The following is a 70,863-nucleotide window of genomic DNA, read 5'->3' as shown; positions in this document are numbered from 1 at the left end:
ACCTTTCCTGCCTTGCTGACTGAGGCAGGGAAAAGTCACTTTCTGTATGATGGGCAGGGTCTAGCGAAAATGGACCCTTGCCCTAGTAGCTACAGTAATTCAAATTAGTAAAAAGAAGAAATTCATGACATCATGGCTCTGTGTGCTCTGACTCTGTTGTGGTTCAAAACTCTGCTTAATTAATTATCAGAAATGGAGGAGGAAGGAGGTGGTGAAGAGGACAGGAGAGGAGGAGATGGAACAGGGAGTGTTCCAGGCTAGTCCAGGTTGTGTTCATCAGAGCACTTTCCTGACAGGTGCATAGCCCAGGTTCTGCCTTTTTCACACATTTTATTATTATGTAGGAAAATAGTATAAAGCAACTTGTGGGATAGATGTTAACAGGTATCCAGTTAATACTTCAGAAATAATATAAATATAAATTTAATCTTTGTTACTAAAGAAACATGTTTTGTATGTATGTGAAAAATACCTCAACTTCCTGCTTTTATTATAATGTGCTAGATGCCACATCTTCCCTGTTACTTACTTAACCATAAAAGTTAATGAGTAAATGTGTAAACTGTAAATAGGGCTTTGCAGGTGTGTGACAAATTTTGAAAATTAGTCCATATTTATTTAGATACACAAAAGAGGACTTCAGATTTTACATTTACTTGGAAACATTTGTGACTGTGTTTGGTGTTAATTCAGTTAAATTGGGAAAGTTAAAAGCTTACCCCTTTTTAATTCTACAGTTCAACATTTGAATAGTTCTGTACATGAAATTTGAAATGATCTCTTTAATTTCACTGTTTATTGTGGCCAGTCTTGAGGGCTGTTTCACTGGCTTGGACTGCTTTGTACATGATAACGACAAGTCACTTTGCCACTTAGACACCATTCAATTAGTGCAATTAAAGTAAAAGTAACTTTCTCAGAACACTGTTCTGAATCTCCACTATGAATTTGCCAACTGATACAGGCTATTGAGTTGGAAAGGACAGATGAGTATTTAAGTCTTCCGTTAATCACATCATTTTACCTAGCTAAGTAAAGATAATGAAACTTCTTATCCTTGGTCTCTCTTCCTTACATCTCTCCTTAAAGCAAAATATATGTTAACAAGTTTATGCAAGCTGGAAGGACTTAAAATGTGCTGTTAAATTAGGAGGTAAAGGTGATGATGTAGGAGGAAATCTGGGGTGATGTGATTTTGTGGAGGATTTAATTCTCAGGGAAACATTGGCCCTTTTGAAATGTCTATCATACAGCTGAGAGTAAGGCTGAGAAATTGAAAAGGTTAGTAATTTAATGACTTAGTATTTTCCCACATCAAGAGAAATTAATTATCAGCTGAGAAGTTCAAAAGACTAACCCTGAACTCCTTTGCTGCTGATGTCAATAGAAAATTGCAAAACCTTCCATTCCTTGCATCCACAGATAGTTTAACGGAGGCTGCATTCATCTGTTGTGACTACTTTCACCTCTAGGTAGCTCCAAAGTAGGAGAGCTCACTGACAATCACACTTAGAGTTTTCTCAGGGCATATTTTGCTTTTTTAGACATCCCTATAAACTTAGTTTTTCATAAGCAGATCCCTTGTTGAAAATTTTGTAGAAAGGCTGGCTTGAAGAGTGGACACCATTGTTAAAGCTGATAGAAGAGTTTTCAAATAGATTATGAAAAGCAATGTAATTGCTTTGAAAAATGTGGTATGAGAGAAAGTTCTCTTGTCTTTCTGCAAACTCTAGCTGCAGGAAGATGTCTGACAGACCTTCATCCAAAGCTTACTGAAATCAGCGGGACTCTGAGAGGCTTTGGCCACATTCTCCCTTTGGTATGGATTGGTACACAAGTCCAAATTCATTTCTGACTTTTTATAAATTTGACTGGAGCTATCATAGGTCACTATTTCAGTCTGTATTTTAGTGTTGTCAGTTAAAACAGTTCACAAGAAAGAAAAGGGGAATATTTGTGATATAGTGAGCTAGTTTTTTAAAGTCATGCTACATAAACAGCATCACAAATTATAAAAACAAAAACAGTAAAGAGGAGGAAATACAAGTTATATCCAGAGCAATGGAAGTAGCTTCAGGTGGAACTTGCAATAACTTCTCAGTGAGGAGAAATCATCTCTGAATACGAGGACATGCACAACTTGCACTGGCTCCAGTGGGGCAAGGAGCAAGCTTTGAGCCCGTCTCTGCTTGTCACTTACAACTTCTGTCAGACTGACAAAATGTTTCCAGGAGCTCAGGTCTGCTGCTGACTCACTCTGCTGTAACTGTTATGTGTCACTGGAAGCAGCACAGATCATCTGGGAATCCGCGCTGACAACTCTTGTTTTGAAAGTTGCATCTGGTTTGCATAATAGATTTAGTTTCTTTGCTGGTGATCAGTTTATTTAAATTATTTGGTATTACTGCTTTTAAAATGAAACATGAGTTTGTTTGTCAAAAAAGTATGGAGGTATTCTGTGACTGCTTCTACCAAAATCACAACCTCAGCCAGAATATTTTTTTAAAAGGTTGAGCATACAGCTTAGGTCGCTTAAAGTTCAGTTTAGTGGGGTACCACACACCGGGGCGGAGAGTTTTGCCTTATGCTTGTAGGTGCTTATGTTCTGGAATCGACAGCACCTTTGCTGGGTATCCATGGTGAGACACCTTGCCAGCCCTTTTGACAGCAGGCGTGCAGTCGGCTCCTGTATGCGATGCATTTGCAGCACCAATCCATTGTGATTTTTGATACTGTTCAGCAACACCCCCAGTGGGGTGAAGGTTGCCCATCAAAGCCATGTGACCGAGGGCCTTTAAAGGCAGTTGTAGTTCCTGGGTTTTGCTTTCTAGGCCTGCAGAAAGCTGACTGTATAAAGCACATGAGCCTGTATCTGTCCTTTGTCAGTATTGTGTTAAATTTGCCATAATCTTCTTTGAAATTATTTTGAGGTTCATGAAGATTTGATTTTTTTTTTCCCTTCTAAAATGCAATATCCATATTGAGGTAAAAAAAGAAGAATATTTTTCTTACTCTGTTCCAAGACTGAACACAGAAAGTATCAGATATCTGACAATAAAGATGGATTTTATGGCAACTCTGGCATTATTTTTCAGCTCCCATGTATTAATATAGCTTGGTCTGACTTTAAATAACTAATGGAGTTACTGGCTGAATCCAGAAGAACTCTGAAAATTTTGAGGTTCAGTAGTCATCATGCATAGGGTGAAACAGTTCTGAATGACCTTCCACTTTTCATTGTCTTTATGCAGAAGGCACCTCTGAAACTGGGGGGGCGGGGGGGGGGAAATGTCCCACTATCTCAAAATAGGGCATCTTCTCCCTTTCTATATATTTATTTTCTCTGATTCCACTATGCCAAAATATATTCTTCATAGATTTTACAAAACAACACCTTTTGGTGTTCTTTTAGATCACACTACAGAAGCTTTCTGCACCTGCATTGGAAACTCATCCTCTGGTTAGAAATGGCCTCAGCAGCTGGGCAGCAGTTGACAAAAATAAAGAGTTTGTTATGATAACTAGGTAATGATGAATGTATTTACAGAAGACCAATGTGTTTGTTTTTCTTCTTGTCAGTGTAACATAGGCTGTTACACTACTAATTCAGCCCTTACTTGTATGAAAAATAACGTTACTGAGAGCCACTAGGTCCCTGTTACATAAATTATATTGAACCAACTGGAGAGGGAAATGGGGTATGGAGGAACGTATGTTTTTTTCTTAAATAATGCATTTTCTTAAGCTCAGCTAGTAAAGCTTTGTTATCAGTGCCCATCTTTGTTTAGTTTGTGCAAATATATGAGATGATACCAAACATCAGATTATACTGCATGGTTTAAAAGGGAAGGTCTTCTGTGTGACTGGAATTTTGAGCTAATAGTTACAGATAAAGGCACTCAGGCAATTCCCAGCACCTCCAAAGCAAACTGTTGATGCTGTTGCTGCCCTGGGGATAGGATCAGCCAAATGTTGGAATATTAAAATTGGTGGTAGTTTTGATAGGCTTAGGGGAATATTCCTCAGGAGTGAGAGTAGCACAAGATAGCTTTGGGGTTTAAGCACAAATCCAGGCTGGGCGAGGAGTGGATTGAGAGCAGCCCCAAGGAGAAGGACTTGCGGGGGTTGGGGAATGGAAAACTGCCTGTGAGCCAGCAATGTGCACTGGCAGCCCAGAAAGCCACTCGTGTGCTGGGCTGCACCCAGAGCAGTGTGGGCAGCAGGGCGAGGGGGGGGATTCTCCCCCTCTGCTCCACTCTCAGGAGACCCCCCTGCAGTGCTGGGTCCAGCTCTGGGGGCACCAACAGCAGAAGGACACGGACCTGCTCGAGCGGGGCCAGAGGAGGCCACGAAGATGCTCAGGGGGCTGGAGCACCCCCCTGTGAGGACAGGCTGAGAGAGTTGGGGGGTTCAGCTGGAGAAGAGAAGGCTCCGGGGAGACCTTAGAGCAGCCTCCCAGGACTGAAAGGGGCTACAGGAAAGGGAGGAGGGACTCTTGATCAGGGGTGTAGTGATAGGACGAGGGGTAACGGTTTTAAACTGACAGAGGGGAGATTTAGATGAGATCTAAGGAAGAAATTCTCCCCTGTGAGGGTGGTGAGGCCCTGGCACAGGTTGCCCAGAGAAGCTGTGGCTGCCCCCTCCCTGGAAGGGTTCAAGGCCAGGTTGGACGGGGCTTTGGGCAACCTGGGCTAGTGGAAGGTGGCCCTGCTGGTGGTCAGGGGTGGGACTGGATGGGCTTTGAGGTCCCTTCCCACCCAAACCGTTCTGTGATTCTGTGATTAACTGTTTGAGTTTTAGCAAAGGTTTTGTACAACTCATGGGGGAAGAATAATAGTGTCTATTACCCAGAATATTAATGCTGTGCAGAAACACTGGAGCTAGAGCTGGGTAACCAGCAGAGCAAGGTGTAACTGTCTCGGCAGGGTGCAGAATAGTGTAGCTGCCTTGCTTCGTGTACCTGAGGGAGCTGACAGAGAGAAAGCCCAAATGTCTCTTCACGCTGCATTGCTTCACGAGCTGGTGAACTTTGGCCTTGCACAGTGGTTTTTATAAATACTTTGCAGACAAAAATCCAATTACTGAAAAGTGAAGTTTGTTTAGAAGAATCTGAAACTAAAAAGCACTATAATCTGAAGTAAACATTTTCTTTCTCAAACACGTACCACCTAGTGAGAGATATTTGGAAAGCACAACTGATTTATTTTGTAATCTGCAGTATTCCTTCCTTGCTCTTCTTCAGATTTGATGAAAACACTGTCCTTTTGATGAGGTCATACTTCAATTAAACCTTTCCATTAAAAAAAAAATTCTTCCATAAGAAGAAAGATTTCATTTTGTATTCCAGTATCCTCTTTCACTACCTTTTTTACCCTTTCCAACACAAACTCAGTCATCCTTTACATCAGCAAAGCTAATAGACCTTTTTACTGTCACTCAAAATTAATTAGCAGCCCTTTCTTTATTCAGTACTCTAAAAACACTTCAAAAACACATGCACATTTGGTTACCCTTTGGGGAAGAAGTTAGAGGATGTGGCTATGTTACGAAGTGAGATTTTTAGGGACTCCAGAACACAGCTATCACAGAAAGCAGTGGCTGGAGCCAGCACATGTATTCTCAGCCCATATGACTTTTCATATTTTCTCAGCTTTATTAAAGCTATGGAAAAGAAACATTTATTGGGGTTTTTTCAGCTGTCTTGTAGAATATGTGAAATCCACTGATTTACTTTATCTCCTGTATTTCTTTTACAGAGTCAGTTGTGGGTTTTTTCAGCTTTACCCCAGACTTTTTTTTTTCCCTATTTTTCCAAACTTTCCCAACACTTCAAGTCAGAATAGAAGTCTTCCTAAAGAAGTCCTGGAAAAATCACTACACTCTAAGCCATAGCAGCCTTCCCTAACGGGTGAGCGTAAGAAACCTCCCCTAAGCCTCTTCGTTCTCCTTGCGGCTGGCGAATGGCTGGCGTCTTCCTGCAGAGCTGCTCCTCTCCTTGGGGCTCCTTCTCTGGGCAAGAGCAGCACGTTTCTGCTACTCTGCTTATTTGGAGAAGAATTACTAGTCTGCTGCACAAAAATCATCTCTTCCCTTAAAGTAAAGCACCTTAAAGTCTCTGTAACATGTTCAGAATAGACAGGATTCCCTTTTTTTTAAGAAAAAAAGATGTTTCTTTGTTTTTACATGCAGTAAGCTCTGTCCTATGTGTTGTCCACATTTCTTGGCTATCATTTATGATAGCATTTATATGTGAGGTTTCAGGGTAAAGCAACACTTAAAACACTGGCCTCCTTGCAAAAATATTTGGTGAATACTAGTATATTTTCAAGAAACAGGTCAGTGCTAGAAAGGTGATAGTTTTGGCAGTATAGGTAAAAGCCATGATAACTGGCAAATACAAGTTCTGAGTCCTCTAGAGGCAGAATTTGGTTCCAGAGCTTTCAGTCTTTGCTCATTAAAACTTGATTTAATCCTAACTCCTGGGGCTGAATTTCCTGGTCTGCTCATTCTGCCTTCTGTGAAGGTGAGTGGGAAAGAAGATGATGAGGAAGTAACGATGGAAAGAGAAATGAAGGACTAAGGCAACCCACTGCAGAGCTCTTGAGACTGTACAGCAGGCAGTGAAATGTGCAAGCACTACTACAAATGGCTCTTGCGGTCATTAATTTTATTACTATTGGAGAAAGTTCTATGTATACAGCTGATTTTCCTGCTGCTTCCAGATGGGGTCATAGCTGGGTCACTCAAAGGCATATGCCGCCTTCTTTTTTTTTAAATTTCCTTCAGAAAGGGGTAATTGTTTCTGCCCAGCTGTTTGGATTCCCAGTTAACTCTCTCAGTACAGTTTTCCACAGTCGTGTGGCATTACTGCTGCCCAGCTCCTGCTAGACCACACAACATTTGCTTTTTCTCCAACATGCTCCATACATTTTGCAGTGTCTAAAATAGGAGCGATTACCGAGCACAATGTTACATTTACTGGATTTATTCAGTGATTAGGTATGATTGCGCTAATACAGCTGCATTACGGGTGTTCTCCTGCTAGTAGAGCTGCGCAGAAAAATTAAAAGCATTCATATCATGCTGTTCCATGAATTATATTCATAGCCTGCTGTGCTCTCTATTAGAAAGCAAACAGTTACTGTGAGGAGCTGTACTGAAGAATTGCCTCACTGCTAGATGTCTGTCTCCTCCTATCAATTTGGTGAGCCAGTGGCTGCTCAATAAAAGTGACATTGTGAAGTGTCTTGTCTCGAGAGAGCAATTACGCCACACCTAGCAGAATGTCTTACTCTCCATGCTGTGTAGAATTGAGCTTCTCTCCACTTTGGTAGCTGCGCACTTTGCTACCATCTCTCTGCTTTGCCATCCATTAGAGAAACAGCACCTTCCTGACTAGAAGCGTCCCCTTCTCCTCCTTGAATACACTGCATACTTAATAGCTCTTCCCTTTCAGCATTGCCATCCTGGAATGATTATTTTATAATTGCTTGTTTCTCTTCTAGTTGGTCCCACTTTGGGCATTTCCCAAATAACAGCACATAATCATCTCTGGTAGTGTGCGTACAGTGCAGCCCAGATGGATTCATTCTCATCTCAGCCATTTTGTTTACTGCTAGCCTCACTGAGGCGCCAGCACTGTTTCCCTTCCCCACTGGTGTGGGGTCTGCAGGCTCCTGTAAGTCCTGGGGAGAGACGCACACCATGATCAGACCTCACCCAGGGAACACTTCGGGGCTTACTCACTTCTACTTCCATTTGTCTCTTACTAATTCTGCAATTCTCCAAAAATGTTCAGTTCATTGCAGTCTCAATTTACTGTCTCTGTTTACAGCACGGCAGCAAAACCCTAAAGTTGGGGAGCTCTGGCAGCGGGCACTACATAGTACTGGCCTGGCTGCACAGAGAGGTGCTACCTCATGGAGGGATGGGATGGGACATGCCACCATGAGTAACGATAACCCAGTGGTTTTGAAAGGAGCATCTGCACAGCAAGGTTCTCTTTCGCTTGAGTTAGAGCTGGGGCAGTCTAGCCCATAATGAGCACATAAGTTAAATCATATCTTTAGGTTTAATGGAATTACTCCTGATTTACATTGCTCCAATTGCTCCAAATCAGTAAGCACCCTTTTCCTACAGCACAGCAATATAGCTGCGGCGGAAGTGGATTAAGTATAAGAGTATCTGTCTTTTATTAGAAGCCACCATTGATTTAATTCATCTGAGACAAATAACTAGATGAAATAATTAGCTGCAGTTTAACCATCTTGTATCTGAATGTGATGTCTGAGTCCAGTAGACCAAAAATGATCATTTAGTTAGACATCTTTTAAAAATCTGTTAAAAAAATTCTAGAAAAAAAATAAAACATCTTCTTTCACATGCTATTGAGGAAAAAATTACAAAGACATTTACGGAATTTTATACATATACATTTATGCCTGGCACAGAGGTTATATCACCTTCTGAAATGAAATATTTGTACAGCTGCTGTAATAACCTTGCCTCTCTTGAGTGACAAAAGGAAGCAAAACCATAAGTCAAAGCTTAGCTTAGTGCAAGTATGAAAATAAAATGTGACTCATACACTAAATAGGATAAAATTTTAATACCCTATTTGTTGGTTGTATTTCATGAATGGTGACTATTTGATTCTCTTTACAAGCATTTCTGAAATGTTACATGCAGTGTGTCTCTTAGAAATCCTTTCATAGACTGTCAAGTAGTGCTGACTCTTCCTTTAGAGAGACATCATTGTGCAGTGCTGTTTGAAATGAGGCCAGAGAGGAGATTTCCATGCCTAATGCATTTTCTCTTTGTGATCATCCCTTAGCAAAGACAATTCACACCAGGATAAAGAATATATACCTATATTGCAAAGGACAGTATGTGTATTAGGAACCTTCCGTAATTCGGGAGGCTTAATGCAGAGAAGAGAGGGAATAGGTAATAAGGATCTTCATCTACAGATTCATGCCTGCCTTGACACAGTCCAAACCAAGGACACAGCAGCAGACAGAGGTGTCTTTTTCTTTCTCTTGATTTTGGCAAGAGCATTGTCTGTGACTTTTTGGCAGTGCTGTATTATTCATTCTAGTACTGTTTCTTCAGAAAATTTGGCAGAAGAGGGGTTGTGATGACACTGTCTACCTCTCTGCTCCATTACCTGTCCTTGCCACCCCAGACCTTGTTGAGTCTGTTCACAAAATTCAGGGAAATTTGGAAGTGAAATTACAATTGCAAAGCTAGTGTTCCTGTAAGTTTTGAAAGGCTGCAATATAAACTCATCCTTTAGAAGAGATCAGAGGATCTAATTCAGGTTCATTTGCCCCAGCCACGAGAGAATTTTCGGAGCTTAGACCTTACTGGGGTGTGCAAGTCAACTCCCTGGAGGCACAGCTGTGTGGAAAATCACGCTTCTCTTTGTAGAGTTGCTTGTTTCTTACTACAGCTGAATTTTCTCTTTAGTTTTAAGATGAAACTGATCTTTCTGTACATGTTTTGTTGGAACTTATCAGTCATGTTAAAGATAAATAAGAAGGGAAGCTGCTTGAATTCATCACTCCCAAGACCTTCGGTTTATAACTATGAAATGACCAGAGGAAAGAACATTTCACCATATTGTAAGTTATGGTAAAAGCTGCCATGGAGAACGACAAGGTGCAGTTCATGTAATAAAATACATTCTGTGGGGAGGTAAACTGAAGTGAGTAACACGTCATCTGCCTTGAATGGGTATGGTGATAAATAAAAGTGATTTTCTTCTTAAAAACACTAACAAGCATTTCATTCCAAATACAAATGGAAAGCACAGAGTGGACTGCTCTTACCAAAGTGTCCAAAAAGCTGCAGAGAGGCCCAGAGGCTGTATATGCAAGGTCAGTAAAGTACAGGAAGGGGATTGTACTGAGGGAACTTTCAGAAAATTTGTGGTTGATATCTGCCGTCAGGACTATTGGACATCCAGAGTAGGTATAATGACTCAGGATACAGGAGGAATATTTTCCAAAGTAGAGAAAATAAATTTCCCAAGCATTGTTTCTAAACACTCAGCAGTAATGTGGCAAGAGCAAATGAAGATGACACAGGCAATGGAAACTGGGAATTTAAGAATGAAAGTAACTGATCATGTATCAGGAAGCACTAAGACATGCCAGAGTGAGTGGAGCTGGTTTCCTGCAGTTTAGCATCCAGGTTAATTGAAATTTCAGCTGAAGCTTTCTTTATGGTTGGAGTATTTATAAAGCCTCTGCTTTGTGTTCACTAGTTTATAGTGAAGAGGGAACTCTGCTGCAGCCTGCTGTGATCTGTCTCCTCTGATCAGCTGCTCATTTTCGTAAAACTTGTGGGAACTTAATAGCTTTGACACTGTCAGATTGAGATGAAAATGATCATTTTGTCAAAAGGAATTGAGGGATGGGGAGTGGAAGAGAGAGACATGTGTACACGTATACCTGCACACAGACAGTGTGGTCATGTGTCTCCTGAGGAAGCCAGGCTAAAAAATAAACGTCCAAACAAGGGTAACAAGGGTGAATGATGCTTCTTTCTCTTCTTATCTCTTGACTGTACTTCTGACCAGGCTCACACTGTTAATCTTAAGATTTAGAATGCTGAGCTTAATTTAAAGTTGACTTGCAGGGGCAGAGGTGACTGTGATTTGTAAATAGGAGGAAATGAGCCCTGGCCTTTAGCTGGCACAGCACAGATTAACAATCAATAGTCCAGCAGGAGAGATAAATCACAAAAGCCAAGTCAAATCCTGTACAGTTAAAGGCCAGATGGATGGTCCTGATCCAGGACCGTGCCTTGTGTGGAAGGCAGGGTGGATGCTCCTCTCTTTTGCAAATTTCTGACATGAGGGTTGGCAGTTGGTCCTGATAAATACTGCAGAGCCCTCAACAGAGAGGCAGCTGCCATGTGAAAGGAAGAACGGAGAGGCAAAGGCTCCTGCTCAGGCTGCGTAGGAGGAGCGTGGCTTTACGACAGGTCCTGCACGGGGCACCTGGGGTTGACTGGAAGACCCAGCCTGTTGTGGGGTATAAGCCTTCCCAGTGCCACAGCAGGGCAGCTTGGAAATCAGAAGGGAAGGAGGGGTTATTCAGGTAAGTTGTCATTGCCCTTAGCTCTGACCTGGGTATTTTGGGCTCTCGTCACACAATGCAGCCACATGTTCTCTTCCACCGCCTGTCCCACCTGGGCTCCCGCGCCCCTGAGAACCGCTGCCCTCAGCTCTGGCAGGAGGGAGCACACCCAAACGATCCAGCGCGTGGCTTGGCACAGCTCATGCATTTCAGAGAGGGTAGAGCTGAGCGAGGATCAGGTTGTTAGTAACAGATTTCTAACTGAGTGGATTTGTAACGTTACCCAGACTAGCAAGTAATTGCAGCAGCCTTACAACGTTACCCTTAATCAGAAACTATTCGTCCTGCATCCCCATTGTGTATTTGAACTCGATCTGGTGCCAGAAAGAAAAGAGAGACAGAGTCCTCCGAGAATCACAGAACGGTTTGGGTTGGAAGGGACTTTAAAGCTCATCCAGTTCCCACTCTCCTGCCAGGGGCAGGGACACCTTCCACTAGCCCAGGCTGCCTAGAGAAGATTGCATCAAACGTCTCTGCCCATTTAACATCTGAGTGTTGGAAATTTTGTCAGCTCATAAGTTTCACTGGTATTGCACTTTCTTAAGAGAAAACATCCACAACGTGCTGAAATGCGCTATGCTGTGATTCCATCCGTGTATTCAGCTGGATCAGACAGTCAGCGTTTGATGCGGCTCAGATTTGAATCCTGCGGGGAATGAAAGTTTTATAAACCCCAGACTGAGTTGAGATACCACATAGGCAGGCAGCACCTGGCTAACATGCATGGTCATGAATGTCACGAATGTCATGAATGTCAGGTTGTCACTACATAACTATATGGGTAGCGTCCGTGTGAGTGTGTGCACACACACAGGCACACTTGCGGTGGGAGTAGGAATACAAAAAGGCAGAGCAGACACACCCCTTCTGTTTCATCTTCATAAAAGGCTCCTGCAGCTTTTCCCCTCGCTAAGCTTGGAGTACAGAAGCGTGAAAGAATAAAAGCAGCACTCTAGCTCATGATGCACAGCCCTGGAGCAGCCATGGGCTTTACGGGAATGACATTTTCAGCTGACATCAGATCTGAGTATTTGCATTGGATTTCAGTGGCAGCATCGGAGGTGTGGCTTAGCAGGGACACTGTTTCAGTCTTCTGATCCAGCTAAGAGGCAGCTCTGTCTGAGAAGATACTCGCTCCCCTCGTCTCTGCTATCCTGCTTGCATCTGACTCCTCCCTCCTGCAGCTCAGAACAGCGCAGGGTGAATCCAACAGCCTCTCATTTCTACTATGTTTCTCCCTGAGCTACTAGAGCTTGAACATACCTGATATTCTGCCTTCGTTTCACCTGAACTCGTGAGTAAGGCACATTGCCTGATATCTGTCAAAAGTGAATGGCATGTTATTGCCTGAAGAGCCTAAATTAACCATTTTCCAGTACTGAAAGGATTATGAAGACTTGCATTTTTTTCAGCACCTTTGATACTTCATTGTTGCCTGATTTTTCAAGAGCATGAGTTGTTCTGGTTATCAAGGTACTTTCACCTGATTATTTCTTCATCAGATGCCACAAAAGAGAGTCCAGGAAAACAAAGAAACTTGTGATGTGGAGCTAGCAGTTCTGGTTTCAGCTAGTGAAAACTTGCAGAGTCAGTGAGCGGGCAAAAAAACCTGCCAAGGACAATGTCAGTAATGCCTAGTAATTTGTCACTCAACGGGACAAGCTTCATCGCTGAAAATCATAGTGTTATGGATAAGCCTAGTGAGCAGAGAACTTTGAATGTCTTTCTATTCTGCCTGACTTTTATCATAGCATTCACAGCACTTCTGGGCAGCATTTATTCACTAGTTTCCCTGCTGAAAATGCAAAACAAAACCACGATTTCAATGATTGTGACCTCTTTGTCAATAGATGATTTGATCAGCATTGTGCCAGTGATTATCTTCATGCTCACCCAGTGGTCAAGTGATGTCCTCCCCCAGCCTCTGTGCACCACCTCAGCGCTTATATATTTATTCCAGGGCATTTCTAGCAACCTGAAGGGGTCTCTTATAGTTTCTTTCAACTTCTACACCATCAACAAAACTGGGACAATGAGCTGCAGCACTTCCAAGCGACGAGTGAGCGTGGTATGGGCCATCCTTACCATCTGGATTGTCAGTTTGCTGATCTGCGTTTTGCCTCTCTGTGGTTGGGGCAAGTACATCCCCACCTCCTGGGGCTGCTTCCCTGACTGTGCCAGTTCCTACATCTTGTTTTTATTTGTTGTCTACTCGCTGTGCTTTTGCCTCCTCACAGTGCTGTCTGTTCCTCTAACTTACCAGCTGTTGTGCTCAGATGAGCAACAGCTACTGCACATTGATTACCAGGAAATCTCTCGAGGCTGCATCACCCCTGGGACACCTGCAGGCTGCAGTGCTGCTACCCCATCTCTGTCACCACTGGACCCTGTGGATCAAACCCTGAAGAATTTCCAAAACATGTGTGCAAGCTCGGAGGCAGTTTTTAGGGAAGGAGGGGCTGAGAGCGGTGCACTCGAGCCCCGCTGCATGGACAGCACACAGAGCAGGAGCTTCACCGTGGGCTTTGCCCAGAAACGATTCTCACTGATTCTTGCGCTGACAAAAGTCATTCTCTGGCTTCCAATGATGGTAACTTGTCAGATTGCTTTACTTGCTAATGTTTACTTACATTTAAATGGGATGTGAGTCAGTGTGCTTTGTATTGAAAGAGATGAACAGTAGCCATTGGGATTGTTCTTTATAATATAGTTTGTGCCAGCAAGTCCTTTTAAACAGGTCTGTGTCACTCCACAGATTTAACTGGCTGTCAGGGGGTTTGGCAGGGCCTGATTCATCAGTACTCTATCATCACCTCATCTGTATCACCTGAGTACAGGGATGAATAAGGGCCACCCTTTTGTATTGCCAGCTGACAGGCTTCAGCTTTATGGGCTCTGGATCGCACTAAGCTAGCTCTCCTGCCCCTCCACACAGCTGTGAGTCATGTCCTTTGCCAGACTGGTTAAAAAATAGGAGTTTATTAGAAAAAAATGAGGTTTGCTTTCATCTTTGTAATCTCTGTAGCACTGGGGGGGGGGGGGGGGTGGGGGTGGGGAGTGCTGTCCGTGTGTGTGCACTGGTGTATTTGGGAACAGGTACATTCATGTGTAATTGGAAAGGGGTCTGCTGAGAACAGGGAACACGGGGCTGGGGCGGTGTTACCCCTGGCCTGCGGGGTCTGTAGACTCAGCTCCTGAGCTTCTCTCAAGGGACAGAGCGTTAGAGCACCTGCAGCGCCGCCCGGGGTGGTGTGAGCTCTCTCCCCTGTTCCCCAGCAGCAGCTGGGGTTCCTTGGTACCATGCAGCAGGGACTGAGCTAACAGGTTCTTCTAAGTTGGTTGGATTGCGAGTTTTTGTTTTAACAGTGCTCAGGCATGTGTATTTAGCTTAAGCGAGGGTTTTTCTGAGAAAAGGAGAATGAGAGTCTGTGTCAATGTGTTTTCTCCACTCTCTGTTAGAAACAAAATTGTTAGGCTCAGCAAACATTAATGACAACCTGTGTCTTTTAGTTGTGTCATATTCATAGTGAGATGTTCTGTTTATTCCTGGAAGTATCTCGAGTGCCTGAACCGATTTACTTTTCAAAATGCTCTGCTTTTCAGATACAAATGGTTGTCCAGCACATCACTGGTTTTCAGAGCCTGTCGTTTGAGACACTTAGCTTCCTGCTGACTTTGCTGGCTGCCACAGTCACCCCAGTGTTTGTCCTGTCAGAACACTGGATCCACCTGCCCTGTGGCTGCATCATTAATTGCAGGAGGAATTCCTATACAGTGTCTTCAGAAAAACTCCAAAGTAAGTACGGAAGGGTGACACGCAGCTGGAATGTATCTTGTAGTAAAGAGAATAGGACAGTAGTGTCAGTAACAGTACTTTGTACTCCTTGAAATCATTTACCTGCATTACATAAACATTATTCAGAACAATATATGAGGCTCACAACATTAATGGGAGAGCTGAATGGAAATAGTGGATGCTGAGGCACAGAAGTTTGATTTTCTCCAGGTCACTGTCAGATCTTTTAGCAGAAGCTGACGGACTCTGAATCCTAGTTTCGCTCTCCTCTCCCACCGTGGTAAAGATGTACCTACCAAAATCTGACTTGTACTACTCAAATACATGGACTATCCTAAACATGTTTTATGTCGTGGAGGGAAAAACCATGCTAATCGCAAGCAAATGATAAGAAGGAGAAGAGCTATTGTTTGTACAGCTGCACTGTAGCTACTAACCAGAAATCACAGCGACACCAATAAGCAAATAGCCAAGGATGTGATTTATGGGAGGGGCCTGTATCTCAGTGTGCTCATGCTGCTTCTTGAAAGCTGAGGAACTCCTACACAGTTTCTGCCTAAAAATATTTCCCCACATTTTTATAAAGTTTACCTTGGTGTAACAGAGGATGCCAGACCTTCACTGGTAACCTTCTTGGAATCTTCTGAAGCCCTGTTTTCCTCTGGGCCTCCCTGTACAACCAGCTGGAGGAATCCCTGCACGTGCTGACTGCCACAGCCTGTCTCCTGCAGTTACATGACTTTTGTTCTTTTCATAAAAAACTTGATCATGTGGTAATAGTCAGAGAAACAGAAGACAAATAGAGCTATCCATCCATGAAGTTATCTCTAGTGAAAAACACATTTAGGCTTCTGCAAACATAAATAGCATTGTTATGTTTGTGGATAAAAGACTGCACGATGCTTTCCTGTAGACTTCCTGGCCACAGTGGCTTAGGAAATACCTCAGTCTCCAATGGTCAGGCGCAGAGGGATTGCGTTTTGAATTGCAAAGGAAAGTAAGTTTCCAGTGTTCTGGAACATGAAAATGTTTTATTGACGCTTATTATACCTACTAATGTAAGTTCAGTATCTTTATTAGTGAAATTTACATTCATTACACACAAATTATGCATATATTTTCATGCATGTTTGCTTTCTGGGACAACTGAAAAGGTACGGACTTAAAAAAATTCAGTTGTTCAACAGTAGGTAATTATGGAAAGTTTGAAGGCTAGAAATCTGCCACAGGATATTAAATACATCTGTATAACTACATCTGTATCTCTTAGATCGCTGTTAACACATAATAAATATATTCTGGTAAAAACATCAGTAGGGAAGCCTACAAGGAGGGAAGATAGAGCAATAGCTATTTTTTGATTTGTGATCATAATTATTACCAAGAGTAACTTTAACAGAAAAATAATTTCAATTTCCTATTTATAATGCTGCAGTTATATTTGTGTATAAAAATGATGGATTTAGTCATTAGTCTTTCAGAAGTGAGAGTTGCAGTGCTAGAGTTTGATACAGTTGCTCCTGTACAAAAATTTCATTGTGTAAATACTTCAGATATCTTTTTTTACCGTAGAATTCTGTTTTTCTTGCTTGCCTATTGAAGGTTAGTTATAGATTCTCAGAAATGTTTTGTCATTTTGCATGATTTTTCACCTTGAGGAACGTAGCTGAAAGAGGTTGTGAAAAAAAAGAGTATTACAAAATTTAAATACTTTCTTCTCAAGTGTATCCCATACAACATCATATATCATGTGGTTTTGAAAATGGCAGCTAATCTACCAGTTTCTGGGAATCCATTAACTCTGGAATGTGTTAAGTTCTGAATGCATTAAGGCGGCAGTATAATAACTATCTGAGAAGTCTTTCCTCTCAACAATTCATTCTTTTTATGGATGGGGAATTGTCTCTTTCTGGCAGTAGTTAAATCGTTTATTCCATGTTTTAGAATGTCCTTTTCCTTGTGTATGTGACCTCATTTTTCTTCTTGGGTTTGACCCTTTTAACACGATGTTTCTTCCCTTTCTGCTTAGCCAAACGCAGGGGTTTCGAGTTCAACCTGTCATTCCAGCAAGGTTATGGAATCTACAAAATATCCCACGAAACCCACCACCACCCCGACGGCGACGGTAAATCCGCCTCCTGTCACCACCTGCTGAGCTGCGGCCGCGGGAACCCCCCGGGCCCCGGGCGGGGGAGCGGCGGCCCGGCGCGGCGCGGGCAGGCGCCGTTCAGCACCACGGCTCCGCCGGACAGCTCCCGCGGCGCCCCGGGGGCGGCCGGGTCCGGGGGGGGCCCCGGCCAGCAGCGCAGCCCCGGCCCCCCCGGTTCCCCCGGCCCTGAGACACCGGCGCCCGAGGCGGGGGAAGAGGCCGGACAGTTTCTCGAGGGCGCGGAGAGGAGGTTGTCTCACGAGGAAAGCCATAAACCTGAGCTCGCAGACTGGGAATGGTGCAGGAGCAAATCCGAGAGGACCCCTCGGCAGGTAACACGTGAATTTGCCCTCATTTTTCTCTAATAATAAGAATTACCTTACCAAAAAATAAGAATATTTTTTGCTTACATTGAAATTCCTATTAGTCCTATTGGTAGTGTAGTTACCTGTGGTGAAAATCACACTTAGCATCGTATACTTTAGTAACCACACACCTATCTGCAGATTCTGATCCTGCAATAATTTCCCACTTCTCTTCTTAATCATGTGGTTTTAATTATTATTATTATTCTGCGTGCACCTGCAAGATCTGTATATGGTAAGAATTCAGTATGAATTACGTTAATTTATCTTCACGAATAAGAGTTTTCTCTCCAAAAGATTACATTTTCAAGAGTATTTCCAAGCATCTGGTGACTTTTTTTGCCATGGTCACATTTTGGGTAGGGGGAAAAAAAGAGAACTGAGAAACCATGAATGGTAAGTCCACAGAGAACTGCAGATTTCGGTATGGGCACAAAGATTCCTATTAGATTCAAATAGAAAAGGTTCAAAATATTATATTGTTCATCCCTTTCCTTTAGACTGTGGACAGTTGTTGGGGAAAAGAAATTCTGAGAAGTGTATTTGTTCTCAGGAGCTCTGAGGGAAATGTGAAGGTGGAGTCTTAGTACGTTAGTGCTTCGATTGAAAGGCTTGTTAAAGGTGGCTGTAACCTCAGCTGGTGTAGCTCCTCACACAGAGGTTTCCGTGCTGCTCTCTCACTTTTGCTGTGCACTGTACTGAACCCAGCAGAGCTTTTCATGACCTGGGAGGAGGGGAATATCAAAAACCATAGGCTTTAAGGACATACCATCTCAAATTCATAGAGAGTGCTCCCGTCTTGCCTTGTGACCCTTTCACCTAAAGGGTTGTCCTGTTGAATGTCCAGCACTGCCGCAGAAGTTGGGGTTTGCTTTCAGTTCTTGTACTGCAGGTCTCTTCCAAGCCCAGCGTCCTCGTTTGCCTCTTCCTTGCCGTGCTGGTAGGGCATATCAAGAACAGTGATATCACTGATTTCCTCAGCTCGGAGGCATTCTGGCTCTGCCATGACAAACCTTGTCATTTGTGCCTATGCTGGGAGGGTCTCCACTGACTTCTGACTAGAGTTGGGTTCAACACTGAAGAGCTGTGAGAGAGAATTGCCCCAACAGAATGGCAGACTGAAACGGCCCGGCAAGAGGACAGCTGTTACCTCACGGAAGAACATGGGCTTAAAGGAAAACTGCTTTACTTTTATTTTCTATAATCAGTGTTTAAGGGGCAAACTATCACAACAACTGCTGCAGGTTGAATGCTTTTGATGAAAGAAGGGAAAGATTTTTAGCCATTCCTTGTCAACTGTGTTAAGTGGGCCATGAGTATGAGGATTTTCTGTCTCCTAAAAATTCATGATTATGAACCAAAGGCTGATCACTGGCTTGAGGCACCAGTGAGCCTGCAGTGTGATAGCTGTGGTGGAGATAGAAATGAGCAGCAGCTGCTCATCCCCATGGAATTCACATCCTGCTTTCATCATGTACTGGACTCTAAAAAGCGGAGTGACCCAAGGAGCGAAAAGAGGTAATTCTGCTCCTTCTGTGCAGACCTTTCCTGTGCTGTGGCTCCAGTACACAATTTTGGTCTGTGTATATAGTGGTCTTCTGGCAGCATAGATGTATACCCATTTTCCAGATAAACCAGGGCAGTTCTGTGTAGATATAAGTACAGTTTTCATGTTTTATATGTGACACAGTCACAGGTTCATATTGCTGCTGTAAATTGACTCAGACAACTTAAAATGTCAGTTCTGCGTGCTCACCTTTGGAAGTTTCCCTTGGTGGAATCTGAAAGGAGCCACTATTGACTTTTGATTTATTATGCATGAGCAGCCAGGAAACACATGCAAAAGGACTAAACCAAAGAGCATTGAAATATTTTAAAAAATATTTTATTACTCTTTGAGTAATAAATAGTAATACTATTGGAAGCTGAGTTTTCATTTTACTTGATTAAATTTCAGGAGCTTTTGTCATATGTGGCAAAATTACTGCTTCTCTTCTGCTGTGTTTGCACAGTGAGAAGTTCATATTGGCCATAGGAAAAGCACATCTCCAGTTTTTCTCTAGGATGGTGACACTGAGAGAAAAAGAGAGTGTGTATCTGTCTTCTGAGGAATGAACAAAAACTTCACTGAAAACTTAAATCCTCAGGAGGGTGATTTTATGTTTGGGGGAAGCAGTTTCCTGTGTCGTGTGGAAGCAGTTCCTCTGCCACTGTCCTTCAGTGGTCACACAAACTAAAGTATCAGTTGCCTGTTAAAGGGGTTTAAATGTCTCCACTGAAACAAGCAGAAGTTTCCAGGAGATGTAGTTGCATGTTTATGCCCTATTCAAGGACAACAGAAGATGGTCAGTAATTTTCCTGGAAGGCCTAGTTTTTCCTAAGCCATCCTGCTAGTGTGTGGAAAAGGAAACTTGCATTAAGGAAGTTGAATTTTAAGGTCCAAATGGGAGGGAAGGACTTGACCTTGCCTGGGTTGTGAGAACCCTGCCCTGGAGCACATGCTGTCTGAGCTAGGTGAGGCTGTCCTGCTTTTGTAGCATTTCCTGCAGAAACTGCAGCTTCGGTTAATCTTTCCAACGTGTCACTTCAGTGAACTCCACAGTCAGTACAGTCTCTCCTTGTTTATTTGAATTCTGATACCTGCTGATACGAGAACCCCAGTCCTGCCGCCCGACACAACCCCGAGGTGATGCAGGAGGTGGGAATTTGGGGCACAGTGAAGTCAGAAGCCAAAGCTGATCTGCCCAGCCAAGTGTTAACTGAACTTGGAGGGTTTGAGTGTGCACTGTGGAATTCAGGTGACATTGGGTGTTACAGTCGGTGGGAGCGGGGTAAGAGCCTGTGCGGGGTCCACAAGACAGGAGCTGCGGAAGGCTTTGGGTTGGGAGCTCTGGAAGTCACCTAATACCCCCTCCTGCTCCAAGCAGGGCTGACTCCAAAGCCAGATCAACTTGCCCTTGACCTTTGGCACATACATAGGTAAGATGCAGAAGATGTATTTTATATCTAAATAAAGGAATTCCCCCCTCCCTCTGGTAAGCACAAGTTTATTGTTCGAGTCAAAGTAGGAATTAGTTTGATATTTCAAATTTGACTGGTCATCCCTTTCATGAAAAAGCAAATGTTCACTCTGTTGCAGTGTGCAGGGATGAGTTTCTGTGTTTGTGGGCAAAGGTAAATGATGACTCACCTGGTTTTAATCTACTAGTTCTTGCTAACCCCTTGTGTGCCATGTATAGTTTGGTTAATAAAGTCAGTATATCACTAGGTGCATCATTAACTGTGCCTCTCCTTGTGGTAGTTTCCAGAATGAGTTTAAAAAAATAAAATAAGTTCCTTTTCCCATCTCCTGTGGCTGCCATTTCAAATTGCTAGACCTGTGACTTCCATTACAGCAGGTACGAGCATCTCTTTGTGAAGCAGCTGGTAACGGCTGCATGTGGATCGCTTGATTTGCCCTGGGGCTTTCTGTGTCACTTTTGGACATACTTCACTACTTGCATTACAAGGAATCCCAATTCATCCTCTTGTGACATTTTCCAAGTTATAACCCAGTGTGCAGTTGCCAGGCATTAAGGCTCTTATGGTTGAAAAGTTCAAGGTTTCTGAGTTTCAGATCTTGCTGTTTCTGACATTCAGTGTGAGTTTCCAGAGCTTCGCAGTGCTGACATTTGCTTTGCTGCTGAAAAAGGGCAGAATATGAAACTCCAGCAAGCATTGTAAAAATAACTTCAATGCTTTTAATGTTGGATGAAAGATCAATTTGGGGCAAACTTTAAATAAGTTGAAAGCCATCCCTTTTATTTATCCCATCTGGAAGCCCCTAAGCATCTAAGAAAAGTCACTTTGTCCTCATCACTCTCCATTTCTCACCTTTGTTAATTAAGGAGTCTTTCCCTAGCATTTTTTGGCCATATACTTCTGCTTAATTTGTCAATTAAGCTAGCCAGCTGGGGAGAAGGGGCCAAACCTTACAAAGAAGTGGATGATTATCCTAATAGGATAAAAGTTCCTCATCTTCAGTACTTTCAGACTATAAATGCTTGATCACAGAAATAAATATAGATGTTCTTACTAGAGTACTTGCAGCTTTCCTTTCAATAAGCAGAACTTGTAATAACTTACAGTAGGAGGAAGAATAGCAATTACACATGGATTTTCAGCTTAGCTGGTAAGTGATGTGGTAAATGTGTCCTTACATGCTGAATTTCCACATAGCAAAAGGCATGGACACTTGGCATGCGAACTTGAGAAAAACATAATCTCAGTCCTCTGAACGTACTTGTTGAAAAATGGTCAGTGAGTTTTCTTACAGAAAATTAGAATGCATTTTTCTCACATTAAAATTCTCTATCATTTCTGTTGTATTACCTGATTTGAAAGCTTTTGAAATCAAGAGCTCCCTTGAGATCGCTGAGAGCAGCCAGGATGGGGTGCTCCATTTCTCTGATGGGTCCCCCCTTCTGCTGTTGTGCCTCTGTGCTCCTTTATGTTCACGGAGAGGATCTTTTACTCACACAACCAAACAGTTTGCAGTTCTGCAGCAAAATGGAGAGCACTGCAGTAATCAAATCTAGAAAATACCACGCTGATTGAAGTTACAGCTGGGAGAGCTACCGTCAACTTCAGCCAGGTATTGAAGAAATCATTGTGAGAGTTGCTGCTGCTGAATGAGTAACACAGTGTGTGTTGCTGGAGCTGATGGGTGTCCCATTTGGAGTCAAACCTGATTTGCCAAGTGCAATAAACCAGAACGTTTTGGTCTGGGCTGAAAAGGTGCAGTAGTCTCAACCTGATCTCCAAACAGCAGCGAGCCAGGCACACCGATTTGGCACAGAGGAGAAGTATCTCTTACCAGCAGGACAAGTAAACTCTTTACAGGATAGTCCTGGTTCTTCCAGCAGTGCATCAGCAATGATTTTGCTGTGCAGATGAAGCGCCAAGTACTTGCCTCAGTCTTTGGCATTTTCTTGTACCACATGGTCATCAGAAACGAGCTGGGTGTCACCAGCTTTATAAGGGCCTGTTGTCATGCCTTTTGATTAATCCTTCTCATAGCCACTTTGCAGATTGGACAGGAGAGGAGAGAGAAAAGGGAGATGAGATGTAGTGAGCAAATACAAGCAGGCTTGAACAAGCACGGTTTCGTGACAGAATAAATTGCCCAGAGTTTCTCTGAGAAAGCTCAGGAGGAAAAGAAGCGCTGTACTGGAGAGCAGCCCAGTCTGAGCGTGCTGTGGTCCAGGAGCAAACCCAGTGCACATCCTGTGCAGGGTGCCTGTGGCGGCAGTTTTATCCTTTACAAGGTCACCTACTACTTCAGCCCTTCAAATGGCCCGAATCAGGACACAAGCTGGCTTGCGGGGCTGTTGGCACAGGTGGCGGTGACAAGCATCAGAGCGGGCTGTGCACAACGGCCTGAGCCCCATTTCGGTGGAGGGACGGGTGTGAGGGGAAAGGAGAGGCAAGGAGGGCTTCTCCCCCAAAAGAGAGCACATCCACGCTCCTGTTTTGTTTGAGGGACCTGTCTGAAACACACAGACATGTCCCTCTGTTATTTAAAAAAACATGAAATCATTAAAAGGTAAACTGTTGACTTGAAATAGGTTCTGCTTTCTCTCTACACCCTGTTGTTTAGTGTTGCTTATGTAAGGAAACATAATTAAGATGCATACTTCTGCCACACATCACCTTAAAGCCATGGAAAATTCCAGAGTTCATAGCAGTGAGTGAGACACTTGCTGGCACTGATTTATAAAATTGACATTGTTTATGAAATTTGGTGTGTGTGCGTGCATGTTGATTTATATTAAGCTGGTTAGTTAGGGTTTTTTTAGGTACCTGTAGTGATTTGGAGGTAGAAATACATCAATCTGGTAACGTTAACATGATGATGCTACTCAGGCGATGTAGTGCAGCTGCGTTCCACGCGGTGCGCTTGGTCGGCACATCGATTTCGAGAGGGCAGAGGGGTTGCACCAGCTCTCTCTTGCCTTGCAAGCTGTGTTACCAGAGAACTGGTCACCAGATCTTGTAGCTGTAAGTTTTGTGCTCCTGTTTATTGAGAACTGGGGTAAAAACAGAGAAAAGCAGGATGGGAAAGAGAAAGTTCAGTCACATGGGTGAATGTAGTGTAGAGTGAAAGGACTTTGCTCTGACAAAAAACACTCTCTAAAGCCACTGAAATAGTGCTGGTCAAATGCAATACAATTCAAGAAAGATCCATCTTCTTTTTCTAGCCCTCTTTTTTGAGGAGTGGCTAATTTACTATATACCATAATTTATTTATTTTTTTAGCGCTCACAAATTTTTTCCAGTTCCTCACCTAGTCTTGTGCTATTAGCCAGTTCTAGTGACTGTACAGCAGCTGCTCTTCAAGCTTTTAACAGACCACAAAAAAAATTTACTGCAAGAGCGGGTATGAAGCATTCTGGTTTTCATTTCCAGAAACATCCATACATGAAGACTGTGTTTTCCCTTCTACTTACCAACAAAACCTCTAATTGTTTTGCAATACATCTGTTATAAGCTCTGGCTGTACTGGCAGTACTTTAAAGTTCTCCACAGTTTTTTGCAGGCAGCCATCAAAAAGAATTGACCTAATCTCATGGAAATTAGTTGGTCCCTTGCCTGATCATAGATGCTGCTGTTCTCACTGAGAGTCGATCCTAGTTCCAGTCTTTAAAAGAATTGGGTTACATTAGGAGTTGATGTAGTGGGTTGAGTTCCACAGGCAGCTCCTCTACCCCTGCGGCTTTATGCTGCTGACACTCTACTGGTTTCTTCTGAAACCCAGATGCATGTCATACAAACACCGTGAGGTACTAAAACTGGAGGTCTGGGCTGCGATTTAGCACCTGTGGTTTAGCACTGCGGTGTCTCTAATACCTTCCCTCTGCCAGGGAGGAAGATGATGTGTGAAGTAGCAGGTGCTCTGCAGTGCCCGGTTCTGCTCATCTCCTGGCTCTCGTGCTGGGAGGGCCCAGGGGAAGGAGCCCTGGGCTGGACTGGAGATGGGAGTCCGGTGGCTCAGCCAGTACCAAATCCTCTTGAAAACATGGAGGGAAAGTGGAATTTAGCTCTGTCCTGCACATCATCTGGGTAAACTCTACTGAGCTTCCCACAAGTCAATTTGGGGCAAAATACACGTATAGCCCAGCGGTGCTGCGAGCTGCTGCTGGCTGCGATCTCTGGTCACAGCACAGTTGTAATAGCCAGCAACACTGAAGTTTGATGTGGCTCTGAGTGACTGCAGATCCTTTGCCTGCCAGTTGCCTGGTTAGAGACAGTTTTGTCTTCACTTTCTGGAAGGAGCCCAACCCAATGCCACAAAAAGCCAGTAGAGATGCAGTGTTGGCTTGTTCTTTTTTTTTATTGTATGGGCTGGCAGTCCACTGGGTGGAGTAGGAAGAAATGTCTGATGGGTGAGGCTGAGCCTGAGGGAGACTTAGGGAGTGTCCCTGCCAGGACTTCAGTGCTGGAGCTGAAGAGCAGCTGAGCTGGGGTGGGGTGGGGGCTGGTAGAGCCTTGCTGTGCTGTAGGAGAGAGGACATGTACAAAAGGAGGTGTTGGGAAGGAAAGGGAAGATAGAACTGCTCTCTGAGGCTGCTGCAGTAAATCCATCCTTGGGACTCCTTTTATAGATGCTTTTATCCATACTGTATCACAGTCCTAAAGAAATGCAACAATTTCCTTGGCTTGTGCTTGGCCTTTCTTCTAGTTTTCTTTTATTTTCATAGCCAGAGCCTGATAGATCGCTCCACTGTAGAAGTACTGCAAAGGGTAGTGCATGTGTTTCAGCAGAATAAAACTTGACTGCAGCTGAAGGGGGACGTTACAACATGCCTCCCGGTGACTCAGAAGGAGCAACATGGCATAATAAGTGTAAAACGCATTAATGAGGGCATATATTTCTTTAATACTTGTTTACATATTATAAGGCTTTGGACTGACGTACCTTCCAGCATAGCAGTATATGAAGAGGTGAAAAATGTCACCTATTCCACCCCTCCCCTCGAGCTCCTTCCTACCATGTCATGTCCAATTTTTTTGTTCTTTCTTTAGCACTTTCCAGTAAATTTACTCAGCCCTTTCACCTAAAAGCTGTGGTTTTGCCTCTGTTTCAACCCAGGGAAAATGAGCGCAAAAATAAAGCTTCCATAAATCTTGTCTTGCTGCAAAGCTAGCGCATGGCAGTGGCTGCGCTGATGAAATGGAGGCAGAGGTGGGAATACTGAGTGCAGTGCTGTGTACTAAATCGCAGTGTTTACAGGCAAAAAATATCCTCTTGGGCTGCATCCTGAGGTTAGGGACAGAGTTGCGTTTTTCCCATTAACACTAATGGAAGTCAAGAGGCTGAACCACACACCGTGCCCTGGAAATGTGCCCCCCCCAAGAAAGCCATCTTGTACCTTTCCTCCCCGCTCTGCTTCTGTAGCAGGAGGTGTTCAGAGGTGTTCAATGGTTATAGTCATGATGCTGATGGGCGTACGTGCTATTCTCTCTGTTCCAAAGAAATGTTAAATTTCCTACTTTACTACCCCCAAACTTACAGAGTGTGTTGGGCAGATTGGCCCAGTGTGCATATCACTTCTTAATAGTTAAAAAAAACCCCTCCAAGGCAAAGGACTTGCTGAAATTTTACTGAATTTTGTGTGATGATTTCCATCTCGCTTGAAGGCGGTTTGCACTGCTCGGTAAGGGTAAGGATCCAGTGAGAGGCTTTGCATCTCTGATGCAAAATTAACCCAGTAAGGAACTAGGGCTGCTGGTCTCCTCTCAGTGGTAGGTCAGGCACAGTTGGAAATAGTTCTGGTGTGACCAAACCACTCAGCTGCACTGTGGTCACTGACCACCCCTTCACACCCCGTCCGAGGGGTGAGGGTTGCAGGCTGACCTGCTGACTGCATGTCGGCGAGAGGGCTCTGAGATTGGGGTAGTGTTAAAAAGTACAGCTCTCCCCAAGAAACTACCCGCCTACCTCACGTCATTAGCTGGGGTTGGCTTTGGAAGGCCAGAAGCAGATGTGGATAGGTTACCTTTAGCAACTCAAACTTTATCAAAATGGGGGGAAAAAAGCCAACCACATTTTACTAAAGTTTGTAAATAGCAAGGTTAGTCAACAGTGGGTCGGATCCAAAGCACCCCAAGTTCAAACATCCCAGCTTTTAGTGAGGTAAATATTCCATTACGTTTAGTGGGGCTTTGTCACAGTTTGCGTAATGCTTTCATGTGAAAAACTGCTGGTATTTCGTATGTCTGATGCCAGCAACCACTCCGGTGCGTCAGGGGAAGGTAACTCTTGGCAGGACGGGAGGTTTTCAGTGCTGTCTGCTGAGAGGAGGGCTGGTCACACCAGCTGGCCTGCACTGCTCACTCACCTGAAGTGATTCAGGGCAACAAGGGATAAGAAGTCTCTCCCTATGTTACTTTTTTCCCACCCTCTGAGCAACAAGTGATACTTGCAGAAGGCTGCCCATTTTAATTTGTATTGTGAAAGCAGTACTTTTTATTCTGTTATTTTCAGACCTTAAATTATCAGTGAGAAAGCTATCAATTACTTTGATTTAGCTTTTTGAAGAGTAGAGTGCCAGCCAATATACGTGATGCCATTGATTTTCTGTTGAAGCTGTGTGCTCTGTGGAAGATGGCACTGCCTTGGAGTGATAGTAATGATGCCGTAGCTGGTTGTCTCCTCATCGTCTGTTCTGCGAGTAAAGAGTTGCTCTGTCAAAGAGATTTCTCTGGAATAAAAGTGGCATGAAAGGCAAATGAGGCAGTGGGTTTTATTTAATACCTGTATAGGCTAGCTGTAATTGAGAGGGAGAGGAAAAACGGTACTTGTCATTTCTAACTCTTGCTCAGCTGCATTTTTGAAAGATACCTTTAACGTCTGAGAAAATACTAGTGTATTTCCCCTTCCTAAAGAGATTGAGTGTAAATATGTCATGTATTTTTTTGCCTATACTTAAGTGCCTTCAGGCAACAGAAATCTCCCAGGCTTGCAATATGTTATAGGCTTTCTGATTATTTTTTTTCTTTGACGTGATACCTCATCTATGGATTGCCTCAAGCAAACTCTTTCAAGAGACTCTCTGTATAGAACCTATTTATGTGCCCTGCAAAGAGAAAGAGCGGGAGGCTGTGTAAATTAGTTCACTTAGGAGGAATCAGCCCTGTATCTCTGTACGTCTGCAGTTTGAAGTTTTTTCAGCAGTGATAAATAGGCAGGATCTTTCTCACTCCAGGAAAGCTGTGAACATTCCAGTAAACACCAGGCACAGCACAGAAGCTGAGTTACAAATGGACCTGAAGACAATATTTGCTTTCTGCTGGCCTGTACAAGTGTACCCACGCTAACCTGCTGTGATGTTTGTCTGGTCTCTTCCTGCAGCGGTGTGCCCTCGGTTGGAAAATCAATGGAGCATTTCACCATCACCTTCTAACTTTGCTCCAGAGTGGTGCGGTTCTTGGGATGTGTGCTGACTCTCTGCTTGCAGTTCAGCTGCCATTGGCACTCTGCTGAACTGCACGAACAGGAGAAATATCGAGAGCAGAAACATTTCCCTGGGAGGGCAAGGCTGAATATAGTCTTTGCTCATGCTGGCCCCCCCGTGAAGCAGCGAGCTTCCTATGGCTGCTGTTTATTCAGTCTGGTTCAGATAAATAATCAACAGCTTGCAGACCTGTTGCTTAAACATTTGTTTTTTATGAATGCTAGTATGCACGCACACACCGAACTAGAAAAAAGAAATTAAAAACTGGGCTGTTGAGAGGTAATGAGGATAAATTAGCCTTGTGGAGCTGACCAGTGACACTGTACATCAGAGTCTCTTACAGGAATCAATCATGCAAAGAGCTGCCACTGATTCGCATCAATGTTCCTTTTCTGAGAGAACAGACAATGCTACAAACAAAATCAATATCACACTGACCAAGGGATCCTTGTACACTGGCCCTAATGCCACTTAATGGAACAGGAGTTACAAAAGCAATGCAATTTAGACACCTTCCAATAAGGCCATTACATTCCAGGCTGCTATGTTCTCCATTTTTTAAAGGCTTGTGCTGTTCTTCTACATTTTTCTTTGTTATATTTCCCAAGTAAGCAAAAAGACCATTTCAGTTTAACTTTACAATACCCGCAGGTCAGCAGAAAGCCTGTTAGTATGATGCTTTCAAATGAACTCAGAACTTTTTTCCAGGACTGGTAGTACACATGTGAAATAAACTTCACCAGGTCTGGTGAAAAGGGTAAGACCCAGTTCTGCAGCTGTTACAAAACAGAGACTGAACATCAGCAGATCATCCCCTGCGCAGAGAGTGACCGCTTCCTGGTGATGAAGAGAGCTGGACCAGACATCCCATGCCCGGATTTCGGTACCCACCACATGGTGCCCAACAGAGCTCTTCTCTCGTGCAATACTGACCTTCTTCAGGCAGTTAATAATGCAATCAGCCCTGTCAGTCAAGACTGTAAGAAGTCATTTTTAAACATTCATGGCTGGAAGGCTTTGGCAGATACATATAACTATGCAAAAGGCATGTTCTTTAGAGTGCAGTATGTAGATTGCAGAGTTGCACCTTTCTAAAGCAGATTTGAGTTCTGTGGACACTAACACAGCTTTAATTGTGGCCCAGCTGACAAAACCCGTAGTACTTGAGACTCACTGATACTGCGCAGTGGAGATGCCGGGATGGAGGTGGTTGCCTCAGGGCACTGCTGGCCTCATTGTTCTGCTCTTAAAACCTCAGGTAGCTTCTCCACCTACCTCTGTCTAAACGTAGGTGTGCACACAGGCCATGCCTTCAGCCTCCAAGTGCACGGGCAGGTGTTGCCCACATTCACTGTACCACATGAGGAAGCCGCACAAGATAGAAATACAAGATTCAGAATTAATTTGCCCAAGTAGCCACAGTTCTGGCACTTTTATACTTTGAAGTGCATGACTTCACAATTTACGTGTTCCTCTAGTGTAGATTTTGGATAATACCTCTGTTTCTTGTGTACACCCCAGATCTATGCAAATTAAAACTAACACTGAATTTTAATTCTGCGCACTCTTTTTTACCTGAAAGTGCAAATAAATTATTAGAAATTATCATATCTCATACTGTGTTGTGAGAACAAATGCACAGACTTATGTAAGGACCAAGTCTGTACTTGTTCTAAAAATCTTATTAAAATAACAAACATACAAATCAAAACAGACGCATGTGTTTTCCCAGTTATTTTTGAAAGATCAGTGTAGGATGTGAGACAGGTGTCCTGAAGGTAGGAAGTTTGGTGAAAGCCAGACGTATCAGCAAATCCCATCAGGCAGGCCTGTTTCCATATTGAAGAGAGTTGTTTCTTGTAAAATCAGCTCTTCTGTCTGTGAAGAAGACTATTTAAACGTAGTAGATTTGAAATAGAAAATCTTTACATGGAAAATATAAGTTCTTTGTAATAATTTTAGCATAAGGACAGCAGCGATTAGAGACGACAGAGAAACTAAAGCTTGTGGCAGATGATGCCTGTGAGGCCCAGCAGCAAGGAGAGCCCTGGACTCCTCTGGGGGACTTAAAGCCAGGAGCCTTCTGAGCCTCTGCCCGTGCTGCTCCCCCTCTGCAGGGGGGCACTGACGGTGCTGCGGGCATCATTTGGGAATGTTAAAAGGGCCTTCTGTTGCGCTCACTTACTTGAGCCCCAGACAACTGAGTACAGAAGTTCTGGTATGTAGATGCAAGTATTCTTACCTTGGATGCCTCTGCTGCACTTTTCTTTTGCTAATTTGCTCCAAATAAAGGTCTGTTCACATCAGGCAGGCCAATGACAAACACTGGCTTTCAGGTCATCTGAGGTGAGGTTGTCTATTCTTGTCATACCCTATTAGCTCTAAATTTACTGCAGTCAGCCTCTCAAAGGGAAAATCATTGCAGTAATTAATATTGCTGCAGCTAAATTTTATTTTTAGGGAAGTGAAAGACTAAGCCTCTGTTTTAAAATAAACAGAAAACACATTGTCTCTGGAAAGAAACATCAGGATCCTTACTGGAAATATTCTAAAAATAGAACTTTTCAGCTAGAGCTGTATTCCACCACTAATTAGGAATGCAAACTCATTAGAGCTTTATTTAGATTGCTGATATTTCTGTCTGGGAAGGCAGCATGGCCCAGTGGGAGTGGCGTGGGACTGGGACGCAGCAAAACCTGCCGTCTGCGCTGGGCTCTGCCGCTGTGCCGATCCGCAGGCCTGGGAGAGTCACTCTCCAATCCAGGACCTCACACCAGAGCTCTCCTGCCTTTTCCAGAGACAGGATACACACTCTAATATGATCTTCACTTCGCGGTAACACTGATGTTACACCTATCTTATTGTTCCAGGGCCTGTGATTCATGACATTTGAAAATTAGGAATCGTGAGGGGTAGTCTACAGACTACCTTGTGCTCGAGTCCGTTGCCCAGACACAGGCCTGTAGGACCAATTCAGGTGCTTTGGGGTGTCCCACTTGGCCTCCAGCTGCTGCTTCAGGAGGCTGTAGGTCTCCCATTAGTCCTCTGTTATATCTGAAAGTTTTTTCAGGATATCCTGAATCCTCTATGGCATCTCAGAGGGCACTAGACAACCACGGCTGGGCAACTAGTTCAAACTCTAAATGTCTGAGTACACAGCCTTCTTGCATAGTCAGGGAGGGTAGCTCCTAACTTAGGTGCACTGGAGCATCTTCCAAACAGATTTTCTTCTTCCCCTTGATCATATAGGAATTCTGGGCTCTTAGGCATTTCCTTTCTGTCTCCAGTTAACCTTTTTTTTCTCTCTGCTGGCCTTTACCATATTGCAACAGCAATTTCTTGCCTTTAAAATCAAATTGAGCTTTGAGCTATGTGAGCCACTGTTCAGGTCATGTGGCTCTGAACAGTTGATCTTTGATTTCAGTTGCTAACAAGTGCTACCTAGCTAAGGATCCACTTCTGGAGCAGTCAGCTTTGTTCTCAGGAGATGAAGTATAATTGATAAGGAGTATTAATTGATAAACGTGTTTGAGAATGGAGCTGTTTGTGCTTTCCTTCCCCTGCTGTGCAGTCATCCACTCCCTGAAGAAAAAATGACCAGGAAATCCTGGTAAGTGTGTGCTTATCCAGACTGGACAATGGTCTCTGCAGGTGCTAAACAATGGAGAACTGGGACCACTGAGTTTAAGATCCTTGCAACAGGATGAATCCAGTTACACTTAATATAAAATGCAAAAAGCATGTAGAAATGTTTGGTACTTGAAATATTAATATGTTAACCTTAAAGAATTTTCTAGGCTTCCTCTAGCAGAATAAATTGTTGATCACTTGTAAACTAGAGTTTGAAATTATTTTGAACATCACATGTAAATATCTCAGAAACAGCATGCAGAGCTGATTGCAGTCGTACAGTGCTGACTTTTCTATAAGCGCCCAGCTCTGCAAATTGCTGATCAACTCCTGCAGACGCTGAAGGGAAGCAGAGGGAATGCTCTACACCCTTGGGAGGCACTTACCAGCATGCAGAACGAGGCTCTGCTTTGGCAAGTGATGAAATTAAAATTTTCTTCGAGTATACTTGCAGCTTAATACCCCTTTATTAATATTTCATGTAAGTATAACTCTTTCCTGGCAAACCAGATAGAAAAGGGTGTTTTGCTTTGGTTTCTGCCAGTTTGCAAGGAGAAATACAGTAACAGATTCTGTAAAAGCTACCTTCCCCTTTCCTTCCTTCCCCCCTCAAAAAAGCCGTAGGGATCAAAAACTTATTTTCTCTGTGGGGAAGGCTGTGGAGTTTCTAGATTCTATAAATGGCCTTAGTAGGGTCATTTCAAACTGTAAGTCAGATGGCTCTTGGTGGGCCCTTTCTCACTGCTTTGAGCATTTCCAAATTGAAACCTTTCTGCCAGGGCCTGTTGCCCAGCCGCTGTGGGCTTGGTTATGTCCTCTGCAGAGGCTAAGACCTCCCCTGGGCAACAACATCCTCCCCCAGGGAATCCAGCTCAAACTCTGCCCAGGCAGCGGAAGGAGGGCAGGGGAGCCCGGTCTTAAACCACAACAACTGTGAGGAGGGTTTGCCTCGTCGCAACAGCAACTACTTTCTGTCTTCTGTGAAATATGGAAGGTGGATAATTTAATTCAATAATGAAAGGATTTGCTTTATCAATTATGCAGAGATTTCTCTGTTCGGAATGCATCAGCACTCCTTAAGGAACAAGTACATTTGTGATTTATTTCATTGTAGTTTTTTGTCTTTGCTTGTTAAAAATGCATGCGCTGGTACATGCAGTTCTCCAGTGAAATCCCTGTCCCAGATTCTAACAGACAGAATAGCCTCCAGCCGTCTCGGCAGGAGCTGCACAGGGGTATGCCCTGTGGTAGGACGACGTGATGAGAAGAAACACTCTCCACAAAAAGTAAAACTAGGCAAGGGAAGGGCCAGCTCCTGTTGGCAGGAGCTTGTGGCAAACACCACAGTGTTAGATCCTGCAGAGTGATGGAATGTGTGTGGATATATATTAAGCAACTTGGAAAATTAGCAACTTGCTGTTTCTGTGATGCAAACCTGCAGAAACCAGTCCTCTGGAGGGATAGCTCAGATTTAGTGCTAGACTGCAACTTTTATGAGATCTAGCAGATATTTTGTGGTACTCAGTTATAAGCTGGTCTCAGCATAAAGATAACAATTTTGGCTTATGGAATGTTTTGATTGGGGAATGCCGTGATTTTTTTAATTGAAACATTTGGGCATTTCCAAATTGAAACCTTTCAATCCTACCAGAAATTAAGAAATTAATAGTAAAAAGGGAAATATTTTATATACCTATATGCGTGTGTACAGTGAATAAATGAATACTTGTGTGTATCTATGTGTGTGGGCACGCCGAGGAAAAGTATCTATAAGTGAATATAAGAACCAGAACAGACTTAATTTTGAATGTGCTGTGTTCAAGCAGATAAGTGTCTGATCTTTCCTTCACCTCTCCTAGTTGAGAGTGAGCAAGGTCTCGGAAAGACAAGTCTTCACAGGCTCGGAATCGTTGATAGCAAGGCTTCCTCGTCCTGTGCAGTTGCCATGGATGCCAAACTGGTGTGGGATGCATGGGAGTCAGGAGGAATGCATGTCAGCTGTGGGGTGTCTTTGTGATAGTACTACAAATCCTGGTATAACTCATTCTGATAAAGCAAACACAGTACTGGACTTGCAGAAAAAATTCTACATTTTATTTAGGGATAATGATAATTATATATGTGTATCTAATATGCTGCAAAACTGCTGAGACACAAAAGCTGCAAAATGGCACTTGGGTTGGAAAGATAAGGGTTTATTTTCTTTCACAAAGCTCTTTACCTTTATGCTAGTGCCTGATTCCTCCACGCATTGTCAAGGTAGCATCAAAATGTTGTCTTTCTGAAAATGATCCAAGAAGCAAGTGGCTCTAAGTTTTCTGTACCTTCTTAAAAACATCTGTGTAGAAGTGCTTTAAAAAGAGAACACGTAGTATAAGTTGTGTGGGAGGAGTTAATTTGTTTATTTCTTTTAGAAACTAGGTTTTCTTTTAAGTACAGGAATACAAAGCGTGTGGGCAAAAGAGTGTGGGAAGAGCCTGGTGGAGCAGTACCCTTCCAGAAAGCATTTTGGGCCCAGGCTGTGGAGAGTGAGATGGCAGATGTTCAGAAACACCACAGTGGATCTCTTTCTCTTTTCACTGAAGGAAAAATGAATCATAACCCTTCTACAACTGTGGATGCTCTTGTTCATGCTAAAATAATGCAGAGGTGAGGTACAGGAATCTGGATGAATGAACTGAAGGCCACTGTTAAGCATTACTCAAATTGCTTCCTCTTCCTACTGCTTTGGAATTAAATTGCATTGTAACGCTTAAAATCATAAAGCTGAACTGTAGGTAACAATGGGAGTGGAAGATAAAATACTTCTTCACAAGATATACCAGTATAGTCCGGTTTGCTAGTAGGTTCCTGTTTATTGCCATGCATGTGCCATAAGGGGCAAAAATGGATATTGAATAATGATATCAAGGACAAGATAAGGGTCACATTCTGTTCTCATTAATAGCAATTTATACTGAAAGGAATTCCAGTAATAATCCATTTTACCTGGCTACACATAAAACCAGAAATGCATTCTTCCCTCTTTTGGGCTAACTGTTTTTATTCACAGCATTTTTCTGTTGGGCTGCTTGACTCTACAGTGAAGCTTGCAAAGCAAGCTCAAGGCGGGTGACCCAGGAGGGAGCCTGCGGTGCTCTGGGCATTGCCACCACCCTGAGGGGCTGAATGCAGTTCTCGGTCACTCGCCCCTTTCTGGCCCTGGTGCAGAGCCCTTGCAGGTACTTGGCTGCAGAGGGACGGTCCCTGTCGGTGGCTGCGGTGCCTCCCCTCCAGCGTGCAGCACAGAAGTCTTCCTGGGGCTGTGGCACTTTGGGGCCAGCCAAGAGCCAAGGTAGTGCTAGTTCCCCTCCACACTTGGCAGTGAATTTGCAGTTCAGTGGCTCAGATCTCTCCTCAGGCTTTACTCCTGCCTTCCCTTATCATGTAATTCCAGGGTTTGATTTAATTTTCAAAAAACTGCTTAGTAAGTTCTGTAGTGTCATGTAAATGCTGCTTACTTTTTCTCAGTAATTAGCTGGATTTTTTAAACTTTGAACATTTTGCATTGCTGATGAATGGGTTTGTTTCACACACATGTGCTTCGTCACAGCTTGCAGATAACAGTCAAGTTTCCTTGCAGCTCGGTTGCTGCACTGAGGGAGTTTAAGCTGTGATTTGAAAGCTGCTCCCTGCAAGGGCAGTAGTTACTAGGTAGGTGCCTCTCACCGTCACGAGTGCGTGCCATTATGATGCACAGTTTGCCAAGAGACAAATGGATTCTCTACTTGTAGAAACAGATGAAGGTGTCTGTAACTGAGCGATATTTCTACTGGACTTGTTCTAGTGGAAAATGGCATAGTTTACTGGCTTCCTGATTAGTGACTGGGAAGTGGTATAGAAGACTTGGAATATCCTTTTCACTTCTAAAGGTAAATACTGATTTCTCAACAGAAAACAGACTTTCAGAAGGAGCCACTAAATCTGTGGTCATTGGAAAATTTCTCATTCCCCAGAACTGGAGTATTCATTCCAGCAAGTGAGGATTGCTCATTCTCCCTCCAAGTGCCTCAGACATATCCTCCATCTTCTTGATGCTCAGTCTGACAGATCTGCAGTGTTTTATTAAGTAGAATGTAACCTTGCACTGAAGTAATCCGTTCTTATTTAACTTTTTTTTTCATACTCTTTAGATGTCCTCCTGTATAATCTAAGTGCTGGTCTAGACTGTTCTTAAGACCCTGAGCATGATTAACAGCCAGAAATGCAGATACTCTTAACTGACCCTGCAAAGGACTTTGTGTTGATTGCAGAAACTAGAGAGGGGGCTGGAAACGGAGCTGCAGGGCTTGTATCTGACAGAAACACCATTCTAAATGTGCGTTACCAAAATTGTTAGGTACCCAGGCTCTATCTGTTGCAATACCAGGACGCTGACCTTGTGCCTCCGTGCTGCCCAGAACGGAAGGCTTTGCCCACTTGGTCTTACCCAGAGCTGGGTTTGTTGCTCTGTCCTTTAGTGGCCTTAGTAAGCACCTGGGATGGAGGACAAGTGGACAAGAGCTTCCTCAAGCTGCAAAAACAGTTATTCTCACGTCTCTCCTTTCCTGGAGGAGTGATCCTAATTACTAATTAACACAGGAAATGTAAGTGCCAACATCTAACCACGCTTGAAAAAAAAAGCCCCCTCATCATTGCTTTGAAACAAAGGCTGGGGGTGCTTGCCCTTAGGAGAGCAACACCCGAGGGAGCCCCCGTTCCTGCCACGGCTCTGTGCTCGGGCAGCAGCCAGGAGCTGGCAGCGAGGTGCTGGCAGCTCACATTCACCCATGTCACACCTTTGCCGGCTCGATGACACAGCACGACGGCTGCCTCTCTAACTGCACCTTGGAAGAACACTTGAGGACCATTTTTCTCTGACAAATCTATTAAGGAGACCGATACAACTTTGATTTCCTTCCAGCAGGGCAAGCCAGCTCCTAGGGTTTTGTCAGGCAAATTCCTTTGTCAAAGGACCACATTAAGTCACAGTCTGGCAAGATTCTTCTACGCAATGAAACCTGATTTCCTTTTCATGTTCTTTAGTGAAGATGAGGTAAGGTAGCACTATGATTTAGCTGTGTGGTTATAAAGTTCTGCCTAATTTGATAAGAGTCTCCTCACAACAGCTTCATTTCATAATCAGTAATAATTGCCCTTCCCACCTCCCTATGAGCAATCTCACCTTCCAGTTGGTATCCTAAACCTCTCTGGTTTTACTCAACTTTCTGAGTTTTACTAGAAAGGAAACATTAAACAGAGCTTGTCCAAGTGGAAGGGGTCCTGTCAGTGGTGAAATAATGCCAGCACTCCTCCTTTCCTTCCTCTCTCTATTCACACAGTTTGCACAAGACAAATCAGTACCCAGGAGGACAATACTGGAGCTTCTGCTTCCAAGGCTGAGCTCAGGGCATCCCCCTGTAACTTGCATGGGAAAGACTGGCCCAGGGTTTCTGCAGTTTGTCTCCTGGCTGCAGATAGATTAATCACAACACAACTGAAGAGGCATATCCTGCTATCCTAGACAGCTGCCTCCCTCTCTCATCTTAGCCCTCCCTTGCATGGACAGGAAGAAATGCGAGTGTGAGCCAGACTCCTTAAATACCTCAGACTTACACATCCTGAGAAATCAACTCTGTCATTTTTTCACCTCATGCATTGATTGCTGTAATGCTGTTTCTTATTCTCAAATCATCCAGAAAGCTACATGCTACTAAAGAGGGTCTCTGTGGCTACTAAGGAGGGTCTCTGTGGCTACTAAGGAGGGTCTCTGTGCATGTGTCTGTGTGTGTATAGAGGAAGGACAGGGGAAGGTGAGGTTTGGGCTGGTGATTTGCAGCAGGAGGTAGGAAGGAGTGATTGGGAGGTGGGAGTGGTGCTGTAAATCCTTATTATAGATTTCCCACTGATACTGTTGGATGAACATTATTTCCACTATAAAAATAAAATGCACAGAAAAGTTCCTTGAGTAATATCTGACAAGTTGTTTTGGAAAGTTCAGCTGGGTAGCTAAGCCATCTAACTTTAGGCACCTAATTCAGTTAAGACTAATTAAGACAGGGTGCCCAAGGGAGGCAGATGTTGTCAGAACAGGCTCTTGGTTTTGAACAGTCCCGTGGTGTCATTTCTCTCATTTTGGTCACTGAGAAGCTTTAGGAGATCTGTATCTTGGTCTGATTTAAGCAGAGCGAAAACACTTTCAGAGGTGCCTGTGAGTATGAGCTGGAGAGGTGCCTGCTACTGCTGGCTGTCCTGTGGACTGGCTGCAAGGGAATGTTAAGTGTAGACTCTTCTAATAAAGTGTGTGTGTCCTTAAGCTGTAGCTGAGTCACAGTCACTTGGGACTTCACTTTTTATACTAAAGTATATAATTATAAAACTTGTTTTTCTACTCTTTAAAGTCATAAATACCAGGTTTCTAAAATACTGTAAGGAAAGTTCTACAAAAGTAAAATAGGTTAACAAAGCATAATTGGCTTATTTATAATGGATTCTAACTTCAAAAATTAGCATTAGATAATGGTCATTCTTTCTCTTTTCAGCGATCAGGTGGGGCCTTAGCTATCCCTCTGTGTGCCTTTCAAGGAACTGTATCTCTTCAGGCACCCACGGGGAAAACGCTCTCTTTATCTACATACGAGGTAAGCACTGAAGGGCAAAAGATAACACCCACATCAAAGAAAATTGAAGTGTATCGATCTAAAAGTGTTGGTCACGAGCCAAACCCAGAGGAGTCTCCTAATACGTTTGCTGACACAAGCGTTAAAATTCACCTAGAGGTACTTGAAATTTGTGACAATGAAGAGGCCCTGGACACTGTGTCAATCATCAGTAATATCAGCCAGTCCTCCACACAGGTAAGGTCTCCATCCTTACGTTACTCACGGAAAGAAAACAGGTTTGTCTCATGTGATTTAGGGGAAACTGCCTCCTACTCCCTCTTCATACCATCAAACAATCCTGACAGCGATATTAACATATCAATTCCAGACACTGTCGAAGCTCATCGGCAGAATAGTAAAATGCAGCATATGGAAAGAGGTGGTTATCAGGAAGAAATACAAATGTTGAATAAAGCATACAGAAAGCGGGAAGAAGATGGCAACAGCAATTAAAAGGCATTTCATGTAGACATTTAAACTGGTTTGACAGACATTGCTCCTCTTGACTCAAGTTACCTAGCAAATACAATGTCAACTGTTTTTTCCTAACATAGAAATGAATTTTATTTGGGTACACTGTTAAATAGATTAAAACTTTTAATGATATATGGATGGGATAACAAATACTTAAGTGCTTTACAGCTTTGCATTAGTGAATTTCAAGTTATTTATATACTTATTTATTTGAGGAACATGTGTGTCTAGAAGGAATCCTAAATAAAGTCCCAAAACCCACCTTTGGCTGCTTGTTGACACTGGGTGTCTGTCTGTGGGAGCCTGTGGAAAATGCAGCTCCACAGGTGAGAAGCTATAACAGTTTTGGCTGACTTGCAATTCTGCTCTTACTGATGTGCCAGACTTGAAACATTTATCTGAAAAAATGTAGCCCAAACCTAAGACTAGCTCATTTATTTGACTAGGTAGAGGATTAAAAGATATGTAAATGGTTTAATTTTCTACTGCTCTATACATGATTCATATGTAATACATATGTAAGTGGCATTTGTACAGACCTTTGAATATGGGTGTCTGAAATGTAAGCATGCACATTTTGTAAATACAACACTGTGAAACTTAGGAGTGTTCTCATGGTTGACATTTCTTTGATCAAATGTGACAAATGTTGGTTCATTTTATGCCAGTTACTCTGGAGTCCCCTTTTTTTGCCTCCATGATCTCTTACCAAGTTAAGAAGTTTCCCAGCCTTACAGAATATTTGCAACTCAATCCAGATAAAGGCAGCATTTGAAATGTTTGAGGAGCTAGGATGTCAAAATTAATTTGAATAGTTCTTCATGTCTGAGTTGTCCCTAAGCAGGGAATAGTTTTACAGTGTCACATTCCTCCTCAAGGCCCATATGAATTTAATACTTTTCTCAACACAACCACGAGAGCAGGTGTAGCTTGCAGGTAGTTGCAGGAGTCGCACTGGCTCACAGCAAGAACACTGCTGATTTTTCTGTTACGTGTATTCTGTCAGTAAACTGTCATCACTCTGTTTTGGATGGACCCTCATGCTTTAGCTCTGAGTCAGGAGCTGGGGGTTACAACTGATTTGTGACTCCTTAGGAGAAGGGAGCTATGCAAGGTGGCCACACTTAGGGCCTGAGCTTAGACATTGACCTGAAGAGAGTGGTCTCGTTACTTAAACCGGGTCCCAACCTGTATCATCCCCAGGAGGAGCCTGTCGTTCTACTGATTTATAAGGAACCTAGAACTAAGTCTAAAGTCAACCTAAAACCAGTGCAAACTCGAATTTGTGTTAAATTCAGACAAGCCAAAGCAGAAACAGTGAATGGAGTCCTCAAGTCTTACATTAAATATGCTGCATATGCTTGGAATGCTAGTGCTCTTCTTCTGAGGGCTTGTCATTCATTTCAGTTAAACAGAGGGAAATATGCTCTCAGGACTTTCAGCAGTTTGATTAAAAGTCACACTGCTTCTTTAAGGAATAGTTTCATTTCCAATGGTAAGTGTGACAACATGATCATTTAGTGTCTGCAGTCACCCTGTTTTCCACTCAGTGGGAACATGCAAGGGAAAATAAGCACAACCCTGTTCAGGATTCCTTTACGGGTTATGAAAGATGGAGCAAAAGGCCTGAATACTGTGTTTGCATTCAGCATTTGGTGTGGAGGCCCGAAAACAAGCAGAGGACTTGCCTTCTCATTTCACCACCATCAATCAGGCCTGCCATCACAATCAGTGGGGCCAGGCTGGTGTGACAGTCATGTAGCACTGAAGAAAATCAGGGTCGAAGACTGCAGGTTGCTGTGACAGAGATGGATCACGCTGCAAGTTGTGCTTTCTGTGTGCTGCCTTTCCAAGGTGAAAACAAGGGCTCTCGTAAGATTGCCTCAAGGCTCTTAGTTCCACTAAGATGCTATGTTATATTTCAGATTTAACAAGAAACTACAGCAGAAGAAACAATCAGTGGTAAGTCTATTGAATAAATCTGTATCCCTACATGCAGAGACGCATTCTGCTGCCTCTGAATATATCACTTTTCTTTGTGTTCTTTAGAAGGAACACAGAAAATATCTTTATAGCAACAGACACACTCGATCCAGGTCAAGGTAGCAAAGTTGTGATGGAGGATGCAGTCCATCACAGCTTTAGTTTGGTCAGGTGTCTGTTTTCCCTGGAAGTGATTTGGACTATGTTAGCAAGATTACGTGCTGACATGGTAATCTCTGATGGATATATTTTCAAAGGGTTAAAATTTGGAGGCATTAAAATTCTGCATACCTCTGACCCAGAGCTTGACCTAATCGTAGAATGTTGTCTTGCTGCTCCAATAAAACATAGATTTTATTTAATGAATCTGTAAATTTGATTATGTACAAATGTCTGATTATTTTATTTTTTGCTCTAAGTGACTCCCATTAAACAATTTAAAGTGTCTGAAAACCCAAGTTGTAATTATTGAGTACATATCAGCTCCTTGCATAACGCACGGGAAAACTTGCTGTTTGAGAAAATTTGCTCCTGGTTTGTTTATTCATGTAAGTGTTAAGGTGTCTTCATTTATCATTTGGACTTAGTTTTAAAACAATTCTTTTATAAGAGTTTTTAAGGAAAAAGTTTTTCTTCCTCCTCTGTTGTTTTTCCCCTGTCTGACCTTTTAATGTATTTCAGCAACAGCTTGACATTTGGGGGCAAAGTGTTTGTCAATGCCTATTTGAAGGTGAGTTGAAAGAGACCTCATCTCTGTTCAGACACCACAGCAACTGACTGAAAAAAATCCCTTGGAAAATTGACTTGAATTGGCGCCCGGGCCCGCCCTGCTCTCAGGACGTGGGTTGTTAAATAATGCAAAGGATACAAAACAAGAAACTGGGAAATAATTTTTGAGATAATCTTCGGTAAGCAGTATATCCAGTGGGTCAGAGTTCCTTTCAGTGGCACTCATGTACACTGGGAATAACATTGCATTAACAGAGTTACAAGAAAAATAAATCTGTAATACGCGGGGCCAGGCTCAAGAATCCCAAATGCCTCAAAGGATTGTGCTTCTTGAAATAAAAGATAGAACCAGGTGCTGAAATGTAAATTTTGTGTACTAATCTTGGTAGAAAATATATCTTGCAGTTTCAAAATACATTCATTTCATAACAAATGTTACTTATACATTATTTTACCTTTATAGATTTGGGGTTGATGCATAGATTCTGCAACATGATTTCACTTCCCAGTATGTATCACTATATTGACTTCCAGGATGAGTGTTTGAGTGTTATGTTCCTCTCTCTTAATGAATTTTTCAGATTTAGATGTCTTGGAGCAGAATAAATTCTGCTTTTCTAGACTCCAGCAACAGCTCCTATAAGAATTACAATACCCATATCTTTATACTCCTGTATGTTGTACACTGTGTTTTATAAAACAAACAAATTTTAAAGACATTCAGTCCCTGCAGAAACAGTCTTTACTCCTAGAGACAGCCCTGGTGGCTGCAGTACTACTAGTGTGCAGCAGCAAGATTTACTCACTGGATTGAGAGCTGTAAGGTGGGATCCTCTTCCGTTGTGTCTCCCCCTTCTCAGTGTTTACCTGACGGGTTTCGTGTTTCCTCACTAGGAATCTGACTTCAAGGAATCTCACTTCAAAGCCCTGAGAGGAGAACACTGTCTTCTAATCCTTTTGAGCATGCTGCTGCGTAGAGACCGTTATGTACAGATGCGTTACTTCACACCATGATAGTGTGCTACTGAAGTGGATAAAACCTGAAAGTGAACGGTGGTTAAAAGTGGTTGAAAAGGCCCAGTAATATGCAAACCTCTGAGATCATTTCAATATATCTTTCCATACATACTAGAAAATGATATGAATAGTTGCGCTTTTACTATCTTGCCAACATCTAAATCTACAAATCTGCTAAAGATAACTGAATTTGTAATGTTTCCTTTAGAATGTGTGATTTTTTTCGCAGTGTTAAGAAGACATGGCTGAAATGCAGTAGCTACACGCATGCATATGGAAGTTCCCTCTTGCACTAAAGTCCCATTTATTGCAAATGTGGGCACTGCTTAGGTGTCCAGATTCACTATCATGGAGAGATACTGGATCAAGCAGAATAAATCTGTTAAATCACCCGAGTGATTCAAGGTAATCCCAGAACATTTTTCTTCAGTAGTTTTAAGGAGATACAACAGACAAACCCGTCTTTCTGGCAGCTTGCTCAGGCATGCAGAACCAAACACGAGATGCAACGGCGTGTCAAAGACAAATGGCACCTGCGTGTGGGCACAGACGCTGCTGAGGGGATACACCGAAGCCCTGGCCGTGGTACGTGTTAGGGGTGGTCACCAGGGGCCTTTTCATTCCCTGGTTTCAGATTAGCATCAGGCACGTCTCCTGTCCTGGCATACAGAAAATATATAGTTTATAAATACAGAACTGGAGATAATAATTGCCCCAGTTTATGTTCACCTACAGGCTAGAGACAGCCTGGCAGGCAAGCTCGTCTACGTGTGGGGAATGTGCTACTGACATGAAGGTTCGTACCTGAGCAGCAGGATGTGTTCCCATCTAATGTCCTCCCCCCTCCACCCTTTTGGAAGGACTTGTACCATTCTCCTTTGTTTGGCCTGTATAGGTATGCCAGGGACATATTTCAACAGGGGATCTTTTAACATTAGATTTCTGAGAATTTATTTTGTGCTAATTTTCTTTGGCTCATTTTTACTCCCTAGTTGGTTGTCACTGTGAGATGTTTGAAGAATGCTGTGAGAGGACTTAGTTTATGTAGAATGGCGAATGCAAGAAGCCACGGAGTGTGCTTCCCTAGCCTGTGTTAAGCCATAGATGCAGGATGACGAGAAGTAAGGAAGAAATATATTTCCTCTTAAATGTCTCATTTCTCTCCCACGCTCCTTCCTGTAATTTGCCTTTCAGATGATCTTCCTCAGTATCCTCCAGTCCTTGTACTGCCTGTTCTTGGCCCCCTCCTTTTCCCTCTTTTCTCTGGGTAACCTCTCCCAAAGTTCAGCTACTCGTGCTGATGACTCAAGAGATGTTGCTCTCTATTCCTTACTTGTCTCTATTCAAATTAAAACCCAAGCTTCTCTGAGATTTCCTTGTACCTGAAACCGAGCGTAACTAAAATTGACCACATGATGTTTCTCGCACAAACCCTCCCGTGCAAGACTGTGACGTGATGCTGTACAGCATCTGTACTCTCTGGGCGAGTTGGGTCTGTACAGAACACTGCGGCGCACGGCGGGTCTCGTCCCCAGCACTGTGCAGTTTCGTCCTTGGAGGAACGGCCCCGTCAGCCACCTGCCACCTCCTGCCACCATCACTGAGAAGGGCTCCAGTGCCTGCCCGGCCGTTCAGGTCTATCACCTGCCGAGGCTTTGAGTGAAAGGCTACAGAAATATGCTCTGGCAAGGCATTGTGATTGTGGTTTGCATGTTTTAAGGGCATGGAAATTAGCATTTCCTTAAGCATGGAAAAGGGTAAGCCTAGCAGCAAGACAAGTGGCTGCTTGAATGCATAAAACATTTTGTGAGGGGAAAGAAAAAAAGAAAATAGAGATCTTTACCTTGAGCACTTATTTGTTATTTCTTTACATAGTCAACTGCTGGGAGTTTTTGGACTAAGTGTAGGTAAACTGTAGGCAGAGAAAAAAAAGAGAAAACCGTTTCCTTTGAAAGAAGCAGTCCTTTACCCAAAAGAAGTGTGAAAATCAGTGCGTAACATGGTATTTCAGAGATCTGAACGCTAGTAATTTTTAAACTAATGTAAATCATACCAACAAAGAAGAAAAGGCAAAAGAATATGTAAAGAAATGAGATTGAAGAAGGATTTGTAGCTGCACAATGGTATTCAAGGAAACAAAAAGAACATTAACTGTTGAAAAAGTAATAATTCTGTGAATAGCTTTGTCCAAGTTAAAAGGAGTGTTAAACTCCAGAGAACTTGGACAAAGTGTACATACACATATAGCAGCAGCCAGCCAGCAGACCCAGAACTGGTCGCTACTTAAATATGTGTATTGTATTTATAAAAGAAACACTAGGAATGCCCAGCTGGTGCACAGAAAGGGTGGTAGCCTCATATGTGACGGTGGAGACCAACGTTTAAAGTTTCCTTAAAATCCTCTCTGCAGCCCCAGAAAGGGAAGCCACGGCTTAGATCTGGAAACGGAAGCGAGAGGAGACATCCATGCAAGAGGAGCTTCGGCGCCGTGTTGCGGTGACTCTATCGCCTTATTTAACCGCTCTCACGCTTCGCTCCGGGTGTGTCTCGGGCGGGGCGCGGCGCGGCTCGGTACGCGCCGAGGGTGGGGGGACTCGAACCCGCGGTCCGCGGGGCGGGGGCGGGGCAGCCGGAAGTGAGGCGGCGGCCGGAAGTGAGGCGGCGGATGAGGCGGGCGGGGGCAGCCGGTGCCGGGCGGCCATGAGCTACGAGCACCGCCGGGACTGGGGCCGCGGCCGCGGCGGCGATGGTGGCTCTTCATCCCCCGCCGCCGCCTCCTCCTCCGCGGGGGGACACGGGGGCCGCGGCGGCGGGCGCGGGCGCCACCCCAGCCACCTCAAGGGCCGCGAGATCGGGCTGTGGTACGCGCGGAAGCAGGGCCAGAAGAGCAAGGAGACCGACCGGCAGCAGGTGAGGGGCGGCCGCGGGCCCTGCCCCGCCGGGACCCCTCGGGGCCGGAGCTCTCCTCGGGGCCAGGAGCCTCCCTGGGGCCAGGAGCACCTTGCGCGCTCCCCTGCCCCGCCGCCGGTGGGGAGCGGGGCCGGCGGGGAGGCCAGGCCGTGGGGAGCGGGGGGCCCAGGCCGCGGGGAGGCTTCTGGCCTGGTCGAGCCCTTTAATTTCGGTCGCGGCAGCAGTTGGGGGTGGCAAGAAGAGGCCGGTCTCTCCGCGCCCCGCCAGCCCCGGCCCCCTCCCCTCAGCCATGCCCGTTTTGCCGGGCTGCGTGTGCCGCGGTGCCTTATCTTAGAGATGGGGGCGTTTATTAAACGTTTTGTGTGGCACAATGAAAAATAACGTGTTTGTGTCTGTGCGGGGAAATGACTCGTAAGGAGCAACTCAGAAGTTTCTGGTCGTGCCAAAGAGTCTCACTAGTTTGATATTTAAGTTTTAATAATGTTATCTCTCTAGATATGTTGACTTCCTATCGATAAAAATGGATACTTTTTTTTTTTTTTTATTAGAGAGCTGTTGTGCGTATGGATGAACGCAGGGAAGAGCAAATTGTGCAGCTGTTGAATACTGTCCAAACTAAAAATGAAAAAGAACAAGAAGCCATGTCCTGGTGGTCTGGGGATGAAGAAGGGTAAAGAGAAACAATTACTAATCCCATTCTTTACTTTAAATTGAACAGACTTCCCACAAACTGGCAGGAAGATAGATCAGAAGATATTTGCATTTAGTGAGTGAATTAGGTTAACACGTATACTCAGTTTCTTCCACATGTAGGGTCATACTGAAACGGTTGTAACTGTTGCTGTAAAATTCTCTGCCAGGTTATTGTTGAGTTTGGGGTGTTAAAATCGTAAAATCCTGTAGCTGATCTCCAGGCATACTGGAGAAGATATATAGAATTTTTAAGCTCCCCTGCCCTCTAGAATTACTCTTCCAAAGTGGCATTTGACTTCATTTTTCAGTTATTGTACGGTCTTAGAATGTTTTCTCGGCTGCTGTGAAATAGGGTCTGTTCTTGACACTGAAAGGGTTTTAAATAATAGCAGCGAGCTGGGCAGCCAGGTGTGTCCCTCCAGGTCCACTGAAATGAGGTGTTTGGGTCTCTGGCTGAATGATCCAGCTCCAGGGCAGTGGTTGTGACAGTGGGTGATGCAGTAATTCTCTGGAGATGTTTTGTTGATTTGTTACTTTCATTTGATACAAAAGAACATGTTACAGTTATAGATGCTGATGTAAAATTTTTGATGGCTGGTAATTTGCCCACTTTAATTGCTCTAAAGGCAGACGCCATCATTGGCTGATGGTCAAGCAACTCGTGGGTGTCATGTCTCAAAACCAGATACAGGGCTTGCCTGGACTCTTCATGGTGGCCAAGCACATCTTGGATAATCTTTAAAGTTTCTGTTCCCTGCACTTATTTCAGACCTCCAGAACAGCCTGCAAAAGTGAAACCAGATGCTGAAAAAGCTCCTGTAAGACAGAGACCAGTATTGGAAAAAACATTTCTTGATCGGGATGTGGAATATCTCTTTGAAAAAAATGAGCAGGATACTGATTTAGATGAGCAACTTAAAGAAGACTTAAGAAAGAAGAAATCTGATCCTAGATATATTGAAATGCAGGTACTTTTCCATGTGTTAAGTAGAAACCTTTTGCTTGTTTTGTTGCATTTGTTTTGGGTTTTTTTTTAAATTAAACTAACCTGAAAACATGACTTCTTGCAATTTATTTACTAGGAGGTTGTCATGATGTTGCTTTGGCTAAAAATTGTCTTCTGAATTTGAAAAATGCATACCTATCAGTAGGACAGCGATTAAAAAACAGGGTTTCGGTGACAATTTCTGATTGCATAAAATCTCAAATTTTAAGCTTGAGCATTGGTTGGATGGGTGGCGTTTTCTGTTTGGTTTTTTTTTTTAACAGATTGTACTCCTGTATTTATGTGTAAAACATAAAATGACAGCACAAAAGTGGGCTCTGAAGGAATTGCTTCTTAAAGTAGTTTATGTTGTTCTCGTAGCCATATATAAAGTTGTCAGATAAAACAGTTTTACTGTGAACAGGTGGTTCTCCCTTTGATGCAAGGCCCTGGTCTTGCAGCTGATGTATGTACCTCTTCATGTACTGAACTGTTGGGTTTAAATAATTTTGCGAAATGTAATGAGGCTGAAAACATGCATGGAATTAAACTTATTTCTAGTGGGCCTGTGTTTATAGAATTATTAGCCAAACAGTGTGGCACATCATTTCACAGTTTAACCTACATCATAGATGAAATCTGTTATATTACTTCAGTGTTGAAAAGGGGTTTAAAATTATGCACTGTTGTTTTCTTTTTCCCCAGAGATTCCGAGAGAAACTCCCTTCATATGGGATGAGACAGGTAAATGTGTATTTAATTTGAAAGAATATGAGTTTCTGTTGCTCTTTTGTAAAATAGGAGAAAACAGTTGTGGGACTAATGGGAAACCTTGCTTGCCTTTTATGAAGGCGCATGGCTGAAGTTACTCTGGGGCTATATACAGTTTTATTGATGGGCAGCAGCAGCAGTTGGGGCAGTATTATTCATGGAAATGGTATTGAATGTTAGATACATTTAAGTACTTTTTTTTTCCTAAGTGTAGGTCTTCTCTTTCTCTGCCAGTTAAACTTCTAGAACATTCCTAGTTACTTGGATTTTGTAATTGACCACTATGTAAATTGTCATGCTTGCTTTTTTCTTACATATAAAAACCTGTGGTCATTTGCTGAACATTCACCCAATTTAGAATTGAATATAATGCCGATTTAAACCTTTTTTAATCACAGACTTAATGGCTGTACTGCTGGCTCTTACTGCCATTAGTTTCCCAGTAAAGTATAATGGCAGTGATAGGATGGGTTATTATTAATTGATGTTAATTCTTCATTCAGTGTTGCCTGTATGAAATTGGGTATTCTGTTATGTTTTCTTTTGCAGGTTCAATGAATGATTAGGGAGCTTCCTTTCTAAAGTTAATGTATTTGTCATAATGTGATCCTTCCTGTTAGTATAACTATTTTAAAAAACAAGCACTCCCCTTTACAATCCTTTGGATTGGGAGGTGGAGGCTGGGAGCGTAAGAAATCTGTTCCTGTCAGTATAAAAAAATGTTAAAATATTACACTGAAAATCCTCAGTGCAGCCTTGGAGTCCAACAGGGAAAATGCTTATTTTCAGTCATCAAAGATATACAGAAGGCAAGTAGGAGGGAAATAAGTTTAAAAGTGTGTTCTAGGCTTTCGTTTTAGTTATTTATGTTGTTTTCATACAGGATCTTAAGTATTTAAAATTACTATTCAGATTTTATATGCTTTAAACCTTACACATGTGAAGTGCAAATGTGCAGAAATTACTTCTGTGTGGTTTAAGCTAAACTTTCTTTTAAAATTAGTATTACGAGAAGCAGATGAGTATCTGTTTCTTTAGTTGCTATGACACTTTCTTCTAAGTGCACCGCACGGTAGCGGAGAATTGTCAAAATCCTTCTAAAATCTATTTTGAACAATAATACAATAAATGTTTTCTCTTTGTTTGGAACCAGGAACTTGTAAACCTTATAAACAATAATCGAGTAACTGTGATAAGTGGTGAAACTGGTTGTGGGAAGACAACCCAAGTGACACAGTTCATCCTGGATGATTACATAGAGCGAGGGAAAGGGTCTACGTGCAGGATTGTTTGTACCCAACCCAGGAGGATCAGTGCTATCTCGGTAAGTGCCATTTTGATAAACTGAGTAACTTATTTCTTGTGATTATTTTTTTCCCAATAAATCTGAGGAAAAAATTACTACCTTACTTGGAATCATTGAATGAAAATATACTTCTTGCTGGGCCTAGGATCCATGGGCAAGCTTATGAACTGAGCGTACAGTTTACTAGATTATTTGAAGTTAAGATTCCAAACAACCAGATAGGTACGGCGCACCTCTGAAGGAAACTGTTCTGCCGTCACAGCTGCTCCTACTAAATTTAAAGCTCAAGATAAGCTTTCAGCCCGCAGGGGACAGTAAAGATGGCTTTTTGTGTGTTTGCTTCCAGTTGTCTTAGATTCTATTGCAAATAGCAATTTTGTTGATATACACTGATTTGATATTTCATAAGTTTTGGTCTTTAATAGACCTTCCCTGAATTTAATCGTGGTTCATATCTGTGATTTTAATGGATTTGGGCAGTGCAAATGTGAATTAAGGTAAACGCTAATGTTGTGTCAGGCCCTTTAGAGGTGTATTAATGAGCCAGAAAGCATCTGGCTTTTAAGTGCACAGTAATTACTCTTCTTGATAGTTAAGTGTCAAATGATTATAGAATCTTACTTCCTGTGAGGAAAAGCTTGCCCTGCTGAAAGGGTGAGTGTTTTGCTAATGCCTAAATGGTTGTCTTCCTTTAAAATATTTCCTGGGTGGCAAACCTGTTGTTGGGTTGCTGATGGGAAACACTGTTGTCAGTGGAGGAGAAAAAGTGATTTTTCAGGGTGTTTCTTTGTTGTTTATGTATCATCTTGGTTCTAGGTTTTTCCTGCTGGTGAGTAGCTACATCATAGAACAGCCTTGTGGGATTTTTTGAAAATTTTCCTTAATGCACCATTTTGACTTTATTTTCTTAAGGTGGCTGAGAGAGTTGCTGCTGAAAGGGCAGAAGCATGTGGTAATGGCAAGAGTACAGGATATCAAATTCGTCTACAGAGGTAAGAGAGGCTCCCTTGGCAGTTTTTGTGTATTCATGGGCAGTAGTAGCTATTGTTACTGAGGCAAGAAAAATGTGTAAAGTAGTTCTTAACTCTAGATGGCTGCTTTCATTCTGATATTTTTTCCAAGAGGAGTTCATGTGAGTACCTGGTGTAGGGAAGAAGGTTTTTGAAATTTAGCAAAAAGCTTGAATATGATTATTGTATTTTATGCAGTGTGTAACAGTGGCTAGCACAAAGTTATACTTTGTCTAGTAGGTCCTTTTTTCAGCTCTTCTAAAAGGTTCTGCTATAGATAGAGCTAAAACAGATGTCTCTAATCCATGCATTTCAAGGAAAAATGGGAATGCTAAAGGAGAGAATGCTGTAAGCCATATTTCTGTGGAAAACTATGTATTTGCTACACTTGAGTAATCCCACTGGGCTCAGGTAATACAGTTAGGTGCGTTGACAAGATTTGTGGACCTAGTGCCGTAGAGCAAAAGCTGTTACATTTGGAGTCATCTGAAATTTAAAAAAAAAAAAAACCTGAAATGTTACCAGCAAATAATGGAATCTCAGTTATCACTGAAGAAAAACTGCTGGTGAGAGATGACAGCTTAGTCCTTTCCTCATTTTAATTTGAGTTTATAGAATCTCATTTATATTTTTCTTTACTATTTAATCAAGAACGTTATACTGCTGTATATTTATTTAGCTGTCGTCTATGCTGAGCTTAGATAGCTGCAAGAATTTAGGGTCAGCGGATCAATGTGCAAATGGTGGAAAACGATGTCTACAGTTCATTCCCCATCAACAAAAATACTGCAACTGTGTCCTAATGCCTTGTTCCTCCAGTTGAACTGGAAGTGAGCAAGTTGGAGAATGCAGCATACTTCATAATGTCTGTAATGACTATCTGCATTTTGATTTTAAGCTTTTAAAATACTTTGTAAAATACAGAAGAGAACTTAGAAATTCTTAATGTATCTCTTTCAGTCGGTTACCAAGGAAACAAGGTTCAATTTTATACTGTACCACAGGAATTGTCCTACAGTGGCTCCAGTCAGATAAGTAAGTTTTCTTATTTAATAAGAAACAGAATACAATTATGAAATGACTTGACTACTCAGCTGTTTCTAACAGTCTCAGCTCTGGGTTTTTTAATTTTGCTCAAAACAAATGTTTAACTTCCTGATCTTCTATTTTAGGCACTTGTCCAGCATTAGTCATGTAGTCCTTGATGAAATTCATGAAAGAAATCTTCAGTCAGATGTTTTAATGAGCATTATTAAAGACCTTTTGAATATTCGTCTGGATCTGAAAGTAATACTAATGAGTGCTACTTTAAATGCAGAGAAGTTTTCGGATTATTTTGGTAGGTGAAATGCTTCTTACGAATGTTCCTCTTAAGTAATTTAGGCTTCTACAGTATAATACAGTTCTTAAATTTTACGATTGATTTTTGTCAAAAGAGGTAATGACTTTAATTCTACAAATAGTTGCCAGCTGCTGGAGATGCTGATTCCCTTAGTTTTATCTCATCATGTGCATGTGTTGCTTCTGTATTTGCTTTTCAGATGAATTGTGGAAACAGTGTCTCCAGAGTGTTTTCATATTAAATATTTACTAATATTTACCATATTTTAGAAGTCTTGGTGTGAGTGGGCAACCAGATTGAAGCCTTTAGCTTTTTAGTCTTCCAGCTTTATCCTGTAGCTGGAGCCAGATGAACATGCTGGAGAACAATATACTGCTTGCTACCTATGCTTTTTGTTATTTTGCAACTTACTTGGAATTGAATTTGATGTCTTCCGTGAGAATTTCAAAATAAACAGAAAAACCCTATAGACTTGGCAACTATATTGCAGAAATAGTGAAGGATGTTTATTGCCTCTATTATTTCAGTACGGTGTTTTATTTGCTGTTTAAAAACTGAGCTATGCCTTCCTCAACAGATAATTGTCCAATGATTCACATACCTGGGTTCACTTTCCCTGTGGTGGAGTATCTTCTTGAAGATGTAATTGAGAAGTTGAGGTAAACGTATTTTCTGGACACCATTATAGATACTATTTTGGGGGGTTTTGCTTAGTATGTCTTTTCAAATATTATCTTGGTATAAATAACCTGTGGAAGAACTAGCCATGTCTTTCAATGGAAATCCTTCCAAGGGAAGTACAGTAGCTTTTACAGTAATTAAAAATGGCACACAGCTACCTGAAAGTGTTGACTTGAGGAGAAAAAAATCCCTTGTCTGTCTTTCGGCATGGTGAATTTTCAGGCTACAAAATCAGGCTAGTCTTTCTGTTTGTTCAGAGTTGGTTTTTTTTCCTATATGTTCTCATGCTTACTAGAGATAGTACCTATTTTTATAAGTAAGATTTCTTTCAGAAAAGAAAATTAAGAATCTTATTTGCATGGAATAGCTGAAGCGTGGCATATTATCCATACATTGGAAAAGTACTATGCAACTGGCTTTAGTTTCAAAATTTAATTATGTTTGTTATTTAAATTGAAAGGTATACTCCAGAAAACACAGACCGTCGGCCACGGTGGAAGAAAGGCTTCATGCAAGGACATGTAAGCAGACCAGAAAAAGAAGAAAAAGAGGAAATCTACAGGGAACGGTGGCCAGACTACTTAAGGCAGCTGCGGGGCAGGTTGTTCTCAAGTTGGTCTTTTGCGTTAAGTTTTTAGACACTTGTTAACTGAAAAACATAAGTGAGTGCTGTATTCTGTTACTGTGCTTTTATTAATTATGTGATAGTCGTTACTGTGGAAAACAGTAACAGTGGAATTGCCAGTACACTTGGCTGGCAACCAGTGAAGTGCTTTGGAGTTATCACAGAGCATTCGCTTCCTTTGCATCTGCAAACTCTAAGAGAACTTAGAGTTGTCGAGTCACTTGCTATTGAAAAAAAACCCACCACAATCTTTTTCTCAGAATATTAAAATATTCTTCTAGAGCAGTTTAAAACCAAGCTAAATAATTTTGCCTCTTGAGCACCTAGTAGAGATCGTCCACTTAAAACCATTCTTTTGATTGCCAGTATTTGACTATGTTGGTAATCTGGATAAGCTGATTAGTTGGATAGCCTGGCTGATTTATTTCAGGAACAGCATCTTCCTGTTTTTCTCCTGCCTTATTTGTCCTCTGCATTTTGGAACTGTCTATATATCTAGCTTGGTAACAATAATGATAGGTGGCTGAGTTTTATCTCCCTTTTCTAAGGGAAAAGTCCTCAGTGCTGTATCTCTGCTGGATCCCATGCTCTGCTCATCCCATTTGGACCCCTCCTTCCCTTTCCCGCCATCTCTTTTGCACCAGTTGGCAGTTCTTTCCACAGTGGGAGCTTTGACATCAGAGGGCTGATCAGGTGCGGTGCCTCCTGCTCCGCTGAGAGCAAGCTAACTGGAAGGGTAAACTCAGATTGTTTAGGTCCTACCTAATCCCTGAGGAGCAGAGAGCTCGTGTTGGTGCTCCAAGTGCAGTTCAGTCCTAACATAGTAATTCTTAAGCTTACTGTTGTAAACTGGCACTAATCACACTAGGTCGCGAGAGTACGCTGGAGGTGTAGTCATTGAACAAAGAAGCTGGTCGGTCGTGGGTTACACAGGTGTGTGATTGTGGAGCCTCACGGCAGAAACGTGAGTGCCTGATGTTGTGTGTTAATAAGTTACTAATCCGCACGCTGTCAATGCCTGTAGGTATTCAGCAAGTACTATAGATGCCTTGGAAATGATGGACGATGACAAGGTTGACCTTGACCTTATAGCAGCGCTTATCAGACACATCGTTTTGGAAGAAGAGGTATGCTTCTCTCCTATCATCACCTTTTAACGACTGACTGAATTGTCAGTGGCTATTGCTACTAGTTGGTTAAGCTGATAGTTATTTTGGTTTATACAGATACAAAGAAGAAGAATTTTTTTGTTTTGCTCTTCTGAGACGTAATCTAACATCTTTAAATACCTAAATACTATTTAAGCCCTGAATTTAGAATGTGATTAGTTACAGTGTTTATTGAAATGATGGGACAGAATCCATATTTAAAGGGGACCCCTCGAGATCCAAGCATTTTCTTGAACGGGGTTGTGGGTGTTAGTGAGAGCTATGTACATAAGAAACTTGGAAAACTTACAGATACAGTTGATATGCTCATTTATGTCCCTTCTGAGCAAGGGGAAAAAGAGAGCCTGGATTCTCTCATTGTCTCATTAATAAAATAGGATAGATACCTGAAGGTTTGGGTGCCATTTTGATTCAGATTGCTGCATTTTTTTCTTCTGGATGAGCTTTTAAATAAGCTTTCAAATTAGTTATACACCTCAGTTATTTGATGGAAAGTAATAGAATTACAAATTAAACTTTTAGTTCTTTCTGTGACACTGTGTGTGTCAAAGGTAGTATTCTATGTAGCCTGTAATAAAAGTTACATTTTGTGACATAGCTGTAGAAAACTGTCTGAAAACCTCTTTAGTGTACGACTAAACCTCTGTTCTTGTTTCCTCAGCAGTGGGAGGGAGAGGGCAAGAGCAATATGCAGAGTTGATGTTCACTACCTCCTGTCTAAACTGGGCAGTTGGCTTTAACTTTTTTTCTGCCTAATCTAAATATGACTTAGATGCTGTGAAGACTGAATTTTTGAACGGCCTAACAAAAGTCTAGTCACACTTACCAAACACACAGCTAGGAGACTCTTCCAGCTTTCAGCTTGTCAAGATTAGTAGTTAATACAGATGCATTAATAGTTATCTCCAAATGTGCCTTACCTTGTTATTTAGTAATAACATTAGCAGAATATTAATGTCAGAAGGATCCTGTGCCTGAAGCAGTGATGAACGTGAAGTAAGAATAACTTCTGTTACCGTAGGTATAATGTATGTAGGTTGTCATAACCTGAAGTTATATATTTGTTTGTGTTCAAAAACATCTGTGGAAGAGCCGACACCTTGGCTGATTCCTTAAAGAGAATTTTGATTATTAAAAATATCAAATAATTTAATATTTCAGTTGATAGATCATTTAAGCTGTGGATAATGAAGATGAGCTGCTGTTTCTTATTTTGTTCTTCCTGTGTTGAAAATGATACACTAGTTTCTGGTTTATTTGCAGCTCAAATTCTTGTAGTGTTGACATGACTGTGTTTAAAACACTACAGGGGAAAAGTGTTTAAAATCAAATTTTTATTTATTCAGATAAACACATGTAGCTAACTCTTTTACAAAAAACAGTCTTAAGCGTTGTTCCAAATTTGAGTCAATGAGGCTTCAAATATCACGTATCCAACATACAGGTGTTAGTGTGCAGGTAGCTGGTTCTTCACATAGTGTGTGATTTACTCTAACCTCTTTTCCCTTCACTCCCTCTTTTATATTTAGGATGGTGCAATTCTCGTGTTTCTTCCAGGCTGGGACAACATTAGCACTTTGCATGACCTCTTGATGTCACAAGTCATGTTTAAGTCAGGTAAAACCAAAATTTTACACGGGAATTGTAGCAGTAGCATTCATGGCAAACTCCTAATTTTTGCATGTGGTGGCTGGTATTGCACTGGATTTATTCTTTTTCTTTATCTCAAAATGATTGCAGTGTGTTCAGCATTTTTTTGCATTTCTATGGTACCTTCTATTTGCTAACAATAATCACTCCTACACTGAGGAAATAAGTTAACAATCTGAAAAAGAGTCTCGGACCTGCAACTTTTCCCTTTTGTCCTTTCTTGTAGCTGTGATAACTTCTATCCAAAACTAAACTCCTTCTTCATTCTGTGTTCATTTCCTCTTCTCTTGATTCTTCAGCAGCTTCTGTCTACTGCTTTTACTGCTTTGCTGATAGTTCTTTTTAAATCCTGTTCCTAGAAGCTTTTTTAATAGGATGCTGAAATACTCTGTGCCTGTCTGATACGCTTTAATTTGTCCTGTTTGCCTAACTTGTATTTTCATTGGACTTGTCTGACTGCTCCTGGCTATTCAAATAGTTGTCTTACAGTTCATGTCGTGTACATTCCAGAGATAAAGAACTTCAATTTATTTAAAGATTGAGGAGAGTGTCAGTTTATTAAACCTGAGCAATTATTAAATAATTTGAGAATTTAAAAATGAAATATGATTACTGTATATAACTTCATATATTTTCTTAAACTTGTCAAGTTGTCATAGCATAATAAAAAAAATTCCTTTATACCTTTTTGCTTTAGAATTTGCCATTATGATACATATACCTGTGAATTCAGAATAAGAAAGAGCAGACTTATTTGCACCGTATTTTCTCTATTCCACATAGTTGATTTTCCTGTAAAATTAAAGTTTCTGTGCTTACACCGTATCTTTTACTGATTTTTTAATTTTCAGATAGGTTTATTATCATACCTTTACATTCATTGATGCCTACTGTTAACCAGACTCAGGTATGCTTTTCCTTTATTGTAATATTGCACAATTACAAAAAAAAAGTATTATTAAGCATATGTTTGGTTTTGGCAAACATATAAATGGGCCGTGGATAATTACAGGTTTTTAAGAAGACCCCACCAGGAGTAAGGAAAATCGTGATTGCTACCAACATTGCAGAGACTAGGTAAATAGCTAGCTATACAGACCGGAAAAAAAAACCAAAAAGCTATACATTTAACAAACTAAAAGAAAGTGATGATTTAAGTATAAACTGTTTAATGTTTCCAAAAATATGTTTGTTTGTACCATTCATTTATAACACTATCTTTAGAAATGTTTATAGACTGAACATTCTTTTCCTTTAATTGTTTTAAACAGTTAAAACATGGATGTTACTATAATGACTCGCCTTTGTTATACACAATAAATCTGAGCTGCCTGTCCTCTCTGCACACTTCATAACCTCACGTGGCGACTTTTGCCAGACCTGGGAGGATAAATCAAGCTCTTTCTTGAACTGCATAGTAACATAATTCTTGATGAAATTCCAAACACAGATATTTTTTTTTTTTTTTATTGTTGGCTCATAGTTTGGCAGGGGTTAGAGAGGCTTAAACCCCTTTCAAATCCTAGGTCAAGCTTGCAAAGATGAAGAGTTGCATTTTTTTTCCTCTTGTTTTAAACAGCATTACAATAGATGACGTCGTGTTCGTTATAGATGGTGGAAAAATAAAAGAGACTCACTTTGACACACAGAACAACATTAGCACAATGGCAGCAGAGTGGGTTAGTAAAGCTAACGCCAAGCAGAGGAAAGGTCGAGCAGGAAGGTAAGAATAACAGGGATTGCTAGAAAAGTTTTGTGGTGTCGAATTTCTGTCAGTCTTGAAGTGCTTGTGTGCCAAAGATCCTACTTTGACATTCCTGTGTTCAGGAGCAGATGTGGGCACAACTATCTCTTGTTCTTGTGGGAAGAATGGCTGCTTTGTCTTTCTAGGAAACTGAGTTAACTCCTGCTGCATTTAACTTGAGAGTTTCCCTCCATCTTATGGAAGAAGTCATCCTGCATTTTTTTTTTTAATTTTTGTTGACAGTATTTGCCTTCACACCTAATTTATGAGGCTATAATACATTAAAGAGAAAATTGCCTACAAATTAATATCACTTAGCTATTTACCAATTTTTTTCAAAAATTTTCTCTCCCTCTCAAAATACCTTGTGGAATATTTTTTCTTGTTCAGACTTACAGTTCTTCTCTGGCCTCTTGTTACTCCTTTTGAGGAGTTGATAGGTTTGTGTGTTCTGCATGCCTTCCTCCTCTTGAGGGGTTTGTGTTTCAGAAGGCTGAAATGGCTTTTACAATTGAATACACTTCAGGTCTAATTCCTTGACGTGTTTTGGAAAGCTGTTTATAAGTACATACAGTCATAATGTCACAACATCATAGGAAAAAAAAAATTACAATTGTTTGTTTAAATAATTCCAGAGTTCAGCCAGGCCACTGTTATCATCTATACAATGGACTACGTGCTAGCCTTCTAGATGACTATCAGTTACCAGAGATCCTGAGGACACCCTTGGAAGAACTCTGTTTACAGATCAAGGTAAACACATGGATCTTCAAACCTATTTATTCTCTACTTTTCCACTGTAATAAGAGGTTGAGAGGTTAAGTTAATGCAACTGTGAGCCTAGGGTTGTCTTTGAGTCAAAATTCTGTTACACCAGGAGTACAATATATTTAGCTAATAATTGCAGCAACTTTTGCAAAATGCGTACTTGTATCTAGATGCATCAAGCCCAGGAAAAATAGGGTTGTCTGCTGTAAATAAAAGCTGAAGTCTATTAACAAAAATTTGGATTGTGCTTCCCTCCCTTTCCCCCCGAATATCATTAAATCCGAGAAGCCTCAGTGAGAATGCCAGTGAGTCAAGGGATGTGTTATCTTCAAAGAATTTCACTAAAAATAGTTTTAGAACCGATGTGAGTTTCCTTTTTGGCAGTTTGCATTGAATTCCTTCTGTATGCATAAGGAATACTGTGTATATGCATACTGCATGAAGGGTAGATCCTTATGTTTCAAATTTCATCATTAATGCATTTTTATTTTTGTCCTTAGTTCTTAATTAGTGAGATTCTAACTCAAGCTGTGAATTATTCACACTTTTTTTTAATTAGTGTGGTCACTGCTAATTTTAAGTAGCCATCTTTCTCCAGTTGTGATAGGTTTTTGTTGTTTGTTTTTTTTTCTTTCAGATTCTAAAGCTTGGTGGAATTGCTTATTTTCTGAGCAAACTAATGGATCCCCCGTCTCGTGATGCTGTAATGTTGGCCATAAATCACCTGATGGAGCTGGTAAAGTATCACATAATGTACATGCGAGGAAAAATCTGTTCAGAACAATGTGACTGCGCTGTTTGTTATCCAACAGTTCTGATTATACAGGTCTTGACACTTGCAACCTCTTCCCGTATTGTGCAGACCCTTTAAATATCCACACTGGCCAGAGAAAATAATTTCACATAACACATGATGTTTATGGGCTGCATAGATAGTTCCTGAGGAACTTTCTAAGTTACTCAAATCAAATACATGCACCTTGCATTTAAGTTCCCTACAGATATTTATTTAACTGACTGCTCCTGTACCACCCTGCTCACAGCTGCATCCACCAGCCTTCCTACCCCAGGCAGATCAGTGAAGAGTTTGAGATACTTTTTCTGTGGGCAAATAAAGAGAAAGCTCTTGTATATCATTGCCCCTTTGGATCTGGGGAAGGAGAGACTGATGACACATTTGTGCCACTGACTTCTTGCCCTGATATTATTTGTACAAATCAGTTGTAGCAATAAGTGGAAACACCTGATTTAGATGAAGGGCAGTATTTAGACTGATGCTATGATTCTGTAGAGGTTTAGATAAAGTTCAGCTGTACAGTTGGTGTTCTGTGACAGTGCTGTATAGTAGCAAAGGGCAGAGTAAATAAAAACAAGTGTTATTGAGGGTAAGATACAAGTCTAAAAATAAGCTTGATGAGGAGAATAGGAAGACGCTCAAGTGTTAATTCTTCATACTTTTGTCCAGAAAGACACTGAGCCCTAGTAAACCACTTGAAACACAGTTAAAGGCAGCTGCCGATTCCTCGGATTGAATTGAACGGTTCAGTTTCTCCATAACTTGCCTGATAGTAGCCAGCTGCCTTCTGCGGCCGATACGCTTTCCTTTGTTCTCTAGGTATGCTAGTGGCTATTTCAAGGAAATCCTCCCCATTTCAAATTCTGTGTTTATTCTTTTTTTTTCTTCTAACAGAATGCTTTGGACAGACAAGAAGAACTGACTCCACTGGGTGTCCATTTAGCACGGTTACCGGTTGAACCGCATATTGGAAAAATGATCCTCTTCGGAGCTTTATTCTGCTGCTTGGATCCAGTGCTTACAATTGCAGCTAGCCTCAGCTTCAAAGACCCTTTTGTCATTCCTCTGGTAAAGTTTCTAAGAGGAGGATTGCATATAAGATTTTAAGAATCTCAAAAGGATATTGGGACTTACTGAGATGTTACAGTTTAGAAGCACTTTAATCTTGTTTTCATGTTCATTACATTGTTAGTAGTAAAAGATTGCTTTCACATACTATGAAGCATTGTCTTTGCCTACAGAATATTGAAGTAGCTTTAATTTTCATGTATGTTGCATACAAAGTATTGCTGTATATACCTTAATTAGGAAAAGAGAGCTCTCATGTCAGTCATGAATATTTTATAGGTTCTAATTATTCTTAGGGCAAAGAGAAAGTAGCAGATGCAAGAAGAAAGGAACTGTCAAAGAACACTAAAAGTGATCACCTGACTGTGGTGAATGCTTTCACGGTAAGCATGTTTTAATGTTGTGGGCTTTTTTCTTCTGGAATTTTAATTTGAGTAACGTGGTTTATCCTAAGGAAAAAACCTGATCTGTTTATGCTCTGTAGTATTTCTTTCTTGGCTTCTCCAGAAACATAAAACCAAATCAATTTTCACCCTTCTAGTATTGAGAAATCTTGTCTTCAGGCTCAATAACCTGATTTCTTCTGGATAAGTCTGTGAAAGAGACAAGAGGAAACAAAATGTTGTAGTTACCTTGCTGAAGTCATTCAGTCTAGTCCTTCTGGCCTCCACAGGAGGCTGAAGCTGACTTCAAAAGTGTTGGAGATTTAACTGTATAGTGTTGGGGTGAGAAGAGGAGGAAATAAATGGCCTGGAATGTGATTTCCACCAAGAACTGTTAATAACAAATGAAGGTCTGGCGAACTTAGCTAGATTTCACTCCTCACTGTGGCAGAGGAAGTTTTTGATTTGAAATGTGAAGTTGTGTTTTTCTGCTCTGTGCCACATATACATAAAGAAGTCAAAGGATTTACTTTCTGTCTTGTAGAGAAAAATGTAATTACATTAGTTGTTCACCTCCAGTTTTTGCTGTCCTTAATTTTTTAGTATGTGTTCACTTACAAATGCCTTTGAACTACGGTTTTAATTTTTAGGGCTGGGAAGAGACTCGGCGTCGTGGTTTCAGAACTGAGAAAGACTATTGCTGGGAGTATTTCCTGTCTTCAAATACTCTCCAGGTACTATCCTTGACAATTTAAAAGGGAGGGTCATGTCTGTGGGGAAAAGGGACCTTTTGGCACAGCATCACTCTGGGCCAATTTTTGTTGTTTCCTAGATGCTGCATAACATGAAAGGACAGTTTGCTGAGCATCTCCTGGCAGCTGGATTTGTGAATAGCAGAGACCCTAAGGATCCCAAATCTAATACCAACTCAGGTAAACAGTGGAAGGAAGTGAAAAATTTCTAATAACTGAAATCTCAGTTTGCAGAACTGTGTTATTTACTCTGCTGTCTTCTGCAGATAATGAGAAGTTGCTGAAAGCGGTCATCTGTGCTGGCTTATACCCAAAAGTTGCAAAGATCCGGCCAAGCTTCAGCAAAAAGAGAAAAATGTAAGGGTTTGGTTTAATGTCGGTTTGTATTTGAGGTGTTTTCTACATTAGGTGGTTTGGCAAGGTGAAGCAAGGGCTTATGTGCATGAATGAATCTGTTCTAGCTTAAGTTGTGGATGTGGGTTACTTCATTTGAGAAGGGTAGATGAGAGCATGGGATAGTTGACCTTCATTTTGTTTAATGTTTGGATACCTGCTGGTCTGAAATAATTTATGTGACCTTATGTCATGAACAGTGTTGAAATATATCAGTAATGCTGCTGCTAAAGGAGTCCCGCCATCACCTTTGGCCTACAGCAGCAGTTGGAACACTGTTCTTACGACTTGGCATGATAGAGCCCAGAAATTCTAGTCTGTTGATTTATCACTTCTTATATTATCAGACTATTTCTTCTTAGTAACTGTTACTCACAGTAACAGTACACACATCAGAATATAGATATCCTTCTTTCTGGATGTGATTTAGGGCAGAATGAAGGGTTGAACATTTGGATCAACTTTATGGGTATGTAATGAAATTAATATGCCTATAACTAGAAAACAAACACCACCAGCCCCAAGTGGTTATTTCTGTGAAAGGAGTAAGAACAGATAGTCAAAATTATACTTTAGATTGTGTGATTTAAACCCATCTATAGCTGATGCTGCTAGTCAATTAATACTCCCTTTTAAACCCAGCCTGGTGTGCTTGGGTCGCCCAAAGGATGCACTAAGTTTACAAACCTGCTGGAAGTTACTGTGTCGCTGTACATTTGCCGCAGGGTGGAGCTCGGTGTAAGCCAGCTGCCCAGGAAGGCTCACTTTTGTGATCCATTAAGCAAGAGATTGTTACGCTAACCCCTTTGCTGGAGAGCCTCTCCTACCTGCTGTTTCTGTTTCAAAACACTGAACTCTGCCCTTTGCAAAATACTTCTGCACGCAGGTCCACACCCAGAGAATTGCATCTCTAAAATGTGGGAAGGAGGAGAACAGTTGTGCTTCATACATACTGTGCTTGCTTTCTGCTTTTTATTGTCTGACAGCGTTATTAAGTTAGAAGGGAAGTGTGATTTTGGGTGGTAGGCATAATCAAAGCAGTTGAATGTTACCCCTTGAGTCAAATTTGTTCAAAGGCATGTGGTACAGCCAGAGGTACCCCGCTCCAGACTGGTTGACAGTGGCATAGCTAGTCCCTTGTTTCACAGTGACACAGCTTAACGCTGAGAAAGGAATTCAGATAAGTAAGTTCCTTATGTGGTTTTTCCAAGAAATTGCTTGAAACTTGGCTTATGTAAGCAAATTCAGTAACTGAGTCCTTCATTTGGAAAAAGAATGCCACTTGTTTTTCCTACTGGAGGGTATCATGGAGTCCAAAGGGGTAAATTTGACAAGGAATTCAAACTTCTTGAAAGTAGAGGGGGAGATATCTAAAAATCCATACCGTGGGTTCAGTTGTAATCTTTTGGGAAAGCAGTTAAAGTTCCTTCCAACGTCCTTGTACTTTCAGAGTTTAGTATGCTAGTAGAGAATTGGGTTTTTTTTTAACTTGGAACAGGATTGTGCTAAACTTTCAAGATCTTACTTCAATCCTAAAATAAAACTTTTTTTTTCTTTTAAGGGTGAAAGTTTGCACCAAGACAGATGGAACAGTTAATATTCATCCTAAATCAGTTAATGTGGAAGAAACAGAGTTCCATTATAACTGGCTTGTGTACCATTTGAAGATGAGAACTAGCAGTGTATGTGAAGAGTTTATATTTGTGTAACTTATTTTTGCAGCTCTCTAGTAAGGTTGGATCGAGGTTCAAAGGGGATGTGAACAGTGCCTTTGTTTTGAAGCCTTCCTGTCTTGGGTCCTTCCTTCTGCATGCCATGAGATTATGTTCTTTGTGATAATGGTGGTATTGTTCCACAAATAATTAACTTTTGGGATTTTGTGGTTGGGATTTTTTGGGCGGTTTTTTTTTTTTAAGGTTCTGGCAATAACAGGTGTAACTCTTCTTTGTCATTTCAATCCAGTGTAACACTTCTGAATAAGATGAAACATTGTTATCCCCCCCCCCCCCCCCATTGTTATGGAGTAGTTGGTTTGATTTCACCACTTTGTGTGAAGGACTGTATTTGGGACTGTTCAACCTGATTTCATGTAACTTTTCCAACTGGGTTGCTTCATATATGTCTTGTAAATTCATGCATGGCTCTGAATAACGATCTTCTGGAATTCTGTTCTGAATTTCATTAAGGGTTACTGATGTCCCTTAAGATGTCCTGGAGAGTGACTGGGCACTTCTGTTATCTTGCAGATTTACTTGTACGATTGTACAGAGGTGTCTCCATACTGTCTCCTGTTCTTCGGAGGAGATATATCCATTCAGAAGGATAAGGATCAGGATACCATCGCTGTGGATGAATGGATTGTTTTCCAGTCTCCGGCAAGAATAGCACACTTAGTTAAGGTGACTGTGTTTGATAAGAATGTATATGGAAGACTTACCGTAATGCTGATTCTTCTTAAGGATAGCTGTATTTGATATTATTGTGTACCTACTGATTTATCCTATAGGGAGGTAATAATGCTTTAAATGTACTCCCAGTAAGCAGTTCAAGTACACAAAGTAAATGAGAGATCTACTGAAGGTGTGTAGATGAATGCAAATTAAAACATAGTAGTAAAAATAACATTCTGAACAGTCTGTATCACACAGTAGACTGGGTGGAAGAAACAGTAATGTACTCCCTTATGTTTGGCCTCAGGAGCAGGCACTCAGGTTTGTTCATTTTTTTGTTTCTGGTGTAATAGCTTGACTAATGAGGCCGTGTGCCTGTTGAGGCATCAGGAATATGGCCGTGATGTTCTTGTTCAGCCAGTGCAGCCTCTGCTGAAAAATTCATGGGGATATTGAAAACCTGTAGAAGCTTCAGAGAAGAGTCATAGAGTGGATTTAAAGGATTTATGAACATGGTCTTACAGTGAGAGATTTGAAAAGCTTAATCTCTAGTTTTCCACAGCAAAAACTGTAGGATCACTTGATCAGTCCCTGAAATGTCTTCATGGGTGTGGAAACACGAGGATGGGGCACCTCAGCTGGCAGTAAGAAGTTCCAGTGGAAGGAGGAGCTGAATACAGCTCTGTTTGGTATTAGATCCTAGATACCATATCTGACTTTTTTTAAACCCAAATATTTTTAATCTTGAAATAGTTAACGGATGTATGAGCTGTTAAAGGCCATCGCATTCAGAGATGTTCATCTGTCATAAAAGGTAAAACTACTAGTTTTTGAGAAGCAGCTTTTGATCCTAAAGATAGCAATGCTGAAATAAATTGATAGGAGAACAGCAGGTGTAAAGGTTAGGAGAGCAGAGGGCCCAAGGGATTTGAACTTATTGTAGTATTGTTGTGTGTTGCTCTAATTGCCTGTCTCTTTCTTTTTTTCTTCATTCCAACAAACTCTTTGTAGAATTTAAGACAAGAGCTCGATGATCTTCTACAAGAAAAAATAGAAAACCCACATCCCGTGGACTGGAATGATACTAAATCCAGGGATACAGCAGTACTGACAGCTATTATAGACTTAATTACAACACAGGAGAATGAAAGTGCCAGAAACTATGCTCCACGATTCCAGAGTGAACGCTATAGTTGACACACTTTCATCTGTATCGATAAAGCCAACATATTCACCTTTTTTTGTTTTTTATAGCATTTATTTAGCTAGCAGAAAAACTTTTTTAGGGTAAGCTGGTAATTCCCTCATACTGAAGAGCAGTTATTTCAAAATAGTTGGTAATATCTGTATATGCATGGTATTCTGTGTTCAGTGTAGCCTTTTAAATGAGAGAAAATGCAATGCTAGCAATGTTAGTTGATGTATGGTTCTTGTCCTGCTGTAGCTTTTTTTTTTACCCATCAGGTAACAGCTATTTAAAAACCTGCTAAAATACTGCTTAATAATACTTAAAATGTTCTTGCTATTGGTAGAAACATCTCAAAAGACTTTTTTTTTTAATTGGGGGTGGTGAGTAGTTATACTTACTGTGTTATTCCAGCTGTGCAGCAGTCTTCTCACCAACACTTCCACAGAAGGTAATTATAGCTTAATTAAACTAAACTTGAAAACACTTGTTAAATTTGTACTGTGGGAGGAAACAATCTTCAGAAATACTCTTATTCTGCCTTTCATCCCATTAAATTAATCTTTCTTCACTTTATGTGCCCATCTGTCATCAGTACTGACTAAAATTTCGTATTACAGGAAACATGGTTAGGTAAAAGTAAAGTCATGGTGGAATACACTTTAAGGTTTCATTGCATTCTAATTTTCTTTTTTAAAAACAGTCCATGTATGGGTTATAGTATTACATTAAAAGTCTTTTCTTTAAAGTGTTATTTCATCTGTTCTTTATTCTTAATGTTTTGAAAGTCATTCTGAATGCTTCCAACTATGTAACAACATTGTTTAGGATTTCAAGTAGGGTGACTCGTTTTGAGAAATACTGTTTTGATCAAACTGCTGTTTCCTTTAACTCTGAGCACTGGCTTTGGGGTTGGTCTCTGTTCGTTGCTGCTGGGGGCAGGAGATGGAGCTAAAACTGAGGATGGGTGTTTAACCAGGCACTGAAAAGTGCTGGCAGTTTACTTGGCAGCCCTTTTACCTGCACTTTGCAGCCGTAGCTGTGGTTATTTCTAGGTTTATCCCTGAGGAGCAGAGCTCTTGCATATCATTTTTATTTTCTGGAAATGTAACCCCTTCTCCTTTCTTGGGGTTGGGTTTTGTTTCTTGTGCTTTGCAAAAAATGATCTTGACCATGGATTTATGAGCCTTAATCCTGAAGAAAACAGAACCGGTCAGGTGAAACTGTTTTTGTTTTCATACTGAAATGAGTCTGAAGTGACTAGACGGTGCTTTCCATTAGGTTAACAAGGAGTGGAGGACGCCAAGCTCATTATTCATACAACACAGCTGCGAAAAATACATAGTTCAACCTCCCTCCCCCGCAATCAGTTGATTATTTTACCCCCAGGTGCTGAGGCCGGTGTTTCACTGAGGGAGGAGGAGGAACATCCTGGCCTGGGGTTGGTGGACGCAGGAGGAGGCAGTTTAAGGGGAAAACAAAAGCTCCGGCGGCTCCGGGCGGGCGGGGGTTCGGGCCCCCGCGGTTATGAGGGAAGAGCCGGGGCTGCGAGGGCTGCGAGGATCCACCGGAGGCCGCCAGAATCCGCCAAGCGCCCGGGGCACAGGTAAGCGCGGAAGCGGCCGGTCTGTTCTCCCTCAGAGCGGGGAGCTCCTCTGAGGGCTTGACCGCGGGCTGGTGGTGAGGCCTGGAATCAAAGCGCGGGGTGGGGGGGAAAGAGGTTAAATTAGTGATAATTTGTGTGGAAATGGAAGTGAAATAACTTGGTGGTGGTGCTGTATCTCGGGGTTTTGGTCTTGGAAACAAGAGGGCGTTGTGCTGGGAGAGGGGCAACTGGTAGAGGAGGAAACAAAATGGCGCCCAGGCCTGAGGGGGGTGTGACGGCAGCGTCAGTCACCACAGCAAAGTAAGGTGGGCTGCTCCACATTACAAATTTGCAGGTTCTTGAGGAAAATTGGCAGAAATTTGCAGGTTCTTGAGGAAGAATTGGTAGAAATTTGTAGGTTCTTGAGGAAGAATTGGCAGTAGCGCTGTTGCTGGCAGGGTTGGATTAAAAGTCATGAAGAAAATAAGGGCTGGCAAGTGGTACTGATTTAGTTTTCCTTGTTCTTGTTTTTTGCAGTACTTAAATGATGGCTAAATTTCTACTTAACACACAGGGCAAAAAAAAAAATGGTAGCAATAGCAGAGCCTGAGTAAGAATAGCAGCTTTAGTTGAACAAATCAGACAGCAGTTCTCTCAAATCTCTCTCCCTCTTCTGCCAAATTCTGGAGGATCAGGCTGTGGTATTAGGGTCACCACCAGAAGTGGTGCACATGGTGGTCATGGGTTGGTGTGCTCAGATCTTGAGGGGAACCTCAGTCCATCCCACACCTACCAGTTTGATGCCAGTGCCAGCAATAGATGCCCAGAGCCTGGAGAGGGATCCCAGGGCAACAGGGAGAGCATCTGAGGAGCAGCACAAAGGAATTCCAGTAAGTCAGCTTCACTGGGGGCTGAAATTAAATGCCTCTACACAAATGCACTTGGCATGGGGAATAAAGAAGAGGAGGTAGAGATGTGCACATGGCTGCAGGGCTAAGATCTGGCTGACATCAGGGAGCCATGGTGGGATGGCTCCTGTGACTGGAGTGTTGGAATGGAAGGGTACAGGCTCTTTAGGAAGGACAGGCAGGGGAGATGATGAGGGGGGGTCACCCTCTGTGTCAGTGCCTAGCTGGAGCACAGGGAGCTCTGCCTGGGGATGGGCGAGGAGCCAACTGAGAGCTTGTGGGTCAGGATTAAAGGGAGGGCAGGGACAGGAGACACTATAGTGAGGTCTGCTACAGGCCACCCAACCAGGAAGACTGGGCTGATGAGGCCTTCTCTAGAGAGACAGGAGCAGCCTCACGTTCATAAGTTAATGTCCTCACTGGGGACTTCAACCACCCCGATATCTGTTGGAGGGACAACACAGCAGGACATAAGCAATCCAGGAGGGGTTCCTGGAATGCGTTCATGATAACTTTCTTCTCCAAGTGATAGAGGAGCCAATGAGGAGAGGGACTATGCTGGACCCTCAGCAATGACACAGAGCTGTGTGGAGTGGTCAACACGCAGGAGGGAAGGGATGGTATCCAGAGGGACCTGGAGAGGTGGGACATGCAAACCTCATGGAGTTCAACAAGGCCAAGTACAAGGTCCTGCACAGGGGTCGGGGCAATCCCAAGCACAAATCCAGGCTGGGTGAGGAGAGGATTGAGAGCAGACCCCGAGGACTTGAGGGATGGAAAACTGCCTGTGAGCCAGCAATGTGCACTGGCAGCCCAGAAAGCCACCCGTGTGCTGGGCTGCACCCAGAGCAGTGTGGGCAGCAGGGTGAGGGGGGGGATTCTCCCCCTCTGCTCTGCTCTCAGGAGACCCCCCTGCAGTGCTGGGTCCAGCTCTGGGGGCACCAACAGCAGAAGGATGCAGACCTCCTTGAGCGGGGCCAGAGGAGGCCACGAGGATCCTCAGGGGGCTGGAGCACCTCCCCTGTGAGGACAGGCTGAGAGAGTTGGGGGGGTTCAGCTGGAGAAGAGAAGGCTCTGGGGAGACCTTAGAGCAGCCTCCCAGGACTGAAAGGGGCTACAGGAAAGGGAGGAGGGACTCTTGATCAGGGAGGGTAGGGATAGGATGAGGAGTAATGGTTTTAAACTGACAGAGGGGAGATTTAGATGAGATCTAAGGAAGAAATTCTCCCCTGTGAGGGTGGTGAGGCCCTGGCACAGGTTGCCCAGAGAAGCTGTGGCTGCCCCCTCCCTGGAAGGGTTCAAGGCTGGGTTGGACAGGGCTTTGGGCAACCTGGGCTAGTGGAAGGTGGCCCTGCCCGGGGAAGGGGGGTGGGACTGGATGGTCTTTGAGGTCCCTTCCCACCCAAAACCAGTCTGTGATTCTATGATCTTTACTTATAAAGTGATGTGACTAATGTTTAAATAATGGTATTAGCTATACTTTCCCAGCTGTGCTTAAAGCATGTAGCTTAACATACTTTGTTTAGGCAGAAAAGTATCAGAAAACTCTTATGTTCTTCAGAGTTTGTAAATTAGCCTTTTCCAAAAGTCAGATGTGCTGGTTTTGGTGGGGTAGAGTTAATTTTCCTTGCAGTAGTGTGCATGGTGCTGAGTTTTGGATTTGTGATGTAAAGGGTGTTGATAGCACAGGGATGTTTCAGGTATTGCTGAGTGGTGCCTGTGCAGCCTTAAGGCTTGTCTTGTGCTGCCCCACCAGCGAGGGGCTGGGGGGGCACAGGGGGCTGGAGGGGCACAGCCAGGACAGCTGACCCCAGGGACATCCCCCCCAACCATATTGCTCAGCAGTGAAAGGGGGGGGGCAAAGGAGGAAGGGGGGGATGTTGGGAGTTGTGGCGTTTGTCCCCCCAAGTCACGGTGACGCGTGACGGAGCCCGGCTGTCCTGGGGTGGCTGAGCACCGGCTGCCCTGGGGAGTGGGGGATGAATCCCGTGTTTGGCTTTGCTTGTGGGCGCGGCTTTTGCTTTATCAGTTAAACTGTCTTTACCTCGACCCACGGGTTTGCTCGCTTCTACCCTTTGGATTCTCCCCCCCAGCCAACAGGGGGGGAGTGAGTGAGCGGCTGTGTGGGGCTGAGCTGCCGGCCGGGGTTAAACCGGGGCATCAGGTTATGAAGTGATCTATGAGATAATGCTGCTGTAAGGTTTTTAACTTTCTTTTTCATGTGGCTAGCCAGAGACCATGAATGTTTCTCTTCCCAGTTCATAGTGCGCTTCATGAAGGCTGTTTCTGCCTGTGTGTTAGTTTCTAGCGTCTTCCGGAACGAAAGAATTCAGTGATGGTAATTAATTCTTCCTGACCTTTGTGTTATCTCCAGTTTGCCTAAATGATGTAGTAGTTACAATACAGCTGTTGAAAATCAGCTGCAACTACAGTAGAGTGAAGAGCAACACTAGCTCTGGGTGATTCCCAGGAAACAAGGTCACCTCAGATAGAGGAAATCTTGGCATCAAAACTTACTCTAGTTTTTTTTCTAACACTTGTGTTCTGTCCACTTGTTTTGACTTACTTTAGAAACAGGATATACAGGGGGGAAAAAAAGTTCGTGTGAATATATTCTATAGATACAGAGGTTAAGGTATGTGCATGTAAATGTGCTGAACAAAGATGTGTTTCATGAGGTTGTGTAGGCTAAGTGATGCTACTTCTTTATTTTCAGCAAATGAGCTTTGCATAATGGAGAACAAACACTTTTTGATGTGAAAGTCCAGAACAATACTGCATTATAGCATTACTCTTTTTTAAAGTTCAATAGATGATAATGTTCTATTTATGTTGCAGGGATATAAAGAAGCAGAAGAGACAGTACTAATAGCTGCTCTTTAGTTGTGTTCTATGAGTATCTGGAAATGCTGGAACAGGTTGAAGTCAGGTGGGCAGTGGTTTGCTGCCAGGGGGCTCGCTGGCCTTTGGGAGCCCACAGCCCCTGTGTGGGTGCTGAGGGTCCCCTCCCCGGCAGGGCTGATGCTCAGTGAGGGCAGGTGTGAACCTGGGGTTTAGTTCTCACCCACGCAGGTACCCAGGCACTGGGCCGGCTGTACACACGGGGCTTCTGCCCATCTTACATGATGGGTTGAGTTGGTTTTTTTTATGTGATTGCATCATGTGAAATGAAACTTTGATTCAGGGAACCGAGAACCTTTTATTTTTGGTTAACTTGCTTAAAACCTGATTAGAGGAGTCCTGTAAGGAAGCAGTATAAATTCTAGGCCCTGCAAAAATGACAGT

General features: G+C 42.4%; 2 protein-coding genes across 4 annotated transcripts; both read left to right on the top strand.

The window, feature by feature from the left end:
* The first annotated feature begins 12,765 nt into the window (after window positions 1-12,765).
* Window positions 12,766-38,896, top strand: GPR149 (G protein-coupled receptor 149). Its single transcript, XM_074878251.1, has 4 exons — window positions 12,766-13,734; window positions 14,748-14,940; window positions 16,970-17,421; window positions 38,141-38,896. The coding sequence occupies exons 1-4, from the start codon at window positions 12,766-12,768 to the stop codon at window positions 38,711-38,713; spliced, it is 2,187 nt and encodes a 728-aa protein (XP_074734352.1). The 3' UTR covers window positions 38,714-38,896.
* Window positions 38,897-45,153: 6,257 nt separating this feature from the next.
* Window positions 45,154-65,839, top strand: DHX36 (DEAH-box helicase 36). 3 transcript variants are annotated; one of them, XM_074878364.1, is made up of 25 exons: window positions 45,154-45,373; window positions 45,922-46,043; window positions 46,836-47,034; window positions 47,757-47,795; window positions 48,976-49,146; window positions 50,041-50,120; window positions 51,099-51,173; window positions 51,311-51,477; window positions 52,058-52,139; window positions 52,622-52,762; window positions 53,811-53,913; window positions 55,485-55,572; window positions 56,457-56,512; window positions 56,618-56,682; window positions 57,185-57,328; window positions 57,985-58,102; window positions 58,755-58,853; window positions 59,808-59,981; window positions 60,278-60,364; window positions 61,015-61,098; window positions 61,197-61,296; window positions 61,383-61,473; window positions 63,071-63,191; window positions 63,756-63,908; window positions 64,911-65,839. In XM_074878364.1, exons 1-25 carry the CDS (start codon window positions 45,164-45,166, stop codon window positions 65,094-65,096), a joined length of 2,955 nt encoding a protein of 984 aa, XP_074734465.1. In that variant the 5' UTR covers window positions 45,154-45,163; the 3' UTR covers window positions 65,097-65,839. The 3 variants fall into 3 exon arrangements, with proteins under 3 accessions (XP_074734465.1, XP_074734466.1, XP_074734467.1); XM_074878365.1 differs by lacking the exon at window positions 51,099-51,173; XM_074878366.1 differs by lacking the exon at window positions 63,071-63,191.
* Window positions 65,840-70,863: the final 5,024 nt, after the last annotated feature.

Source organism: Strix uralensis, chromosome 9 (assembly GCF_047716275.1).
Source record: "Strix uralensis isolate ZFMK-TIS-50842 chromosome 9, bStrUra1, whole genome shotgun sequence".
Taxonomy (NCBI): domain Eukaryota; kingdom Metazoa; phylum Chordata; class Aves; order Strigiformes; family Strigidae; genus Strix; species Strix uralensis.
This window is presented reverse-complemented; position numbering and strand designations above follow the sequence as displayed.

Excerpts from the sequence above, each read along its gene's own strand:
- GPR149 (XM_074878251.1), top strand. The coding sequence starts at position 12,766 with ATGTCAGTAATGCCTAGTAATTTGTCACTCAACGGGACAAGCTTCATC. Across the intron at positions 14,941-16,969 it reads GTCTTCAGAAAAACTCCAAA|CCAAACGCAGGGGTTTCGAG; the intron begins GTAAGTACGGAA and ends CTTTCTGCTTAG. Across the intron at positions 17,422-38,140 it reads CCGAGAGGACCCCTCGGCAG|CGATCAGGTGGGGCCTTAGC; the intron begins GTAACACGTGAA and ends TTCTCTTTTCAG.
- DHX36 (XM_074878364.1), top strand. The coding sequence starts at position 45,164 with ATGAGCTACGAGCACCGCCGGGACTGGGGCCGCGGCCGCGGCGGCGAT. Across the intron at positions 46,044-46,835 it reads TGGTCTGGGGATGAAGAAGG|ACCTCCAGAACAGCCTGCAA; the intron begins GTAAAGAGAAAC and ends CACTTATTTCAG. Across the intron at positions 60,365-61,014 it reads CTGTGGTGAATGCTTTCACG|GGCTGGGAAGAGACTCGGCG; the intron begins GTAAGCATGTTT and ends TTTAATTTTTAG.